This window comes from Camellia sinensis, chromosome 4 (genome assembly GCF_055761805.1).
Source record: "Camellia sinensis isolate YWXY chromosome 4, ASM5576180v1, whole genome shotgun sequence".
In the NCBI taxonomy this organism is placed as follows: domain Eukaryota; kingdom Viridiplantae; phylum Streptophyta; class Magnoliopsida; order Ericales; family Theaceae; genus Camellia; species Camellia sinensis.
Genome location: NC_138964.1, coordinates 178,516,866 through 178,588,954, shown reverse-complemented (window position 1 = coordinate 178,588,954; position 72,089 = coordinate 178,516,866). Strand labels below are relative to the sequence as shown.

The window sequence follows — 72,089 nt, the reverse complement described above, 5'->3', positions numbered from 1 at the left end:
CTCTTACAAAATACTTACATTTTATAACTTAGCTAATTAGAAGTCATATAAAAACAGAATCACAATATCACTATTGTTAAGGATGGACACAGAATTATAATTAACGTAGGGGCCGAACATATATTCTAACAAAAATTTTAAAATGGAAGTGTAGGCTAAGGCTACAATATCAATTCCTATGGACATAAAATGTGAAAATAGCATAAAAATATATATAAATAAATATGTTTTTCTATAATTACATTGAGTTATATATAAAAGATCAATTGTAAAACAATCTATTAATACTAGTTGTGAGAAACCAAATTTGATTGTTATATTTTGTTAAAATTGTTAAATTTTATACTTTGAACGCCTTTCGTAGATAGAAAATTGTAGATGGTGCAACCATTTTTTTTTTTTTTTTTTCCAAAACCAGAAGGGAATCCATCCTCTACCATTGTTATTCAAGCGGGGGTGGTTGGTTGGTATGAAGCCTCCAAAGTAGAAATAGGTGGTCCTAATTGCAAACAAATTCAAGTAGACTTTTCATGTTTGGTAGACCACGTCAATATATATGGTTTGCTTTTTTTAAGTTGATAGTAACACATCCTACTCCTATATGCCCACCACCAATTTCAGACATTAATACAATCACATATGCCAAAAGTTCCCATCAAAAACCTCTTGTGCATTTTGGGGAGAGTTTGACCAATTTGGAATATGGTTAAATGCTATGTCTGTCTTTTGTAGGGTGTAGGATGTCCCTTTGTGTTAGAATTTTCGGAATCCACTAAGTTAATTTCATTTAGATGAAGTCCAAAATGAATAATTAATCAATTTATAATAAGAAATAAATATGAAGCTGTGACTGTTCTCCATTTACACTAGCAAACAATTATAGGGGTAAATTATACTGTTGTTTATTGAGATTTTGAGAAAATATACAAGTCTTATAAAATTAATATAAATGGTGCATAAACACAAAGATAAATAAGAAAAAAATATATATACATTTTAATATAAAAGAGATGACTACATTAATTTTCTATCTATTTGATTAATAAATTATTAATGAAAATAGACTAAGTGTTATACAAATTAAAACTTTAAGAGAAAGTTTAATGTAATTATACTAAAAGTGTAAGATTTATTATATATATTTTTAAATCTCAAAAAGAAGTCACTATAATTTATCCTAATTATAACTCCTTTGCCGATTTTGGAAACTAATTATATCCATGAAGATGCAAGTATATTAGGATTTAGAGTTTTATTAATATAATGTGAACATTTTTTTCTTACGTCATTTAACCAACAAAATGGACAATAACCATAATATTTTATCTTTACTTTTCTCTCCCAACTTATGTATTCATTTCTTTTATTTTCTCTCTTAACTTATGTATTCATTTATTTTATTTTCTCTCTTAAGTTTCTACACATAGTGTAAAATCAGGTTCTTAATTTTGTCTAAGAAGATGCTAATGCACGTATATTAGAGATTATTATTGTATGCTAGTATATGCATACCATTTTCGATCAATACAAGCCAGCCTCATAGCCCATTGAGCAATGTATCTTTTCGATTATTATTATTTTTATTTTTTTTTGGTTTAGATTGATGAGGGGTGAAAAAAAAAACAGAAAACACATCAAACTGAAGAAACAGGAGCCTCAGACAACACAAGATGCTCCAACAAAATGGGAACCTCCTCCATTCAAATAACTTGGTCTACAAAGTCTATCGCCATCCGAGCAAGGTAATGCGTATCATGCAGGGCAAAGGCTTCCTTTTCTAATAATGTGTATCATGCAGGGCAAAGGTAATGACATCTCCACAATAATCACGAACCACCGGGCCAATACCTGTTGGACCATTTTAACGTCATTTATTTATTTATTTATATTTTTGTTTATAAATCTTCTTTTGTTTTATTCATGAATCTCATCTTGTTTATGAATGGAGATTAATTGCTTTGGTGACTGTGGAGAAGTGGTTTGAAAATACTCTTCAGGATCTTGGAGAATGCTCGTGATCCTCTTCTGGTCACCTGAAAAAGAATAAACACTCCGGTCGGGGGTGCCGGAATTAGCACTCCGACGGGCAAGTTAGTATCTACACTCGAGGAAGCTTGTATTCTAAGTTAAACACAGTAATTCTCACATACCTCTTTCTGACTGATGTTTCTCCTATTTATATCTTTTCTTCTTTGGGCCTCGGGATTAGATCCCTTTCCCACCTCGTATTCGGCACTTTCTATGACTGTCCGATCTTCACTCGGCCCTATGCTCAATCGGTCATTTGGCCGAGTAGGGTTGGATTTGAGCTTTCGGGCCCATTGCCGAGTGCTTTGGAATATCGACTCTCCCAGGTTTGATTATCCAGAATCTCTATGACTCCCAATAATCGGCCCCCACAATTGCCCCCCAAGCACTCCACTATCGACAGTTGGCTGGAGTGTTTGGCTTTGAACTCGAAGGGTCAGAGCCAAAATTCGGCAGCTGACCGTTTCCCAACGCAAATGTTTGTACACACACTTCTCGGTTATCATTTTAACTTCCTGCTTCTTCACACACTTCTATTTATCGTGATTTTAAAATTTCGACGTCTTTTCAAATGCATACACGCTTTTAGATACTCGTTGCTGGACTGCCTTCCATACTACTTCTGCGACTTCCTACTCTGCTCTATCTCCTTCGCCTCTTGTAAGTTCTTTCCTTCTCGGCTTTGTTTTTCTTAACTTATCATAATCCTTTTGGTTGAGGGAAATGGCGAATCATTTAAAAGATCTCCTTTCACCGCATCGAATTTCTGGTTTCCAACGCCATTTTTCCATTCCTGATGACGTTCATCTATCATTCGTGACAGACGACGCCCTTGATATGGAGAGGGTTAACGAAACCACGATCGTTTTCCCTCTTCTATTAATCACAGAGGGTGGGGTCCGCTTCCCCCTTCACCCACTCCTTAGGGTCGTGCTTTGCCATTGGGGGTTAATCCCTTCCCAACCCAACGTCAACTTCTTTAGGATCATGATGGGGATTATCACACTAAACCACCGCCTTGGGCTTAACCTTGGCATTCCCGCTATTCGGCATTGCTACGTTTTGGCCAAGTCTTCTAGTCGGTACGGGCGTTATTTCCTTAGGGCCAAAGACACTGACCATCAGCTAGTGACTGTTTTCCAGCTCTGGGAAGCAAGTCGATAATGTTATGGTCATCGTCCAAGGAAACTGGGAATTCGGCGAAGGCGAGGATCACCTTGATCGTATTCCTAGACGGAGGGGCGAACCAGGTGGCCGAGTGCTTGCTTTTATTTGTTTACTTGTTATATTTATAAAACTTTATTTTCGGAACCTCACGGTTTTGTTTTTGCAGGAAACGATTTGAAAAAAATGCTGACCTCGACCGACGACACCATCCTTTCAGAAATTAGGACTGCGCTCAAGTATTTCGGCCGACGGAGTCTTCAGAAGCAGGGGAGGGCGGCCCATGTTCTGCTCCACTATGACCCGACTTATATAACCTTTTCGATATCGGAAAATATCCCAATTTCGAAGGGTGAGAAATTTCTTACCACCTTTATCTTGACTGATTTCAGAAGTTTGAGGCAAATCGGTTGCAAGGGATCAGATTCGGGGTGGCCGGAAGTAGCTGACTCCACCGAGTCAGACCAATCCGAAACAGGTTGACGAGGCTTTGAAGTTAGCATTTTGAAGAAGCCGACCTCAATTCGGCTGATCCTCCGTCCACTTCGGGTCGAGAAGACCGTGCACTTGACGATATTTTTCACGGTCTGGAAGACCTTCCCAACATGTTCCCAGAAGATATGGCCGGGTTGAGCCTAACTAAACTTGCCAAGAAGGCGAACGCGGAAAGGCTGGCCGCGCGGCGAAGGAGGGAAGAGATTCGAACTGCCGAATCTCAATCCCAATCCTTGCCCGTTATCGAGGGGACGGCAAAGAATGGAAGTGCCGAGGCGAAACCTTTTGTACAGGCAAGTGTACAGGCTGAGCAAAGGTTGGAGACGCCCTACCGATGTCGATGCCAGCTCAGAAGAAGACCGTGCCGACAAACGACCTCACTTGGATGAGTCGGATGTGATTGTGCCTTTTGTTATTCAGCCCAAGATAAAAAATACGCCGATCTCTTGCGATGCTTTGGTGATCAAGGATCCAGCGGTTACACTCAGCTTGGCGATGTCTGTTTCGCTGCCTGCTAACAAGGCGACTTTTCGGGCGGAGCCTGATCCAGTTGCAATTGGGTTAGCCGCGCGATCGGCTCTTTTGGTATATATCTGGACTGTCTTTTCTCTCTAAGAAAATATTATTTCGTTCTCAAATTCCTGTTTTGCAGGTCGTCGGAAGGATAGCCGACATGGGCCGTCGCTATCACAATGTCGTCGAGCTAATTGGCCGTTTACAAGCGGAGGTTGAAAGCCAAAGGAGAGGTGCAGTCAGAGGGTGCCCGTGCCGAGGCCGAGACGGAGAGCCAGTAATGCCGAAGAATTGAGATCGGTCACCGAGAAGAGGGTGGATGCAAGCGACGACGCGCTAAAGTTGAGCCGATAAAAGCGGGGTTGGAAGGGATGAAGACGGCGAAGAAAACAGCCGACCTGAAGGCTTTCAGCGCATTCGATGTTGGAAAAAAATCAGCTTTTGATGAATATGTGGATGAAGTTCCCAAGTTTGAGAATCGGGGATTTAAACACGGCTGGCTCAAAGCCCTTGCTGCTGCTAATGTGTCATTGGCTATGCCAATTCCGTATGAGCAAGAGAATGTTGAGCCGCTGGAGTCTGACTCCCAGGCCTAGCTTGGGCTGCTCTTGTTTTTGTTTTAGAATTTGCCTGTAATTTTTAGCTTTTTACAGCCTTTTGTTTAGTAATATTCATATGTAAAATGGTTACAATCTGTGCCCAATTTACTTGATGAAAATTCACTTTGTGCTTTGCTGTTACTAATGAATGGAATTGTTTGGTTGCTATTTTGGGTGAAACGTTTTTTATCCTTGCAACTATCTAATTAGGCCGTTTTAGCAAGGGATGGGGCCAAGATGCTCGGTCAGTTAGATTGATAAATCTGCCCTTGCCCCAGCCAGTGCATGGACTTCAAGGAATTCGCCCATAATCGCCGTTTAGATAATTAGGCCGTTTAAAACGCCAAAAATGAGTGCATGAAGTGGTTGTGGCACATATCAATCGGCATGGGACCAAGCTGCTCAACCGGTTAGATTAATAAATTTGCTCTTGCCCCAGCCAGTGCATGGACTTTAAGGTAATCGCCCATAATCGCCGTTTAGATAAGTAGGTCGTTTAAAAAGCCAAAAATGAGCATGAAATGGCTGTGGTACATATCAATCGGCATGGGGCCAAACTGCTCGGCCGGTTAGATTAATAAATCTTTCCTTGCCCCAGCCAATGCATGGACTTCAAGGCAATCGCCCATAATCGCCGTTTAGATAATTAGGCCGTTTAAAACGCCAAAAATGAGCATGAAGTGGCTGTGGCACATATCAATCGGCATGGGGCCAAGCTACTCAGCCAGTTAGATTAACAAATCGAAAGAAAAACTCGCTGAGGTTTGTCGATATGAGAATCGGGGATTTAAGCACGGTTAGATCGCAGCTCTTCAGGCCGCGGAGGTTCTCCGAGCGAAGGGTATCGATTCCAGCTTTTGTGGGCTGGATCATCATGGCCATTTGCCCTTCTCCGCCTTTGAAGTTGAAAAAAGTAGCGCTGAATAAAAACATTCGCTGTAATGTGCAAACGCGAATCGCGTCTAGAATTTTGTGATTATTTATTGGTTGAATAAAAGAAAAGAATTTTATTTTCAATGTTTTGTTATAATTCTTGTTCGGCACACTCGTGCTTGTATATGTTTCATTATATGGGTTTGAATGAACGTATCTCAGATGAGTGAATGGACGTTGATCGACCTGTTTTTATCGAAATTGTGTTAAGCACGGCCCTGCGGCTTAGCCCAAAGACGTCATTCGCCGATGAGGCTCCGAATCCGGAGACTTTAATCGGCCCAAAGACGTCATTCACTGATGGGGCTCCGAATCCGAAGACTTTGTTTGGCCTGTCGTGATATCCACGAAGGGCGCTCCGAATCCGAAGACTTTAATCGGCCCAAAGACGTCATTCGCCGATGGGGCTCTGAATCCGGAGACTTTGTTTGGCCGGTCGTGATATCCACGAAGGGCGCTCCAAATCCAGAGACTTTAATCGCCCCAAAGACGTCATTCGCTGATGAGGCTCCGAATCCGGAGACTTTGTTTGGCCGGTCGTGATATCCACGAAGGGCGCTCCGAATCTGGAGACTTTAATCAGCCCAAAGATGTCATTCGCCAATGGGGCTCCGAATCTAGAGACTTTGTTTGGCCGGTCGTGATATCCACGAAGGGCGCTCCAAATCCGGAGGCTTTAATCGGACTATGTTTGAACTAGATTCTGTAGTAGGTGAATGGGAATCTTTGTATTTATAGAAAAAGAGACGTATATGACGAATAGTTCAGAACAAGTATCATGTCCCACAAGTCGGGTTAATGATAAAATTTGCGTAAATGCGTGAAATTCCAAGGTCGTGGCAGACTCCTTCCCGACATGTCTCTGAGCCAATATGCCCCTACTCCAGCGACCGAATTGATCTGATAGGGGCCGTCCCAGTTAGGACCCAATTTTTCATCGGTCGATTTCCTTTCAGCTGGGAGTACCTTCTTCAGGACCAACACTCCTGGTGTGTAACGGCGAGGCTGAACGCGTTTATTGTACGACGTTGCCAGCTGCTGCTGGTACCGTGCCATCGACGCAAGGGCTCGATCTCTTCGTTCTTCGATTAGAATCAAATCCAAAGCCAGCATCATGTCGTTTCGGCCCGTATTGAAAACTTGCGACTTTAGTGTCGGGTGGCCAATTTCCAAGGGTAAAATTGCCTAGGTTCCAAAGCATAGGGCAAACAGCGTTTCTCCAGTTGATCTTCTTGGTGTAGTTCGATGAGCCCACAGCACGCTTGGTAATTCTTCGACCCATTTGCCTTTGGCTTTCTCCAGCCTTTTCTTAATGCCGTCCAAGATGGATTTATTAGAGGCCTCGGCTTGACCTTTGCTTTGGGGGTAGGCCGGCATAGAAAAGTAAGGCCGAATACCATATTTGCTGCACAACTCTCGGTATACGCCACAATCAAATTAGGTGCCATTATCTGAGATAAGAGCTCTGGGAATGCCGAATCGTGTTATGATGTTCCTTCACATGAAGCGCTTAATGTCAGTATCTCGTATGTGAGTTAACGCCTCTGCTTCGACCCATTTCGTGAAGTAATTAGTTGCGACGATCAAGTATCGCTTGTTCCCTGGGGCCCTCGACAATGATCCTACGATATCAAGCCCCCATTGGGCGAACGGACAAGGACTGGTGATAGAGTTTAACTCTTCAGCAGGCAGATGGATTAACGGAGAGAATTTCTGGCACTGTTCACACTTTTTTGCATAACACTCGGCGTCCGCTCTCATTGTTGACCAATAATACCCTTGCATTATAGCTCAATGGGCCAAAGAGCGTCTGCCAGAATGGGCACCACAACTGCCTTCGTGTATCTCAACTAGAAGCTCTCCGACTTTGTCCGGGTGCGCACATTCCAAATATGGGCCAGAGAGTGACTTTTATAAAGCCTTCATTGCAGGTCCAAGTAGTATCGCATGGCTTTGTTTCGCAGCTTGTGTGCTTCTTTCTTATCCTCTGGGAGTTGTTCAGAGGAAAGGAACGCGACAATGGAATCTATCCAGCTTGGTACAGATTCTATAACGTTGATTTGGACTTCCTCCGAGGGGCCGATGCTTAGCTCTGGGATGAATCCAACTTCGATGGTTGGTTTAATCTCTGAGTTGATTACGGAGGCTAGGCAAGCTAAGGCATCTGCGTGGGTGTTCTGATCACGTGTTATCTGATTCAACTCATGATGGTCAAATTTTGCTAACAGGGAATTGGTCGTTTCATATAGGCCGTCATACGGTCGTTTCTTTCCGCGTACTCCCCCTTTAGCTGATTGATCACCAGTTTTGAGTCACAAAACACCAACAGACGCCGAGCACCCAAGATATGCGCATTCCTCAAACCGGCTAAAAGGGCTTCGTATTTGGCTTCGTTATTCGATGCTTCGAAGCCGAGCTTCATGACCTGCTCAATTATTGCACCGTCGGGGGTCATGATTACAACTCCAGCTCCACTGCCCCGTTGATTGGATGATCCATCACAATACAACTGCCAGATGTCCCTGACATAAATCCTCTAGTCCGGGTTTGGTCGAATCTCATCCGTCTTAAAGTCGACGACATTAGACTTGAAACCGGCAAGGCCCCCAGTGAATTCGGCGATAAAGTCGGCAAGCACCTGTCGTTTGATTAAGGTTCTAGGTAGAAATTGAATATCGTATTAACCAAGTTCCAAAGCCCACTTTGAAACACGTCCGAATGCTTCCGCACTGCGTAGGACTGATCGGAGGGGGTGATGTGTTAGTACCCCAATTCTATGTCCCTAGAAGTAATGCATGAGCTTCCTTGCCGCCATAACTAGGGCTAGGATGAGCTTTTCCAGCGGAAGGTAGCGTGTTTCGACGTCAACCATTGCCTTGCTCACATAATACACTGGCCGCTGCTCCCCCAGTTCTTTCTTTATCAATGCGGCGCTGACAGCTCAATCAGAAACTTCGAGGTACAAAATGAGCGGGTCGCCAGCAGAGGGTGTTGTCAGGAGTGGCACTGAACGGAGGTAGGTCTTCAGGCCGTTAAAAGTAGCTTCGCAATCGACGGACCATTCAAAGGCCTTGCCCTACCGTGGTCTATGAAAGAATTGTCGGCAGCGATCTGTGGACCGACTAATAAACCTGTTCAGTGCGGTAACCATCTCCATCAACTTTTGAACCTCCTTTACTGAACGAGGGGAGCCGAGCTCCAGGATTACTGTGATTTGCCTTAGGTTGGCTTCGATTCCTCTATGGTTAACAATGTAGCCTAAGAATTTGCCGGAGCCGATACCAAACGCACATTTGGAAGTATTCAACTTCATTCCATATTTGCGTAGGATGCCGAATGTCTCTTCCAAATCGGCTATATGATTCTGCTCTTCTTTGGACTTGACCACCATATCGTCGATGTACACTTCCATCGTTTTGCCAAGTTTCTCTTTGAACATGGTGGTGACCAGTCTCTGGTAAGTTGTCCCTGCATTCTTCAACCCAAAAGGCATTACCTTATAGCAATAGGTTCCTCTTGGGGGTGAGAAATGCAGTTTTCTTTTGGTCCTCCGGATGCATGGCGATTTGATGATAACCTTTATAGGCATCAAGGAAACTCATACACTGATGACGCGCTGTAGCATCTACGAGCTGGTTTATTCTGGGAAGAGGAAAACAATCCTTTGGGCAGGCTTTGTTTAGGTCCGTGAAGTCGACGCACACTCGCCAAGTCCCATTTTTCTTCTTTACCGCCACTGTATTAGAGAGCCATGTAAGGTAGGTCACCTCCCTAATTGCTCCGGTGTCGAGCAGCCTGTCGACCTCCTCAACAACGGCGGCAGTTTGCTCTGCGGCTGACCGCCGACTTTTCTGAATGATCGGCTTGCACTTAGGATCGACATTCAAACGGTGTTGTGAAACTGACGGATCTATACCCGACATCTCGTACGGAGTTCATGAAAAGACATCGAGGTTGCTCATTAGGAAAGATATGAGTTGCTGTCGGTCGGCCCAATTCAAGGAGGCGCTGACCATGAAGAACTTGTCTGGGTTTCCATCAATTTGAACTTGTTCTAAGTTTTCCGTTGCTTTTTCCTTTGGGAGCCACCCAACATCATCGAGGCTTTCTCGATCTGGCAACTCAATGGAACTCACTTGTAATGCCTTTGGCGTTTTCTCCGCAAGGAGGTAACATGTTTGTGCCGATTTCTAGGAGCCACGGATTTGCTCAATACCGCGTTCTGTCGGGAAGCGGAGCAGTTGATGATAGGTGCTGGGCACGGCTCGCATAGTATGCAACCAGGACCGTCCCATGATGAGATTATACGGCGATGGCAGCTTGACGACCAAGAATCCCACATCCACTGTTCGAGAACCTGCTCGAACGGGCAGTCGGATTTTTCCCAACGGGTATTCTGGATTGGCATTAAAGCCGAATAGTGGATAAGGGGTCGTGGAGAGATCCGATTCGGAGAAGCCAAGTTTGGTGAGTGTCTTGTAGTATATAATCTCTGAAGTGCTCCCCGGATTGATGAGTACGCGCTCAACTGTGAATCGGTTTACGCGTAACTCGATTACCAAGGGATCAATGTGGGGCAGTGTTACTCCAGCCAAATCCGAATCATCGAAAGTGATAACCTCGGCTTCAAGGGGCTGTTTAGCTGGAGTGAGTTGCTCGTGATGGTTACACTTCGACTGAACCGCGTGTACCTCTAATGAGATCGGCATGCTGTATATCATGTGGATTGCACGAAGCGAATGTGAATCCTATGTCAAGGCTATTACTTTGGCTGGGTTGCCTTTTCGAACGTACTGTTATAGCCAGCCATCTTGTGCCAATTTCCCGTCGTGCGAGGTAAATGACGGTGCTATGAATTTCTGAGATAGCACCGCCCTTGAAATTCATCGTACAGAAGGATCGTGTTGATCGTCATCCGAGCTATTTCTTCTTCGCTTGGGCCTTGTTCGGGGACTCTCTTCAGGAGAACTAGAAATTGCGGATCGTCCCTTCTTCTGGGGCCTCGAGGATAATGAGTCGGAGTTGCTATTAGTATCTTGTTGTCGGGCTCGAGATCGTCGACCATCTGCCTTTGAAGATCGTTCCGGATTTGGGCGCGCAGCTTGCGCGAACTTCGCCATTTCTAAGGCCAAATTTTCACAAAGACGTTCGTTCTCAGTGATCATGCTTTCCAACCTCTGTTCGTTTTGCTTTGCTTGTTCTATGATCGCCCGCATTATCTCATGCTCCGAAGTCGAGGGTGAGGCGAAATTTAGGGCACGTCTTGCGGTGACAGTCTCTGTTCCAAGCAAGTTTGTTGGAGCGGTTTCATCTTGAGGTATGGGGTTGATAGTGACTGTCGGAGGATCTTTCGTCACGTTCGCCATGGATGTGCTTGAGTATTCCCACAAACGGCGCCAATTGTGGAGAAGTGGTTTGGAAATACTCTTCAAGATCTTGGGGAACGCTCGTGATCCTCTTCTAGTCACCTGAAAAAGAATAAACACTCCGGTCGGGGGTGCCGGAATTAGCACTCCGACTGGCAAGTTAGTATCTACACTCGATGAAGCTTGTATTCTAGGTTAAGCACAGTAATTCTCCCATTCCTCTTTCTGGGTGATGTTTCTCCTATTTATATCTTTTCTTCTTTGGGCCTCGGGATTAGATCCCTTTCCCACCTCGTATTCGGCACTTTCTATGACTGTCCGATCTTCACTCAACCCTTTGCTCAATCGGTCATTTGGCCGAGTAGGGTTGGATTTGAGCTTTCGGGCCCATTGTCGAGTGCTTCGGAATATCGACTCTCCCAAGTTTGATTATCCGGAATCTTTAGGACTCTCAATAATCGGCCCCCACAGTGACCTTTTGTCTTGTTTATGAATGGAGATTAATTAGAATTCATGAACTTGGTGGTGAATTATTATTTGGAGTCTTTCCATTTTCTCTAGTTTAATGGTCATCATTATTTTTTGATGTAATTTATAAGGTCCTAGTGGCCTATAAATAGTTCATCTCTTCTACTCTTTTCTTCATCAACACACCAACTATTTTCTATACAAGAGAAATTACTAGCAAAGAAGGGTGTTTTTCTTGGTGGAGTTTTGGATTCATCATCTTGTGCAGAGTTGGCATGAGCTAGGTCCGACCCTGGCCATAGGCCCACAAGGCCATGACTTAGGGGCCCCCTTCTATTATACGTTAGTATAATATGTTAGGTGTGTTTTAAGTCCCAAAAAAATTTAAAAAATGCCCAAACTAACTTAATTTTTTTGATCCATTAAAAAGCCAACAGTTTAAGGCCCAGCGCAACAGTCTGAAAGGCCCATTTTTATAATTCCTAACCCTATCATCTCTTAATCCAACCTTCCCTATATTTGTTTGATAGCACACACCAGCAAGGACGAAGCACACACTAACAGCCCAGACAAAGCAGCAACAAGCACAGGTAAATTTTTTTTTTTTTCTATTCAATTAATTAAATATTTATCTCGCCTTTTGCACAATTAATTACTATTATAATATTGGTATTTACATCATCAAGAAAAATTTATTTAAGTTTAATAGTTCACATCACATAATTTAAAAGTTTTGTGTTTTGTTAAGTGGTGGTGCTCTTATTTTGAATTTTGATTTAAAAAAATATTTTGATCTCAGCACAGCAAGCATAGTTAAATATTTTTTTTCCTATTCAATTAATTAAATATTTATCTTGTCTTTTGCACAATTAATTGTTATTATAATATTGGTATTTACATCATCAAAAAAAATTATTTAAATTTAATAGTTCACATCACATAATTTAAAAATTTTGTGTTTTGTTAAGTGGTGGTGCTTTTGTTTTGAATTTTGATTTAAAAAAATATTTAATCTCAACACAGTAAGCACAAGTAAATATTTTTTTTTTATTCAATTAATTAAATATTTGTCTTGTCTTTTGCCCAATTAATTACTATTATAATATTGCTATTTACATCATCAAGAAGAATTCGTTTAAGTTTAATAGTTCACATTACATAATTTAAAAGTTTTGTGTTTTGTTAAGTGGTGGTGCTCTTGTTTTGAATTTTGATCTAAAAAAATATTTTGATCTCAGCTCATCATGACTCTTAAAAGAAATTACCCGTCTGGATTCGCAAAATGAAAAAAGAAGCAAAGAGTTGAAAATTAGTCGAGTGTCAAAGAGGAGCTATTGATAAATTCTTTACAAGTGACAAACAAACAAAACAATCAATTGAAGACTTGAACAGTGAAGAATTTGAAACTTTGGTGAATAATGAGAATGAAAATTTGGTGGATAATGAGAATGAAAATTTGGTGGATGAAGAAGGAAATGGAGAATTTGGAAGTGTAGAAGCCAATCAAGATGATGAGATGAATACGGAATGTGAGCATTAAAATATAGATGATCCAGGGACTTGGAAAATAATTGACCAGAATATTTACGAGATTTTTTAGTCGAAAGAGGTCCTGTGAGAAGAAATTGTGAGTTCAACTTCCCTAAGGATGATTCTTCTAGGCATAGGCATTTCTCACCTGTTCATCACATTCGGCATTTAGCAAATGGAGAAAATTTGATAGGACATGGCTGAAATACTCGGAACTTTTGGATAGAGTATTTTGCTTTTGTTGTAAGTTGTTTAAGCAAGAGGGAAATAAAACTCAATTGGCTACCGAAGGATTTAAAGACTGGAGAAATATTGGTGACAGACTTAAAGGCCATGAAAGTGGTAACGCGCACATTACTTGCATGAGCAAATGGATTGAGTTGGAGGAAAGATTGGGCAAGCATCAAACAATAGATAAAAATATACAAGAACAAGTTAACAAAGAAAAAGAGCACTTGAGATGGGTTGTATTGATGATAATTGCAGTTATGAAAACACTTGCCAAGAATAATTTGCCTTTTCATGTAAGCCATGAGAAGATTTATGAATAGAGCAATGGACTTTTTTTAAGCATAATTGAAATAATTGGCGAGTTTGATCCAACGATGGAACAACACTTGCGGCGGATAGAAAAGGGTGAGATTCATTACCCTTATCTGAGTCACAAAATTCAAAATGAGGTGATACAAATGTTGGCTGGGGAAGTCAAAAGTGCAACTTTGTCGATAATCAAACTAGCAAAATACTTTTCGATCATACTTGATTGTACACCGGATATAAGCCATGAAGAACAAATGTCTCTTGTTGTACGATGTGTAGATGTTTCAACAAGTCCAATTAAAGTGAAAGAGTTTTTTTTGGAATTCTTGAATGTGGATGATACATCGGGGATAGGACTTTTTGATAAACTTCAAGAAGCATTAGTTAACCTTCAACTTGATATTGGTGACTTAAGAGGGCAAGGATATGACAATAGCTCTAACATGAAAGGCAAAAAACAAAGGTGTTCAAACAAGAGTACTTCAAGTAAATCGTAGAGCATTCTATACGTCGTGTGGTTGTCATAGTCTTAACCTTATGCTTTGTGAAATGGCCAACTCTTGCTCTAAAGCAAAAACTTTTTTTGGTGTGGTACAACGCATATATGTATTGTTTTCATCTTCCATTCAACGTTGGGCAATTTTAAAAGATAATCTAAAGGAAGGCCTCACGGTTAAGTCGTTGTCGCAAACGCGTTGGGAAAGTCACATTGAAAGTGTTAAACCACTAAGATACCATGCTTCAAAAATAAGAGATGCTTTAGTTGACTTGTACAACAATCCTACCACAGATTCGTTTGCAAAAAGTGAAGCTAAATCCCTGGTAACTCATGAACTTGAGACTTTTGAGTTCTTGTTTAGTATTGTAATTTGGTACAATTTGTTGTTTCATGTGAACTCTGTTAGCAAGCTTCTTCAAAGTGAAAACATGGATATAGCAGTTGCTGTAAAGCAGCTAGATAGGTTTGTTAAGTATGTTGCAATGTATAGAGAAGTTGGTTTCACAGAGGCTATGGTTGAAGCTAAAGAAATGACAAGTGAATTGGGAATTGAACCTACATTTGTTGAAAAGTGCATCATTTCTAAAAAGAAACAATTTGATGAGAATGTTAGCGGAGATGTGACCCAGTCGGCTGAAGAATCATTTAGAGTTGGTTACTTCATTTATTTTGTTGATCAAGCCTTTTGTTCACTCAAAAATAGGTTTGAACAATTCAAAGTATATGAGGAAAACTTTGGCTTTTTGTTTGACTTGAAAAAGTGCAGTGATGAATCGTTGAAGGCAGGGTGTGTGAACCTTGAAGAATTTTTAAAACATGGTGATATTTCCGATATTGATGGAAGAGATTTATTGATGGAACTAAAAGTCTTGAAAGAGAGATTGCCAAAAGAAGTCAATAAACCAATTGAAGTGCTCAATCATTTGCAGTTAATGGCAAATTGTTTCCCAAATTCATGGGTTGCTTATAGGATACTTTTGATATTCCAGTTACAGTTGCATCCGGGGAAAGAAGCTTTTCAAAGTTAAAAATCATCAAAAATTACCTTCAATCAATCATGTCACAAGAAAGATTGAATGGATTAGGATTGTTATCCATTGAAAATGATTTTGTAAAAAAACTAGATTATGCAAGTATGATTGATTTATTTGCTTCTAAAAATGCAAGAAGAGCGATGATCAAGTGATACTTATTAGTTGTTGTAATATAATGCTAAGTATTTTTTGTGATTTTAATACAAATCTTTTGACATTTATCTTAATTTTTTTTTTTCATTCAATAAAAAAAGAATGTGAAGGGGCCCTGAAATTTAGTAGTTGATTATCGGCTTTGGGCACCAAAAATCTCAGGACCGGGCCTGGCCTAAACCATACGACAAGTGGTTGGGCTGTTGTATCCTGGAGAGGACAAGTCATAATTTTGTGACAACTGCATCGGTATTTGGATTCTTCCTACCGTAGTGGGCTTGATCTCCTTAAAGAAAACGAGATATCCGTGCATCAGCCTGATTTATTTGTATCTTATTTTGTTTGTATTATTTATCAATAAAATATAATTTTTTCTGGTATTTTCACCAACAATTTTAAGGAGAGCAAACATGGAACAAGTACCAGAAAAAACTAATGATGGAATTGGAGATCTCTACAAGCCTTTCAAATTTAAGGGAGTTCGTTTTAAGAGGTGGAAAGGAAAAGTTCTTTTTTACCTTAGCCTTTTGAAAGTTGCATATATTCTTACCGAAAAGCCAAACAAAATCCCAACCGAGGAGATGAATGATGAAGACTACGAGGCACATAAAGCAAAAGTGGCTTCCTATAATACAGATGAGTATAAATGTCGCTTTTATCTCTTAAATTGCCTTGCTGATCAATTTTATGATTACTATGACACCACTTACACTTCCGCAAAGAAAATTTGGAAAGCTTTACAGACTAAGTATGATACTGAAGAGGTAGGAGCAAAAAAGCATACAGCTAGCCACTTTTTTTGCTTCTAAATGGTGGATGGAAAATCTGTTGTGGAGCAAGTACAAGATTTCCAAATGATAGTTGCAGAAGTAAGATCCGAAAGCATCAAGATTGGTGACAACTTGGTAGTTGCAGGACTTGTTGACAAGCTACCGCTATCTTGGAGAGAATTCCAAAAGAGCATGCGCCACAAACAAAAGGAGACTTCCTTAGAGGCGTTGATCACTCGCATCCGAGTCGAAGAGGAGGCTAGAGGCCAAGATGCATAAATAACACAAGCTTGTAATGACAATTCTACCACAAAGGTAAACTTTGTTTTAGCAAATAATAACTTACCCAAAGGTTATAATTCCAAGAATGCTTATTTGAAGCCTTATAAAAAGAATATGAAGAATTATGGTAAACCTCACAATAAATGGATTAATCCAAATAAGAACTGTACAAGCACGAAATAATGTTCTCGTATAATCCTGTTGATCAAGTTTGCCCTTCCTCCGAACGTCGTCATTTTACTCCCTGAAAACACAAACGTGAGCTAGCCGGCAGGTGTATACCGGATACCTCTCCGATGCCTAAGTTAACAAAATAGACAAATAGACAAAAGCTCTGTGTATGCGAGAATCAAAGTTGTGATACCTGTACATAGGTCCTGCTATGAGCTTTTATAGATTTCGCCTGGTACAATCCTAGTGGGACTCTTACTCTTTAATGTAAAGTCCACCTAGGAATTACACCTCTAAGAGATAAGGCTTATCCCTTAACACCCTTCTCACTACATTAACCAAGTGAAATGGTCTTACCTCGGTAGTATGACAAAACGACCGGGTTAACACATCGTGAAGTGGCAGATTTCACCGGGCTTTCCTTAGCTCAGTCCTATCTCGCTTTACTTAACATGGTTCCACCCTGCTACAACACGGCTCCCTGTACCTCGGTTCAGAATACTCAAGCCGAGCTAACCTCAGTCATTCATGACCGGGCTAACAAGGCCCAGTGGCGAAGCCCATTCACCTCGGCCCATTATTTGACTCACCATAAATATGGTTCCAGCTCGGCCCAAGCTTCACATATTTTACCCTCTCAATTGCCCTTTAATTCCATCTGCAGTGCATGATTTGGGATTATTCTTCTCCAGCCAAGCTAGAAACATTCAAACCAACCGAGCTCACCTTCTACCGGGCTACCGATGAATCCGGTCCATAAACGTCTTTTCGAGTGCTCTGCTCGTCTGAATCATTTTCTATTCTCTTGGACACATGGCAGGCTCTCATTGGCCCTATATAACTATCACAGCCGTCTTCGTACTCCGCAATTTTTGAACAGTCTTGCCCATTCTATGCTCTATACGAAAACCCTAGTTTTTGAATTAATCACTCTACTATTTATCTTCTCTCTCTTGCCCTTTGAGTCTCCATTTTCCCAACCATAGCACCTGCAAAGCTTGCGTTCTCCTCGCCATCCTTGCGGTTTTGATCTGTGTCCTCCTATCTTCAAACTGTAAGTAACTCAATCCCTTTTTCTTTTTGTTTGTATAGTCTAGCAACATGTAACATAGTATTCATATGTTTTTTCACAACACACTCGTATGGTTTGCTCACGAATGGGTAAGAACCTTTTGGACAACAATCACACTCACTGGATTCGCAAACAATCTGTAATGTGATGCTTTCGATCCAAAATAACACCACAACCGAGATAGACACTTGTTTACCATAGATGCATTAGACCGAATTGGAAATCTTACCCAATAACCGAGTTGAAACTCTTGTTACCATAGATGCCGAGCTGTCTCTTGTGTTACAACCAAACGAAGAACGTGGACATAACCCTGTATACTAACCTCTAAATGAGCTAGAGGCCTTGTGTTGGCCCAAGTTCTACCAAACTGAGAACTCCCTATCATTCAAATGAACCGAGCTAAGCCTTTACAATTTTTCTGTAAATTGACTGTTTACTTAGTCCGGTCCAGTCATCTGGGCATAACACTTCTTATTTCCACTTTGCAGACTTCACTAGGTTGGCCAGGCACACCTTTGCATGCTCAACCGAGATACTCGACGTCATCTCAACACCGAGCTACAATTCCAAGCTATTTTATACATAATTTAAAGTTTTGATGGGTAAACACCGTTTCTTAGTAAACTCTCATGGGGCTATCACGAAATTCTGTAAAGACTATAACATTCCTGATGATGTCCACCTTTCTTTAGTCGAGCTAGATACAACCCCCTGGGAAAAATAGGGCTTCGTTCCATTCACCGTAATATCCATTGTTGAAGCTAGACTTCGATTTCCTGTTCAACCACTCCTTTGTGAATTCCTTAGGCAGACAAGACTTTGCACCACCCAGCTTTCCACTAACTCATACAGAATAATAAACGGCATCGCCGAGCTAAACCGTCGGCTTGGCCTTAACCTCGATTTGGCCGAGCTATTCCATCAATACTCGCTCGGCCAAAATGAGGACGGTTGAGTGTATTATTTAAGAATAAGAAGACGCCGAGAGAAAATAATTAAAAATACACCGGACAAAGACGTCAATGATGATGACTTCTTCTGGGTTTCTGGCAACTTCAAAAACCAGGAAGCCCAAATATCGGGCTACAACATTAATTGGAATAAGGGGACTGCTGATAAGGATACCTCGGTTCTCTTTTTGTCTGTTTCTTATTCTTGCTGTTTATAACTTTTACACCGCGCTAACCGTTGCCTTTGTTCTTATGCAGACTTGGACCAGCTAAAGTCCCAATACCAATACCCCAACCTAGACGCTCACCGCGCCGCGCTTCGATATCGCCACCGAGGTCGGGCCGAGCTTTTGAATTTTGAACCAACATATAGATACAGTGGTAGAAGGAAGACCAGAGTAACAGATTTTCTATTGGAACCGTCACCAGAACCGGACCCCAACTTGCCACAAATAAACCTCGTTCCCTTAACCGAAGAGCAAGAAATGGCAAAGCACCGAGCTGTTCGAGCTCTGATAACCGAAACAACTCCAGCTAGCGGGGATCAAACTGAAATATCACAAGCTTGCCAAACACACGAGGCCGTAGTAGCCCTCCCAACTGCTAGGGCCTCCTCATCTCGCCCAAGCAAACGCACACAAATTGCTTCAACCAAGCCGCAACGCTTGGTTGACGAGAATGACACTGTGCCCCTTGAAGCCACGCTGTCAAGTCCTGAACCCGTGCTCTCTGGCCAAGCTAGCCCGTCTGAGTGGGCACCCAAAATGACCTACAAGAACCGGGCTATTTCGAACATGGACTCTGTGGTCGCGGACAAGGACCACACGCTGGCCTTCAATCTTGCCAAAAGCGTGTGTCTGCCAGCCGATATGGAACACCATGATCACTTAATCGAGCTCAAGGCTATCCGATCGGCAACAAAGTCGATGGTGCTGGTAAGTACTCCCTTTGTTTGTTTTTCATTTCTCACAACTATTTGTTCGGTCTTAGTCACAATCTTCATTCCTCCTTTTGCAGGCCATGCAGAAAAATCACGTTGCACACAAGCGTGTTCTAGAACTGCGTAAGACAGCGCGGCTAGCCGTGGCAGATGCCAACGCCAAAACAGCCGAGCTAAACGAAGTGAGGCAAAAAACGACCGAGCTAGTATATGATAATGCCCGACTTACCGAGCTAATTAACGCGGCGGAAGCGGATAAACAGAAAGCTCTGGCCGCGCTAAAAGACCGCCATTTGCACGAACTGGCCAAGCTTAAAAAGAAAAAATATGCCGAGATCGCCGAACTGAAAAAGAGCGCGGACGATGCTGAAGACCGCAGTTACAGAGAAGGGAAAGCCACCTACATCCTGCAATGTGAAGCCGCTAAGGACATATTTTTCAAATGCGGATGGAAGGCAGCCGTGTCAAAGCTCGGTTATGGCTAAGAAACCGAGGTCTTTCAGAACCCTCCTCCCTACTTCATTCTGAGTTATATGGCGGACTACGCCAATGCCATTCAGCAAAAACTTCTTCAAGTAGAGAAAGAAGAGGAGACATCCCCAAAGCCCAACAACACCCCAGCTACTACCAATGATCCCGATCTCCAAACTGCCCAGTCAGCTTAGGTGGAGCCACCGGTGCCCATTACGGTTGAAAATGTGGTTGTGACCGACCTTCCTGCTTGAACCGGGCTACCGAGTGGTGAAGCTCGGGTTGTCCTGGATGCAGATCTGGATGATCTTTTTGCCTGATCTTGTATTTTCTTCTTTCAATGCCAATTTTTTTGTAAGAATTTGTAACCGGGCTGAAGCCTCACCTCTTGTAGTGCAGTTTTAATCTTGAACGAAATCTGTTCTTTTTTTTATCTGGTTCATATCCTGCTTGTGTTTGTCTTGATTTTATTTAGCATGTCTGGAACTTTTTTGGCCAAGATTGACATCTCGGTTTATTAGATTTTTAATCTGTTTTATGTTTGTCATACCAGCTAACCTTCTCCAGCCCAGATCCTGATCTCGGCTGAAGAGAGATAAACGTTGGTTATTCTTGCCAACCTCTTCAACCCAGATCCTGATCTCGGCTGAAGAGAGATAAATGTTTGTTATTCCTGCCAACCTCTTCAGCCCAGATCCTTATCTTGGCTGAAAAGAGATAAATGTTAGTTATTCCTGCCAACCTCTTTAGCCCAGATCCTTATCTCAGCTAAAGAGAGATAAACGTTGGTTCTTCCTGCCAACCTCTTCAGCCTAGATCCTTATCTCGGCTGAAGAGAGATAAATGTTGGTTATTCCTGCCAACCTCTTTAGCCTAGATCCTTATCTCAGCTGAAGAGATCTCAATGTTGGTTATTCCGACCAACATTCTTCAACCTAGATCCTTATCTCGGCTGAAGAGAGCTAATTTGTTTGGTTATTCCTGCCAAACTTTCTGATTGCCCCTTGCTGGCAATGACTGAAAACAACTTTTACAATAGAAAGACTTATGCTGGAAAAGTAAAGTACTTGTTTTATTTGAAAAAGGGAAAAAATTATAAATATTCTAAGAAAAATAAAATAACTTAAGATTGACAGTGTTCCATGGCCTGGAAATAGCCTTGTTGTCTCTATCTTCCAAGTGATATGCCCATTTTCCCGCTAAACCAACCACTTTGTATGGTCCTTCCCAGTTAAGTCCCAACTTGCCATCTCTGGGTACCAAAGTGTTGCCCATTACTTTGCGTAATACTCAATCCCCAATCTTGAATTGCCGTGGATGCACCGTTTTGTTATATTTTCTAGATAACTCCTACTGATACGAAGCAATGTGAACTAGAGCCCTTTCTCTTCTCTCTTCTGCAAGGTCGAGTTCCAAGGCTATGGCTTCTCCATTTAAGTCTGGGTCAAAATTTTCACTTCTAATAGTGGGGAGGCCTACTTCCAATGGGATTACTGCCTCCATGCCATAAGCCAGGGAAAAAGGCGTTTCTCCAGTTGACCGCCGAGGTGTGGTACGGTACACCCATAAAACATGAGGAAGCTCCTCAGCCCACTTGCCTTTTGCTCTCTCCAGCCTTTTCTTTAAACCATCTAGGGCAACTTTGATTGAAGCTTCTGCTTGGCCATTTGCTTGAGGGTATATAGGTGTAGAGTTGTAGAATTCTATCTTGTATTCCTCGCAAAAGCCCCTGAAGATTTTGCCGTTGAACTGATTGCCATTGTCGAATATTAGAGCCTTAGGTATGCCGAATCGAGTTATGATATTCTGTCAGACGAACTTCTTCACATCTTTCTCCTTTATTGATGCGAGTGCTTCTGCCTCCACCCACTTTGTGAAGTAGTCTGTTGCTGCAAAAAAGAACTTTCTGTTGCCGAGTACCGTTGGAAGTGGTCCTACTATGTCCAAGCCCCACATTGCGAAGGGCCATGGGCTAGTTAATGGTAGAAGCTCTCTGGCTGGCTGGTGTATCTGATGTGCGAACTTCTGATATTTCTCATACCTTTTGACATATTTCTCAGAATCTGCCTGCATGTATGGCCACCAATATCCTTGTGAGATCGCCCTGTAAGCCAATGATCTTCCCCCTTGGTGGCTTCCGCATACGCCTTCATGTATCTTGAACAAGAATGCTTCGACCTAGCTAGGATGGACACATTTCAAGTAAGGTCCTGTGAAGGATTTTTTGTATAACGCCAATGATGGAGAGAGCCAAAATCATTGTGACTTTGCTCTTATTTTGTTGGTCTCTTTCTTCTCTTCAGGTAAGATGCCGTCTTTTAGGAACACTACGATGGGATCCATCCATGAAGGGCCTAGTTCGGCGCAACATACCTCAACTACTTCGGATTCTTCAATGCTTGGTCTGGATAGGAAATCGATTAGTAATGGATGTGAGATAGATGTATCTGCCATTGAAGCAAAACTTGCTAGTTCATCTGCTCTACTGTTTTCTTCTCGGCCGATTTGCTCTATCCGCACTACTTTGAACTTCATGATCTCCTTTCTGACTAACTCCTGGTACTTAGCCATCCTCTCATCTTTCGCCTCGTAGTCGCCTGAAATCTGGTTTACTACCAGTTAGGAGTCACTATAAACCATTAGTTCGGTGGCCTTCATGAAAAGTGTTGTTTTTAGGCCTGCAAAAAGTGCTTCATACTCCGCCTCATTATTTGATGCTGGGACGCTAAGGTTGACTGCTTGTTCCACTATTAGGCCATTTGGTGAGATGAGGACTATGCCAAGTCCTGGACCGTGCCTATTGAATGCTCTATCCACAAAGAGCTTCCACATCTCTCCGACGAATAGTTTCTAACAAGTAGAGGGGTCGGCTGATGTCTTGGGGTTATGCGCGTTGCTGATGTTTTCTTCCAAGTCCATGCTTGTTGTTGGGGTTTGCTCTTCACTATCTGACTGCCCCAAGTTTTTTCTTGTTGATGAGTCGTTGCTGGGAATAGCATGGTTTGTCCCTTCCTTACTGTCTTCAATCCTGTAAGGCTTGCAATGTGGTTGGGCATCCTGTATTAGGGGCTGCACAGTTCCAGCGGCACTTTCTTTCATTTTTTCGGTTGCGTCGGTCAAGTCAATTGGGCAGATATGATGGCTTCCTGGTGTGAATTCAGCCACAAAGTCTGTAAAAGCTTGGGCTTTTATTGCGGTTCTGGGTTAAAACTTGATATCAAACTGTCCCAGCTCTACTACCATTTCAAGATTCGTCCAGAAAAGTCCGTCCTTTCAAACAAAGCCTTTAATGGGAAAGCTGTTAGGACGATTATGATGTGGGCATGGAAATAATGCGACAACTTTCTTGCGGCCATCATCAAAGCTAAGGCCAACTTTTCCAATGGTAGGTACCTTATTTCCGCATCCAGCAAGGTTTTGCTAACATAAAAGAAGACAAGTGTTGGATTCCTTTCGTTCTGACCAACACTGCACTGATTGCATGCTGTGAAACTGCCAAGTATGAAAAGAGCTCTTCTCCTGGCACTGGGGTTACTAATAATGGAGGAGAGGTCATGTAGTCCTTCAGGCTCTCTAAGGCGTGGTCGCATTCTTCATCCCACTCAAATTTGGCTTTCAAGGCTTGGAAGAATGGTCGACATCTATCTGACGACCGACTTATGAACCGATTAAGTGCGGCTGCTAGGCCAGTGAGATGATGCACTTCTTTAACTGTGTTGGTCCTCTCAAGATCCTAGATTGCTTTGATCTGAGAGGGGTCTGCTTCTATACGTCGGTTGGTCACTGGGAAACCTAAGAATTTGCCTAATCCAACGCCGAATGCACACTTGGATGCATTTAGACGCAACTTGTTCTTTTTCATAATCTAGAACATTTCACTTAGGTCCCTGAGATGGTCCTTCTCATCCTTGCTTTTAACCACCATGTTATCTATGTAAGCCTCCATTGTTCTGCCTAACAATGGTTCAAACATTTTGATGACCATCTGTTGGAATGTTGCCCCTGCGTTCTTTAGGCCAAAGGGCATGACCTTGTAACAATACAACCCTCTAGGTGTTGTAAATGAAGTGACCTCCTGGTCTGGTTCGTACATAGCGATCTGATGGTAACCTCTATACGTATCGAGGAAGCTAAGTCGATTGTGTCTTGCCGTCAAGTCTACCAGTTGATCTATCCGTGGGAGGGAAAAACTGTCTTTTAGGCATGCCTTGTTGATTGTTTTGTAGTCCACACAAACACGCCATTTTCCGTTCTTCTTTGGCACTGCAACAATATTGGAGATCCACCTGGGATAGTGCACTTCTCTGATGGCTCCTGCCTCCAGTAAGTTTTCCACTTCCTCCGCCACTATCTCCGCGTGGTGGAGTGCTGATCTCGAGTGCGTTGTATAATTGGTCTGGCAGTTGGGTGGACATTAAGTTGGTGACAGATGAAGTTTGGGTCAATGCCAGGCATGTCGTATGGTGTCCAGGCAAACACTTTGATGTTAGAGGTTAAGAATTTCATGACCTCTATTCTCTCAGTGCTGGACAACGACGAGCCGAGCAAAAAGAACTTTTTTGGGTTCTTTTCATCTATCATTACCTCTACCAAGTCTTCCACTGCCTTCTGTTCGGCTGCCTTGCCAACATCTGAAAACAGTTCATTGCTCTCTGGCTCTTCCAGCATTTGTACAAACCCTTTTGCATCACGGCTTCCATTTACTATGACGAAACATTGCTTCGACATGATTTGGTCTCCTAAGACTTCTTCAATCACGTCGGTTTTGTTGGGAAATCATAATGCCTGATGGTAGGTTGATGTCACTGAGCGCGTGGCATGCAGCCATGTCCTCCCCAAGATTATGTTGTAAGTGGAAGGGACTTTCAACACCCAGAATTCCACCTATTTTGTCATGGTTCCTGCCTTAACTGGGAGGATTATTTTGCCTACTGGCCACTCTGGCATTGCGTTGAATCCGACAAGGGGAGATGTCGCGGGTGCCAAGTCTTTGTCCTCCAATTTCAGCTGTTTGAAGGTCTCGTAGTACATTATCTCACATGAGCTTCCTTGGTCAATCAGAATCCGCTTGATGTCGAAATTTTTGATGCGCAAAGTCACCACCAGTGCGTCATTGTGAGGGCAATATAGCCTTGCTAGATCCTTGTCTGAGAAGGATATAATGTTCGTAGCCTCTGTTTTGCCCTTCTTGATGGTAGACTGTGCACTTAATACCTCCCTCAAGTGTTCGTCCTTTTTTATCATCCCCCTGAGTTCACATACTCACTCAAGTTCGATGATCCTATGTACGACGTTAATCACATCTTGGGGTGGACCGTCATCTAGCATCCCGTTTGGTTTGTTGTGGTCCTGGGAGGCTGGCCGTGTCCCTCCTTCTATGTACTGGTCCAAGTCCCCAGCTGCCACTAACGCCTTCAGATGTTGCCTCAATGACGTGTAATTTTCAGTGTGGTGCCCCTTTTCATCATGGAAGGTGCACCGGGATCTCTCGTTATAGCCTTTTTGTGCTTCTCCCAACTTAGCTGGCCACCGGACGAAGGTTCATTACGTATCTCATTAAGAATCCGGTAGATAGGTTTATTGAATACTGTGGTCATGGCAGTGCGGACTCTTAAGTTCCTTTTTTCTGGGTCCTCTCTGTTGGCTCGCCTGCCGCATCCATTCCTGCTTGGCTGTTCCACCATGTTGACTTTCGCTGTAGTCTTTTTATTTGGCATCGCTGTTGTGCCAGATTTTGCTTTAGCACGGGCGCTATCTTCCTTTACTCGGATGTGTTGATGCACTCTCTCCATTAAGGCCTCCATCGTGAGAGGTGGCATCATTGTTATTGAGTCCCTTAATTTGTTTCCGACTGGTAAACCCCGTTTATATTGTCCAATGGCAAGATTGGTAGGGCAATCCCCAATCTGGATGAAGGTCTCCCAATAGTGACTGTTATAAGACCTCAATGTTTCTTTTTCGCCCATGTCAATGGGGAGTAACTGGTCGATCTCCATTGGTGTTTTGGTGTTCGTTCTAAATCTAGTTACGAACACTTCTGCCAATTGTGCCCATAAGGCGATGCTGCCTTCTAGTAGCCTTTCGAACCAGATTAAACCAAGGTCGCCAAGGATGGATAGGAACAAGATACACATTAAGGCCTCGTTTTGCCGGTATACTCCCACAACCTAGCGAAAGTGGCTTAAGTGCATGTAGGGATCCGTCTTCCCCTCATAAGAAATGAATTTGGGATGGTGGAAGCTTGAAGGTAGTGGTGCGTTCTCTATTGTCGGAACGAACGGCGAGCTCTGCAGCCTTGCTAATACCTTATCTGCTGATTCATAAACAAGGCGCGACATTGGCATCCCTACCTCAACACTCCCATGTGTCCTAGGGGCCAATCCCTGTAGTGCTGAAACTCTGCGTAGGTCGCGAGCCCGAGTGTCCCCCTTCCGTCGGGCCCTTTCCTTGAGTACTGTATGTATGTCCACTGATCTAGGCAACTCCGTGTGCCTAGATGTCGTCTGGTGCGTATGCGAGGGGTGATAGTTGCTTCCCTTTATATATGACCTTTCATTCCTCATTTTCTCAGACCTAGAGTGATGAGTCCTAAAAGTCCTTGACTGAGTATCGCCTGTTCTAACGCTCCTATTTTCTGCTTGCGATGGTGTGGTATGTCTGCCACGATCTCCTGAGTGGCGAGAGGGCGTGTTACCTTTGCGCCCCTCTCCAGTCGCCACTTCTTTTCCTTTTATCTGGTGCTTCATTGTCTCCACGTCTGTCGTCATCCTCCTAATTAACTCGTTTTTCTCCCTCACGCGACCCTCCAGAACTTGAGGATCCAGCTTCCGCCTCTGTCTTTTAGGACTTTGAGAGCGACAGGGGCTAGTGCCCCGTCTCTCCCACGCATCCCTCCGGGAGTTCCATCGCTGGGGTTCTAAATCCGCCATGGGTGGGATAGAAGATAAACCTTCACGCCTCCCACCCTCCTCCGGGGTTTGCCCATCCACAGCAGATTGCGGCAAGTCTTCATTGTGCGCCATTGCCTTCAACTAGAGAGGAAAATTTGATCAAGAGGTTTTTTTCTTTATGAAGTTCCCACAGACGGCGCCAATTGTACGAGCATGAAATAATGTTCTCATATAATCTTGTTAATCAAGTTTGCGTTTCCTCCGAACGTCGTCACTTTACTCCCTAAAAACACAAACGTGAGCTAGCCAGCGGGTGTGTGCCAGATACCTCTCCGATGCCTAAGTAACAAAATAGACAAATAGACAAAAGCTCTGTGTATTCGAAAATCAAAGTTGTGATACCTATACATAGGTCCTGCTATGAGCTTTTATAGATTTCGCCTGGCACAATCCTAGTAGGACTCTTACTCCTCAATGTAGAGTCCTCCTAGGAATTACATCTCTAAGAGATAAGGCTTATCCCTTAACACCCTTCTCACTGCATTAACCAAGTGAAATGGTCTTACCTCGGTAGTATGACAAAACGACCGGGCTAACACATCCTGAAGCGACAGATTTCACCGGGCTTTCCTTAGCTCGGTCCTACCTCGCTTTACTTTGCACGGTTCCACCCTGCTACAACACGGCTCCCTGTACCTCAGTTCAGAATACTCAAGCCGAGCTAACCTCAGTCATTCATGACCAGGCTAACAAGGCCCAATAGCGAAGCCCATTCACCTCGGCCCACTATTTGACTCACCATAAATCTGGTTCCAGCTCGGCCCAAGCTTCACACATTTTACCCTCTCAAGAACCAAGGTCCATCACCTCAAAATTTTGCATGCTTTGTCTGTGGCAAAAAGGCATATTGCTTGACCTTGCAAATTTCGAAAACGTACACCTACCCCAAAGGCTAACGTTATCGAGGAGCCATTTGTGGCAATGATTATAGACATTTGCATGGTTAATTATGTGGACGGTTAGTGGGCAAATTCTGGTGCCAATAGACATGTTTGTTATGATCAAGCTTGGTTCAAGGTGTATACTCCCTTTGATGATGAGAAAACAATTATACTTGGTGACTCTAGTCAAACCAAGATACTTGGGAGTGGTGAGGTTGACCTTAAGTTCACCTCTGGATGTGTACTTACTTTAAAAGATGTGCTTTATACACCGTCTTTGAGGAAGAACTTGATGTCAAGTTATTTGTTAAATAAGGCTGGTTTTAAGCAAACTATGGAATCTGATCAATATGTGATTACCAAAAAGGGTATTTTTGTAGGTAAGGGTTATGCTTGTGATGGGATGTTCAAATTGAATGTTGAGATTAATAAACCATCTACCAATTCGGTTTATATGTTGTCTTCTATTAATTTTTGGCATGCTCACCTGTGTCGTATTAACAGTAAATATGTGGGAATCATGAGTAGTTTATGATTAATTCCTAAAATGACAAAAAAAATTGAGAAATGTGAAGTTTACAGTAAAGCAAAAATTACCAAGAGGCCTCATAAAAGTGTTGAAAAAAATATTGAATTGCTAGAATTATTTCATGCTGATTTGTGTGAGTTTGAAGGAATTTTAACTCAGGGTGGTAACCGATATTTTATCACTTTTATTAATGATTTTTCAAAATACACAAATGTATATTTATTAAAAAATAAGAGTGATACTTTTGAGAAATTTAAAGAATTCCTTCTTTGAGTGGAAAATCAATTCGGTAAAAAAATTAAGAGAATTAGAAGTAATAGAGGCCAAAAGTATGAATCTCTTGGATTCAACTATTTTGTTCAGTCATTGGGAATTATTCATGAGACTACTCCACCATATTCACATTCATCTAATGGCGTAGCTGAAAGAAAAAATAGAACGTTAATTGACTTGACGAATGTTATGCTTATTGATTCAGGTGCTCCCTCAAATCTTTGGGGCGAGGCTATTTTGACAGCTTGCCATGTGATAAATAGAGTGCCACACAAAAAGACTAAAATTGTACCTTATGAGTTGTGGCGGGGGCATAAACCAAATCTAGGTTATTTGAGGGTTTGGGGTTGTTTAGCCTTTGTGAGGCTTGCAGATCCTAAACGACCCAAATTGGGTGAACGAGCTACCACCTGTGCTTTTCTTGAGTATGCATTGCATAGTACAGCCTATCGATTTTGTGATATGGAAAATAATATTATTTTTGAATCAGGTGATGCTATTTTTCATGAAAATAAATTTTCCTTTCAAATCTAGAAATAGTAGGGGTCAAATAATTTCTGAAAATATTTTATCCATGCCTAGCTCTTCTACTCCATCTCAAGTTTTTCAAGAACAAGAAAATTCCCAAATCCAACCAAGGAGGAGTAAACGAGCTAGAGTTGAAAAAGTTTTTGACCCTGACTATTATCTTTACAATGTGGAAGAAATTTCTTTTACAATGCAAGAAGTTTTATCATCACCTGATGCTATTTTCTGGAGAGAGCCTGTAAATGATGAGATAGATTCACTACTTTCAAATAAAACATGGAAGCTAGTGGATTTACCTCCAGATTGTAAAACTATTGGGTGTAAATGGGTCCTTCATAAGAAACTTAAACCGGATGGAACTATAGATAAATATAAAGCGAGACTTGTCGCTAAAGGTTTTAAGCAACAAGTTGATCTTGATTTCTTTGATACTTTTTCTCCGGTTACTAGAGTTACATCCATTAGATTGTTGATAGCAGTGGTGCAATTCATGATTTAAAAATTTATCAAATGGATGTGAAAACAGTATTTTTAAATGGAGATCAAGATGAGGAGATTTACATAGATCAACCCAAAGGCTTTATGGAGCCTGGCCAAGAAAGCAAGGTGTGTAAGTTAACTAAATCCCTTTATGGTTTAAAACAAGCTCCTAAACAGTGGTATGAGAAATTTGATTCTTGCATGCTTGAGAATGGCTATAAGACTAATGAATGTGATAAGTGCATATATTATAAAACTTGTAAGAATGCACATGTATTTATTAGCCTATATGTAGATGATCTACTTATTTTTTGCTCTAATTTGCATATCATAAATGAGACTAAAGATATGCTTAATAGTCACTTTGATATGAAAGATCTTGGTGAAGCCAATTTTATTTTGGGAATTAAAATTACCAAGACTAATGATGGTATTTTTCTTGATCAGTCGCATTATATTGAGAAAATTTTAAATAAATATAATTTTCTAGACTGTAAACATGTTACTACTCCTTTTGATGCAAGCATACATTTATTTGTTGTAGCAAATGAAAAAGAAGTGATTAATCAAAAGGAATATGCTAGCATGATTGGTAGTTTGAGATATGCTATTGATTACACTAGACCTGACATTGCATATACTGTTGGAGTACTTAGCAGGTTTACTAGCAAGCCAAGTCAAGCTCATTGGCTAGCCATGGAAAGAATTATGAAATATTTATTTGGTATCAAAAATTATGGTTTGTTTTATAACAAGTATCATGCGGTACTTGAGGGATATAGTGATGCCGATTGGAACACTTTGTCAGGTGATTCTCTCTCTACCTCGGGTTTTATTTTTACCTTGGGTGGTGGTGCTATATGTTGGAAGTCTAAAAAACAGACTATAATTACTAATTATACAATGGAAGCTGAGCTTATAGCGTTAGCTTCAGCATGTGAGGAAGCGAATTGGTTAAGAGATTTGTTACATGAAATCCCTTTTTGGGAAAAACTAATTTCTCCTGTGTTAATTCATTGTGATAGCACTGCTGTTATTGGTAGAGTGAACAACCATTTTTATAATAGTAAATCCAGACCTATTCGAAGAAAACATAGTAATATGAGATCCTATTTGACTAATGGCGTCATAACTGTGAATTATGTAAAATCTTGTGATAATCTTGTGGATCCGTTAACCAAGGCCTTGGCAAGAGATAGGGTCTAGAATACATTGAGGGGGATAGGTTTGAAGCCTATAAAATCATAAACCATGTATGAGAATACCCAACCTAGGGACCAGAGATTCTGTAACTAGGTTCAATGGGAAGAACGAATCATATGATGATTGTAAAAATGCACTCTTTAATATTTTGTTATCCTTGTCCTGTAATATTAGAAGGTTGAGTTTTTATACTCTTAATGAAATTTTGTAGTTCTTGTTGAGTGGGGTGTATAAATTACAGGAACATCCTTGACAGATTTCAACTATGTGAGCATGAAAGTGTGGCCGCTTTCTATGAAAAAAAGTCTTATTCTCAAATATGCTCATGAAAACTGGGATAAGCACAAGGCCGTAATGTGCTAGCTATTAAAAGCTCATGTCAATACCTAGATTATAATGGGTGAGCAGTAATACTTTATTTCCCCTAAGCAGTCATAGTTTAAGTTTGAGACCTCTACTGACTCTGGAGTAGAGGTTACTGTTTCACTAATGAAGATTCAATGCAGAGCACACCTTCATGATGCATACTAGTCTATCTTTGTTTGGTAATCTCTCTTGTCCTTGTTGATATTAAAATGAGTGGGGATTGTTGGACCATTTTAATATCATTTATTTATTTATTTATATTTTTGTTTATGAATCTTCTTTTGTTTTATTCATGAATATCATCTTGTTCATGAATGGAGATTCATTACTTTAGTGACCTTTTGTCTCGTTCATGAATGGAGATTATTAATTAGAATTTATGAACTTGGTGGTGAGTTATTATTTGGAGTCTCTCCATTTTCTCTAGTTTAATGGTCATCATTATTTTTTTGTGTAATTTGTAAGGTCCTAGTGGCCTATAAATAGCTCCTCTCTTCTACTGTTTTCTTCACCAACACATCAACTATTTTCTATACAAGAGAAATTACTAGCAAAGAATGGTGTTTTTCTTGGTGGAGTTTTGGGTTCATCATCTTGTGTAGAGTTGGCCTGTACCATACAACAAGTGATTAGGCTGTTGTATCTTGGAGGGGACAAGTCATAGTTTTGTGACTGCTGCATCAGTATTTGGATTCTTGTGGTGTTTTTCTTGGTGGAGTTTTGGGTTCATCATCTTGTGTAGAGTTGGCCTGTACCGTACGACAAGTGATTAAGCTGTTGTATCCTGGAGGGGACAAGTCATAGTTTTGTGACTGCTGCATCGGTATTTGGATTCTTCCTACCGCAGTAGGCTTGATCTCCTTAAAAAAAATGAGATATCTGTGCCTCAGCCTGATCTATTTGTATCTTATTTTTTTTGCATTATTTATTAATAAAATATAATTTTTTTTGGTATTTTCACCGACAATACCTATGGCAGAATGTAATGAAAACATGGCCCCATTAACATTAACTTTATAAAAATCCATAGGGGGAGGGACCGCACCAGAAGAGAAGGAGAAATTTTATACCTAAACATAACTTAAGGGTGAGAAATTTTCAAATGATTCGAATCATATATGAATTTAATGGATTAGGATGGATTATTTTTCGACACACACACATATATATATATATAACATAATCCAATAATATAAATATTAAACATGTATTAGGTTAGTAGCGCATATCATAAATTTTTTTTTTTTAATCGGCAGATGTTAATTGTTAGATTAGCACCTATGAGCTGCACTCTCTTAATTCAACCCCCTAAAGAGAATTGAACCCATGACCTTCTTAGGACTAAGCCCTAAGGAAGGTGTGATGGCCAACTAGACTAGGCTTAGTTGGTTAAACATACCGCAAAAATTGACACAAATAACATATTTAATAAAGAATTAGTCATACATTTTAATTTTATTTCTATTAAAGATTATCCTAACATTTTTAAATTCCTTACATAACTCAATAAAAAAAAATACGTAAAATAAAATTTAAAGGTTAATATAGGTTTTTTTTTTTAATTAAAGATAATGTATTTTGTCTACTATTTTAGAGTAAATATTGTTTTTAATAATTTCATTCAATATAAATTCTTTATTAAAATTGACTTGTGAATAAAAGAGATACTAAAAAAACTAAGGTCCAAAAATAGGTATATATGTATAATAAAAATTGAATGAATAAATTGTGAGATTTATATATGAAATAAATCTAAATTAATATAAAATTTTAAATAATTTCTGAATTTTTATATATGGATTCGTATGAAATAATGTACATTTGAAAAAAGTAACAACGCCGCCGTCTGTGGGAATCGAACCCACGACCACGTGGTTAAAAGCCACGCGCTCTACCAGCTGAGCTAAGACGGCTTATACCTCTTGTGTACCCATAAGAATATATATCTTAAAACAGAATTTTTAAGAGTAAGCCACTCACCCCCTTTAAGATATAAGCAAATTATGGTGTGCCCCATGCTGGTAATATATTTACTACGATTTAAGGGGTTGTTTGAAATGTTCTAAATAAATATATATTTTGATTTTTTATGAAATATGAGTTAGGTATAAATTAGGTTTGAAACGATGTGGCAGAGAGGTAATGTGACTTAAATAAAATGATATGACTTAAATAGAATAGTGACTTTTTGACTTTTTTAAGAGATGACAAGCAAGGCCTAAATTTTAATTTTTTACCTCCAGTTCATTGGAAAACCCCCAGTTGTTCAAAAAAAATTTGAACTAATTTGAAATGAACTTTAATCAATCAAATCATGAATTGAGTATCTTGATTTTTAAAAGCCACATCTTGGATCTCGAATACTAATGACCTCAAAAGCCACATCTTGGATCATTTTGGTAAACTCTTCCAATCCGAGGCTTCCCATCTTGTGGATACATGGTTTAACATTGCTAGAACTTGCTTCACCTCTGAAGATAATAATCGTCTCCTTGCCCCTGTGTCTAACTCCGAAATATGGACAACCATCAAAAACATTAAAGCTTTCAAAGCCCTGGGGAAGGATGGCCTCCAAGCTGTCTTTTACCACAAACACTGGAACACTATTAGCACCTCTGTTTGCCATTTTATCCAAGACTGTTTCCATCACAAAAATGTCCCCAAAGATATCAATGAAACTCTCATCACCCTCATACCCATGTTGGATAATCCTGAGTCTTTAAAACAATTTAGACCCATCAATCTTTGCAATGTCATTTATAAATCCATCGCCAAAATCATTGTCAACAGGCTCAGACCTCTCCTTCCTGACCTTATCAGCCCCGACCAGTACAGCTTCATCTCTGGCAGAACCACCACTGATAATATTATCATAACCCAAGAAATCCTTCATACACGTAGATGTAAAAAAGGTAAGCTTGGCGGTATGATCCTCAAAATTGACCTTGAGAAAGCCTACAATTGAATTTCCTGGGATTTCATACACCATACGCTCAAAGAATTCAAGCTAACTCCTGACTGGATCACTCTCATCATGAATTGTGTGACTTCTGTAAATTCTGCCATAGTCTGGAATGGTGAAACCTTACCTAGCATCAGTGTGGGAAGAGGTCTCAGACAAGGGGATCCTCTCTCCCCTTATTTGTTTGTCCTATGCATGGAAAATCTCTTCAACATGATTCGTATCAAAACTGAAAGTGGAAGATGGAAGGGCCTCAAAGCTTTCAATAACAGCCCTCTCATTTCCCACCTATTTTTTGCTGATGATTTGATTCTCTTTGCTAAAGCTAATAGAAGTAATTGTAGTTGCATTATGGAAGTTCTATCTGAGTTTTGTGACATGTCTGGTCAAAGAATTAATTTTCATAAATCCAAAATGTACATCTCCCCTAATATCCCTAGAAAAGACGTTCTCCCTCTCAGCAATATGTATGGCATTTCTATCACTACTGACCTAGGGAAATACCTGGGTACTCCTCTCCTTCATACCAGAGTTAGCAAAAATCATTTACAAGACATTCTTGACAGAATGGCCAAAAAACTCTCTGGTTGGAAAGCCAAAACTTTATCCCTTGTAGGAAGAGCTACCCTTGTTAAGGCTGTCACCTCTTCTATGCCTAATCATCTCATGCAAACCATGGAAATTCCTAGAAGGGTCTGTGACCAAATTGATAAACTTAACAGAAATTTTCTTTAGGGTAATACAGAGGATAGGAAGAAAGTCCATGTGCTTAGTTGGCAACAAGTTTGCAAATCTAAGAGAAATGGGGGCCTTGGCATAAGACAAGCTAAAGGCCAGAACTCAGCTCTCATCTCCAAGCTAGGATGGAATTTGATTATTAACTCTGATGAGCTTTGGTGCAAAATTCTTAAAGGCAAATATCTCAAGGACCACTCAATCTCTAACTGGCCTACACAGAGGAGAGCTTCACACACTTGGAAAAGCATTATCCGAAACAAGGAGGTTCTCAGTAGAAATATAAAATGGAATGTTGGTACTGGGGAGAGCATCGCCTTATGGACTGATTGGTGATGTGGTAACCAACCACTGTGTGTCACTCTCCCAGGGGCCCACATTGATAACTCAACTAAAGTTAGTTCTATAATTGATGAAGAAGGACAATGGGACTTAACCTCTATTCATGAATTTCTCTCCCAATCAGTGAAAGAGGAAATTCTCAGTTTGTATAGACCTAGGTATGTGACTTTTAGTGATACCCCTCATTGGAAAGGTTCCCTTAGTGGTCACTATTCAACAGCTGCAGCCTACAAAGCTATTTTGAGTAAAGACAGTGAGGAAGTGAATTGGCAGTGGATTTGGAAAATAAAAGCCCCCCATAAAACCTTTCTCTGGCTTGTTATGCATGAAAGGCTCCTAACCAACCATATGAGGCTCATCAGACAGCTTTCAAACTCTGAAATTTGCCCCAAGTGCCACACTGGTAGAGAAGAGATGCACCACTTACTTCGGGGCTGCACTAAAGCAAAGGTAATATGGATTAACCTTCAAAATTTTGACTGGTGGCAGCAGAGTATCAGCATCCCATTGCAGGATTGGATCAAGGTCAACATGAGAAGTCAGGTTCAGGTGCGCAATATTCAGTGGTCTACATTATTTTTGACAACACACTGGAGCATTTGGAAATGGCGGAACAAGGAAGTGTTTGATAATCTATCCCCTCCTATCCATATTACTGTTAAATCCATCTTTGCACAAGCTATGGAATCTCAGGAGGCATTCCAAGCCATCTTGAATCCACATTTCAGAGATCCCAATCTAATGGTGTGGTCTTGTCCTTTTGCATGTAAACTCAAACTAAACACGGATGGAAGCTCCGAAGGAGACCCAGGCCAGTCTGGGTTTGGAGGGCTGCTCAGAGATGAAGTTGGATCCTGGGTGTGGAGGTACTTCAGCTATTTAGGCAATTGCACAAGCTTGGAAGCCGAATTGTGAGGCGTTTACAGAGGGTTAACCATTATCATGGAGAAGGGATTGACCAACATTGAAGTTGAGACAGACTCACAGTCAACTATGGAGCTGGTTCGAGATGGCCCTGCAGCAAATTCCCCCTATCGAGCACTCATTGAGGATGCTACCTTCCTCCTAAGGCGCTGTCAATGCACAATCAAAGTCATCCCTAGAGAAGCTAACAAGAGTGCTGATGCTCTGGCCCATCTAGGTGTAAACCAGCATGAGCATACTGTCTTTCTAGAGGATCCTCCAAGCTCCATTCTATCTTTTCTGCTAACTAATATGAGCACTGTTAGCTCTAGTAGGGATTGATGTATCCCAGGAATGTAGCTGTAAAACTCTCCTTGTTTTAATCTTCGTATGAATAAAAAAAAAAAGAAAAAGAAAAGAGTATCTTGATTTTTATGGAATTCTAATATACATATACAATTCTCAAGTTGAGCTCATAAAAATAACAAATTTTAAAATGAACTCAAAGTTAATCCGTTCACATAATGACACCATTCACGTTTGATTTGATTTTAAAAATAATTTTTTTCAAAAAAATTAAAAATAAAAGCTTATTTGATAAAAATAAATACTAAAAAAATATTTTTAACATTTCAAAAGATAAAATTATATAAAAAGGGTAAATTACACTGACACCCTTGAAATTTCTGTTTAATACAGATCCCCTCGTATGTTTGAAAAATTACACTTACTCCCCTATCAGATATTTTGTTTCTGTCATTTTAACAATTATTTTTTTTGGTTTAACTCACACAAATTTTCTTTTTATTATTTTTCATGCTTTTTTATTTTTACTGAATTTTTTTAAAAATATTTTAAGTGATTTTTTTATTTTATTTTTTTGATACACCCAATCTAGATATACTTAAGTATAATATTTTGTGATTTTTTTAAAAAAAAAAATCACCAAATACAAAAAAAAAATACAAAAATTCAGTAATACTGTAATAAATGTGAATGACGGTGTTTGGTAATACTGTAATAAATGTGGGTGAATAGACGTGAAAGAAAAATGATGGTAGAAATAAAAATGAAAAATTCCATTCATATACAAAAAATATCATAAAAATGTTGTGGTAGTGATGCTGTAAATAAAAATCATATTTATGAGTGTTTTGTTTTAAAATGAAAGGTCAACATTAAGCTATATCGTTGTATTTGAAAATCTTATATAAAATTTATGTTTGTATATTATCACTCAATAAGAATATGTTCAAGTAAAATTTAATGATAGAAAATTGTAGAATATAATTATGATGATAGAAAGAAGAAATGGTAGGAAAAATGGCAAAATGATTATTTAAAAAGGTTTAGGGCATGACATCAACAATCCAGGAAGCAATTTGTAATGAGATGAATGTAATTTTTCAAACGTGAGGTGAAAATCTGTATTAAGCAGAAACCTCAGGAGGTGCCAGTGTAATTTACCCATATAGAAATTATAAATATTTTTTTATTTTTTTCACCAAATTAATATTTAGTTTTTTAAAAAAAAATCTAAAACAATAAATGTGGTCATCATCTCCAACAAACATTTAGGTCGCGTTTGTTTCGTCGCTTCAACGGTCTGATTGGACTAGAATGGCTATGAGTCCCACCAATATCATGTTTGGTGATGATTTGGGATGCCTTCATAGTGCGAGTGATTTAATAATCCCCTCAGTAAAGGGATTAACTTAGTTAGATAAAGCATGGGATTAGAAAAATAATGAATAGATTGAGTCTATCCAGTCGTCCTCCTGGTCGTTTGAAACAATGCTTTTTTTTTTCTTTTTTTTTAACAATTGCAATCTGTTATTTTCAAAATGAGAATTTTATATTTGTATTAAATATTTTTTTAATATAAAAAATTTTTTTAGATTTTTTATAAAAATAATTTAGCAATTTCATCACTGACCATCTCCCATTCTATATCATCAAAACAAATACACTTTCACTTAATCTCCTCACTAACATCACACATTAACAATCACTTCATTAATCATCATTTCACTAACAATCTCATTCAACCTAATCCGCCAAACAAACGTGACCTTACAATCCATTTGGATAGTTGGTGAATTTTAATGTAAGAGTTTTGAAATTAAATAAATAAAAAAAAACAATAAAAATATATATAAGTTTGACATAGAAAATACGTACACCGTAATAAGATTCTTACAGCTATAAAGATAATCCTTAGTTATTCAAATCCATCATAATAAAGAAGCTATTTAACTCATTCAAAAAATTCTTGTAAACTATTATATTTAAATTTGAACTATTGCCCTGGAATGATTAAGGTTAAATCCCTTCTTTTAAAATCCACATCTTCCCAAACACGTCCTTAATAAACTGAACGTGAATAAAATTGTTTGATTAATTTTAGGGCGGCTATAGAACGCAGGCATTCTTAAACCAGACCGATCAAGTCATGAAGGTACTGAAGTTAAAGCACAGCAGGAGGTGCCATGCATACAACACACACTAATAAATAAAAAAAAACAAAAGAAAAATTATATTAAGAAAGAAAAAAAAAAAACAAAACCATGGGTGGAGTAGCACAGCAGTGCCTGCTGTACAGCAGGCACCCCTTTTCCCAAAAGAACACACGAGTATATAGAAATATGCAAAAGGAACATAAATATAGCCATTTATCATCTGTGCAACCATTTCGCATTCCTAATCTGACAGTTCAAATGACCCAAGACTGACTGAACAATCAAATATCAACTAAAGTAAAAGAATCAAGCACTTTCTTCTTCATATAAAATTTGAAATCAATTAATTCCAACAGAGCAGCCAGCTTATTTCGGCACATTCTTAGGTAATCAGTCGCTCTTCCCCTCTTGCGACCCAATTTCTTGCAAGTAATGTTCCGAATCCAACGCCGCCATGCACCCTGCATTAACACGAAACCAAATATTACACCCAACGAGAATAATAATGATGATGATGATGATGATGATGATGATGATGATGATGATATAGTTTCAAGATTGTTACCATAGAGGTTGGTACAATCAAATACAATACAACATAATCAATACGATACTATAATTTATTAGCCCTCTTGCTGAATAGTCATAATGCTTAGGCAGTCCAGATTTTCCTAAGAACATTGATACACAATTTTGCATCAAAGTCTCTGGTATAGCTTCAAAAGCTATTGCAACAGCTTCACAAATGTTTCATAAAAGAGAGAAAAACATGGAAATCAAAAAAAGTAAATGAAGGATCAGGACAAATATCTTCAAAGAAGTTTATATTAATCAAATTTATAAATCTAGAATGACTAAAGAACAAACAAAATTGATGATACATTCTAATTCCAATATATCCTTTCAATACCTTATGCTTCAGAGTAGCAAATATAGTCAGCTCTGTAACAGCACCACCGGGAATTTGGGGTGGCGGCTTCATGAGAGGGTTGAGACGGGAGTGGGGAGGGGTGGCGGCTATCTTGGCATTTTAGTGGTGGTGGTTTGGGGAGCTTCTACTTACACACTTGATTTCCTCTTAGTGCACACATTTTTTTGTTTGGAAATCAACTTTTAAACAACTATTTGGTTTGGCTGTATCTTTGGTTCGTAAGTTAATTTCCGAACAAAACTCATGATTCAGAAATCAAGTTCCAAAGTTTTTTTCGGAAAACAACTTTCAAACCAAAATTTTGAAAATTGTGTGAATTGAGATAAAGTGGTGTGTGAAAATAGAAGCTCCGGTGGTTTGTCGTGATAGAGGAGGCTGTTGGTGGTGGGGGTTGCTAGGTGTGGTAAATCTCCTCTTTCCGTCACTAATTTTGGATGGTGTTGGGCTATGTTACACGGGTTTGGGTACGGGTATCGGGTGCGGGTGCGGGTGCGGGTGCAAGTGCGGGTACGGCTACGGATGCGGGTGCAAGTCTGGGGGTTGGACAATTAAAAATTAAAAATTGAGGATACGTGGATATGGATCCAAATTTAGATACGGGTACGGGGATACGTTATATATTTTTTAAAATATATATATATATTTATACGAAGATGAATTAAAATAAAATAAAAAACTAAGGAATAACAGATTTTGTTAAAAACATAACAAATAAAATATACATAATAAATAAAGATTATATAAATTATTTTAGATACAAAATAAATTATATTATATATGATAAAATAAGTTATTTTTATTTTAGATATAAAAATCATATTATTTATTATATATTCTATTATTCAATTTTTTATGAGTGAATATATATATTATATAATATGAATAATATTATATATTATTATATTAATGTAATTATGTAAATAAATGTAATCAAAAGGATAAGAAAAAAGAACAGAAAGATGAAAGAGAAAAGTCAAAGATGAGAAAAGAGAACAAAGAGAAGAGAAGACACAAAAAGAAGAAGAGAGGGAGATCGAGAGAGACGAGAGGAGAGGAAGAAAGAGATCGAGAGATGAGAGAGAAGACAAAGAAGGGAGATCAAGCGAAAGTTCGATCGAGCGAAAGTTCTTTCTTGCTCTTGTCTCTTGATCGAGCAAAGTCAGCACCAATGTCTTTTCTCTCGTCTCGCGAAGTCGGCGACCAATGTCTTCTCTCTCGTCTCGCGAAGTCGGCGACCAATGTCTTCTCTCTCGTCTAGGGACCAGAGGGATCCAAGTCGTCGACCAATGTCTTGCCCTTTCGAATGGCAACCAGGTTCTTTCTTGCTCTCTCGTCTTTCATTTCTTTTGCTGTCGTTTGTAAAGAGCCGTGTCCGAGAGAGAAGAGGAGAATCCGACACAAATCCCACACCCACACCCGTGTCGTGTCAACACGGGTACTTCACCCCAAAGTGCCGAGTCCGTGTAACACAGGTGTTGGGCTTGGAGACCAAATAAAGTCTCATTTTATATTTTAGGAACCAAATTGACACAATTAAAAGGTGGGGGAACCAAAATGACATAAAAAGCATACTTTAGGAACCAAAAGTGTATTTAACCCTATATATATAGTAGTATGCATCTTTAGGTTGGGGTGGAGGATGGGGGGGTTTTCCACAAGGTGTGTGGTCACTTGGCTAAATGAGTTGGAACTGGTACTAAGGTCTGTTTGTGCTATGACATAACGTACTAATTTGGTAGGAAAGGAGGTCTAGCAACCTCTATCTTGTTCCCAGTAGGACACGTAAGAGATTAAGGTATAGTCATTTGATAGCCTAGAGAATCTTAATTCTCAAACACAGCAGATTTCATCAAGAGAGTCAGCTTCATCATCTGATTATAAATAGGATAAATAATGCATAAAATGGAAAATAATCAAAGGGTCTTTCAAACAAGATTCATTGTTCATGTAGTGATGTGACTTGTGTCCCCTTTCTATCCTGATGGCGTAATCATTCATCTGTGCTTCAAACTCGGTCAAATAACAGAACATAGGCCAAGTTTGGGATGTTCCAAAAAAGCTAAAAAGTCAAAAAGTTACTCAAAAAGTTAAAAAGTTAACACTATTCACCAAAAGTCAACAATTACGGCTGCACAACTCCCAATTCAAATTTTTCCCTACAAATCAATTTTTACAATTTTTTATTACACATTTTTCAATAAAAAGTCAAAAAGTTAACCCAAACATCCATATTTTCAACCTCAATTTTTTAGTCCAAAAAGACAAAAAGTGCACTTATTTAGTCTTCCCAAACTTGGCCTTAATTTTGAATAATATTTTTCCAATGTCATGGTCTCCAAAAGAAAGTAAGGATTCCGTCCACTATTTTGCAAGATCAGTGCATTTAATGAAAAACTAGTGAAAAAAAATAATGAAAACTAGTGAATTTAATTTCCTTGCAAACAGGAAAATGTAGGGATGTGTCTCAAATGCATCAAAAACCAACTAATATTCACAAAAAGGGCTGACAAAATAATGCATCTAGAAGTTTTTATTTCTCTTTTCTATCAAGATAACCAAAGGGACAAGCCTTGAGCAAGAGTTGAGAAAAGCACACTATGATTTTTTAGTAGACCACTACACAGCTAAGCACAAGAGAAGCAGGACGATTCCAAGAGCATCAACAACGGGAACTACAGAACATTCTTGATTTTTTGAGAAAGAAGTTTGTCTAACAAAATTGTAATCATTTGCTCTTTCACATTCTTATAAAGCTCTAGCAAGGAAATTAAAACACCACCCGCTACAGAAAAAGTAAACTTCAATCATGTAAAAGCATTCAAGCCTGACAAAATATAATTTACTATTCCACATCCGACCCCAATTGAACTATCTAAAGCTGTTCTTGCCTCACCCCAATATGTTAAGCCAATATTACTGTCTTCTTGTTTTGTCCAGTTTCTCCAATGACAAACAAACCCAAGATGAAAACCAATATGATAATACAACGACAACTACAGGTACGTTTGCTTTTTGGCTTTTTTACTAAAATATGAGGTGAAAAAGAACAATATGTTTGTAAAAGACTTTTTTTACAGAAAAACATGCAAAAGGCAGTGTGAATGAGAATGAATTTTGACTTTGTAGAGTGAATTGGACAATTTTTGACGTTTTTGTATGAGTTGGAAACTTTTTGACTTTTGCTATTTTTGTGGCTTTTAGGCTAATATAGCCACTTGCCAAACGGAGCCTAATGTACTTCAAAGGTTATTGAGGACTGTTTAGTACGGAGTATGCTACAATGACCATCTCCTTTGCCACATTTCAAATACCATCTTATGTGCCACAGTTACACCCATAAATGCAATGGATCCCACATGAGTTTCATTAATATTCAATAGTCATGATTGTGCCCTAAGAAGAATGTTCACTTCTAAAAAGATGGATGTCCATGTCAGACACTGACACTACTAGTACACTTCTTGACACATGTCCGCACTCATCCAAACGCGTCTTCTTCTTCTTCTTCCTTTTTTTTTAAAAAAAAAATTTAGATTCAAACACTTGGAGGATACATGTCTATTGTTTAGATACACACAAAACTAATTATAAGTTTAACCAAAATAACTTAGAATACGATAATGAAAAAAAAACAATGTCAATTTATAAAAATTATATTATATTGCAATTATATATTGTCTTGAAATGATATATTCATATATATGACATAATAAATATACAAACTAATATATTTTGTGCATGTCCCCTACGTAGCATGTTCATGTCGTATCTGTGTCGTGTCACGTGTCTATATTTCTTAGATTGTGCCACATAAGATGGTTTTCAAAATGTGGTCAAAGAAGATGGTATTTATAGCATTACACTCTTTGTTAAAATAACTTCTTAGATTGTGCCACATAAGATGGTTTTTTAAATGTGGTCAAAGAAGATGGTATTTGTAGCATTATATTCTTTAGTAAAATAACTATATAAGAGGAATGGACAAAATACAACTCCCTAATCCCACCTCTGACCCAAACCAAAATTGGGTATTGCTCATTTTTGCTGACCCGTCCCCTATCCTACTTAAGCTGTCCCTGAACTCATCCCCCATTAGAGTTGGAGCAGGGCAGGCAACAAGAGAACCCAACCATGATATAGTTACACACACATCCAGAAAACTTATATTAACTTGTTTATTGCAAAAATTAAGTTAACATGCAACTATGCTGAGTTGACTACTTTTATGTCCACAAAATAAAATTTTCTCATAACAACAAACCTTTGAATGATGTTAAAAGGATCGATCATTTTAATCAATTTTACCTAATAAGTTACGATAGAAGACTTCCAAACCTATGGCTCAACAAGTACTAATAGTTCATTGGTTAAATGAATTGTACTTTTACTAACGTTGTGTTTGGTTGGGTTGAGGGATTTGAAAAGAGATTTAAAAAGGCAAGAAAAAAAGTGTGTGAAACTAAGTGAAATATAGATATATTTTATTCACATTTCACCTACATTTTCCTTTTCCCTTTCTCTTTCCCTTTCCCTTTCCTAATCCATTCCCAAATCTCCTAACCAAAGATAGTGTAAAGGTTTAAAACATTGCTAAATTAATTTATGATTTCATGTTATAAAATACTTAGAGATGACCTATATCGTTTAAGTTTTGGTTTTCATATATTTCCTTCCTAAAACACTTGAAATTAAAACAAAACAATTTCTACCCCTATCCAGTTTTTTGCAAGTAAATTTTCAATTCATATCTAAACTAGGTCTCTGAACTATGCCAAGCTATATATATGGCCTAAGCAAATAATCCAATTTATCCATTCAAGCAACAAAAGTTCAACATACCTTTAAAAAATGTATTTTATGCAAAAGCACCAAATTGTTGAAAAATACGTATTTTATGTATTTGGTTAGACTTCTCGTTTGGCAAGTGGCTTTTTTAATCAAAAAATCAAAAAATCACTAAAAAAATCAAAAAGTCAACAACCCATATCAAAAAGTCAAAGATTCCATTTTCTTTCTATTTTTTGCACATCTTTTCGTAAAAAGTTAAAAAGTCATCCCAAACATACTAATTTTTTTTTATATCACATTTTAGCCAAAAAACCTAAAAAGTTACTAAAAAGGCATGATCCCAAATGAGGCTTTTGTTAATACATACACCCACCCCTCTCTCCCCAAGGAGAAAATCCTAGTGTCATCCCCTAGTCACTCTAGCTTTGTTCTATGAACCATACCCATAGCAACATACATCATATGATATATTTTTTCTTGACATAGAAAGGTGATTACCTATAAAGTACTGATACTTCAAAATAAATATTGTATCCATGTCGGACACATGGACACTTGTTGGGACACGTCACATGGCGTGTTTCCTTAATTAATTTATTTTTAAGAGACACGCCGTGACACTTCGGGACACACTAGGAACATGGTAACTTATCTTTTCTCCCATTTTCTTTAGTGCTTTTGATGAATGTTGTATATTGAATATTTATTATTTTTTTTCTTAGACTTAAATATTTAATAGATCATTCATTATTAAATATATATATATATATATAAAGTGTAAGTATTAATTTAAAAGTGATTTTTTTTTTAAAATACAAAATTAGAATTAGTTTTATTAATATTGATTATTTGTGAATGTAATATTAATATAGATAACAAATAAAAATATATAAAAATATATTTTATTGGTGTGTCCCTCGTGTCCGTGTCCCTATTTTTTTTTTAAATCGCTGTATCCGTATCTATATATGTGCTTCTTAGGTGATTACACGATGCTAGTCCTGTGAATGTATGTCCTGTGAAGTTTGCAACGGGAGAGTCCATTAAGGGATCAACAGTCTTCCTTCGGTATACAGGATGTCTTCGCCCACCTTTACATATGCGATTGTTCACTCGACCTGGCTGCCCAGTTGCGAAATATATATCTATAGCTATCAAAAAAGCAAGAAATAGCATTCAACTAAGTAGCTCAGTCTCTAGGAATTCCTATGCGTTATGAAGAGAGAAGCCTACTTGAAGAAGGCTGCCAAGAGCAGCAAGCCTACATTAAGCAAGTTGACTCACTTTATGTTATGTAAAGAGTTCGCCTCGCTATTAGGGCCCAGTTCTTCCGCAAGCGAAGGCCCGTCAAATTGGTCTCAAAGAAAGTAGGGGAAAAGCTCAAAAAATCTTCCACTTCTCTATGACATTGAATTTATCAAAGTTAAAATTACCTACCACATTGGCAGCCTGTGAACAGACATACGAAGATATTTAAACAAGTGGGCATTGAAAGAGGGGGGAAAATCTCACTAACCAGAACCAGCAGCAGTAACCGCTTGTCTGTACTTCTTGTCCTGAACATCTCCAGCCGCAAAAACTCCGCAAACACTGGTCTGCGTCGTGCCGGGCTTCGTCACCACGTAGCCATCCGAATCAAGCTCCAATTGCCCATCCAAGAACTTGGTAGCTGGCTCATGACCAATCGCAAAGAACAAACCATTCACCTTCAAATCAGAGACCTCTCCGCTAACCACATTCTTCACCTTCAATCCCCCCAAAACTTTCTTTCCCCCTTCTCCATACGCTTCCACCGCCACTGAATTCCACATAACCTCAATCTTAGGGTTAGTCAAAGTCCGATTCTGCATAATCTTCGAAGCCCTAAATTCTTTCCTCCTGTGAATGATGTAAACCTTCGATCCGAACTTCGTCAAGAAATTCGCCTCTTCCATGGCCGAGTCTCCTCCACCGATTACCGCCAACGGTTTGTTCCGGAAGATCGGGGCGGCGCCGTCGCAGACCGCGCAAGCCGAAATTCCCTTGTTCCAGAACCCTCCGGGACCGTCTTCGGCGCCGGGGAAGTTCAACCGTTTCGCGACGGCACCGGTGGCGACGATCACCGAATCGGCTAGGACGGCCTTGGAATCGGCGAAGACCTTGAAGGGACGAGTGGAGAAATCGACTTTCGTCACGGTTTCGGTGAAGATCTCGGTGCCGAATTTGAGGGATTGGTTTCGGCACTTTTCCATTAGGTCCAAGCCGAGGATTCCTTCTGGAAAGCCGGGGAAGTTCTCGACGTCGGTGGTGGTGGTGAGCTGGCCCCCGGGGGCGATGTTGTTGGCCATCCAACCCTCGAAGAGAACGGGCTTCAGCTCGGCCCGGGCCGCGTAGATGGCGGCGGTGTGGGCGGCGGGGCCGCTTCCGATGATGCAGAGGCGGGTCTTGAGGGTCTGAAAGTCGTCCATGACGGCGGCGGAGCTGGCGGCCGTGGTGGGAGAGGCGGCGGCGGCGGCGGTTGTGGCGGCGATACCTACCAAGTTGCGAAGTCTTCTTAAGGCGCTCGCGAGCTTTGGCAAACAGTGCGTTTGTATGGGCCTCAGTCTCTGTATAGTCGTCATTCCGTATCCGTGTAACGCGTGTATCTAGAAAACACGGTTTTGGGCGGGAAAATGGATTACATTATTAGGGTTAGGGTTTTGGAATCGGATATGTCCATATCCAAACAGAGATGCAAAGGTATATGTGATCAAGTAAGGAGGAACGTAACACGAAATGTAGATATTCTTTGTTTGTTAATTAATACAACGCATATATTCTTTGTTTGTTTATTTTTAACCATTTTAGGTTTTCGACAAGGATAGACAATTCCAGTTTAGCGTCAAAAAATTGTTTGACAATATATTTATAAACAGTTCTGCTAGGTAACTCGAAAACGAGGTGCCCTGAATGGGTCAAATGCCAAAACGGCGTCGATTGGCATTTTTTTTTTTTTCTTTTTCTTTTTGAAACTGGTTTGAGAGAATGAAAGAAAAACAGAGAGGTGAGAGAAAGAGGAGGAAGAGAGTAGAATTCCTTCACGCATTCCATCAAACACCATACTGGCGTCTTCCAAAGATCGACATTTAGCATACATACTAACCAATTTAGTCTTAGTAAATAGATCAATCTCGCTTAACAAACCAATATGCTTATGCAATTTATTGCCTAAATGGATTGAATTTGCATCTCTTTTTGAAACCAAACTCAGAATCTTCCTCTTCTTCCTCTGTTATTTTCTGTTTGGTATTTTTGGTGATTTCAAAATCAAAATCAAAATCAAAATTAAAACCCAAAATCAAAATCAAAACCAAACCCAACCAAAAATCAAAATAAAACCCAAAATCAAGATCTAGCTTCAGCTTACCTTGGACCCACATTGGGCAATGGAGTCAAGAGAAGCTATGGCTTCTTCCAGGCGTCTATTTTTGCAGAGAAAGTTCAAATGTGCTTTTGTGACTCTTGAATCAAGTTTTATGGAGACTACTGGGTTGAAAGCTTCGGTGTATGTGTTGGGTTCAAGTGGGTCGAGCATAGTGTACAAGGCGGTGATGGAAGATGGGAGTGCGGTGGCAGTAAGGAAGATAGGAGAGGGAGGAAGTGAGAGAAAGAGGAGAAAGATGGAGGTTTAATAGAGATGAGAGGGATCTAGGATGAGAGGGAACAAAGATGAAGAGGAGATGAGAGGAGAGGAGAGAAGAGAGAGATAAAGAGGAGAGAGAAAATTTGTACCATTTCGAGCCATTCGAGCTCAACAACTTTGAGCTACGAATCATTTTTCATTTATAAATTAGATCAAAAATAAATAAATAAGGTAAATTACACTAACACTCTCTTGAGATTTCTGTTTAATATAGATTTTCTCTTCATGTTTGAAAAATTACATTTTCCTTACTGAGATCTGTAACTTATTATAAATTGCCCCCTGAATGCCTTAAAATTTCTAAATGACCATTTTACCATTTTTCCTACTATTTTTTATTCCTATCATCATGATTACATTCTATAACTTTTTATCATTAAATTCTTCATGAACATATTCTTATTGAGTCATATACAAATACAAATTTTATATAAAATTTTCAAACATAATGATATAACTTAATGGTGATCTTTCACTTTAAAACAAAACACCCATAAACATTATTTATATTTATAATAACATCACTATCACAATATTTTTATGATTTTTTTTTTTTGGTATAAATTTTTATATATAAATAGAATTTTTCATTTATATTTCTACTATTATTTTTTTTTTTCGTCTATTCACTAACATTTATTATAGTATTACCAAACACCGTCATTCATATTTGTTACAGTATTACTGAATTTGTGTATTTTTATATATTTTTTGTATTTGGTGAATTTAAAAAAAAAAAATCACAAAATATTATATTTCTTAAGTATATATATGGATTAGGTATATCTAAAAAATAAAAAAAAGAGGGCTGATATTTACCCCCACCTAATTACTTTGGCTCACCCACTCAGCAAAATGAAACCCCCTACATTTTTTCTTTAAACCCTCATTTTAATACCAACTATATCCCTAATCCCAAACCCAAACCCAAACCCTAACTCCTTCCACTTTTCTCTCTAATGTGGATTCTCTCTTATTTTCTTTGTTTTCTTACATTCAAATCAAGTATACGTGAGAAATAGAGCAAGAGAAAAGACCCATCAACAATGGCGACCATTAAAACCTCTATCATAGGCTATGGCGAGTGATTTCTTGCATTCCTTCTCCCTCTTAGGTTTTCATCTCTCTCTCTCTCTCTCTCTCTCTCTCTCTCTCTCAATGGATAGGGAAGTCACAATGGTAGAGTGAGTTCAGCAACACAGTGTTAAACAAATCTTAAATGTTCAGCAACATAGTGTTGAACAAATCCTGAACGTTCGAAAACAAAGTGCTGGACAAATCTTTTTAATTCGATTACACAGTGCTGAATGTGTTGATCTCTCTTCTCTAATTTAGATCTACAATAGGAGATGGGGGTGCTTGTTGGTAGAGGTGATGGTAGATTGTGACAGAAGGAGTAGTGATTGTGATGGTAAGAAGTGGTCAGAGATGGTAGAGGTTTTAGTAATGAGGGGTGGTTAGAGATAGTAGTGGCGGTGGTGGCGATGAGAGGTGGTCGGAGATGGTGGTATTGTCGGAGATGATAAGGGTTGAGTTAGAGTTTGGAAAATTAGGTTTAGAAGATTAGAAATGAGGATAAAAGTGGAATTTTTTATTGGGACAAAATTGGAATTAAAAAAAAATTAGTGAGGTGGGGGTTCTAAGAAAAAGGGTAGGGGTTTATAGCAATGCTTTAAAAAAAATTACTGAAAATATTTTAAAAAAATCAGTAAAAATAAAAAAAAACACGAAAAATATAAAATAAAATAAAAACTTTTTTGTGAGTTAAACCAAAAAAGATAATTGTTATTTCTCTTGAAATGACATGAACAAAATATTAGTATTATTTTATTATTTTATATGTATAGCAAATATGTCATTTTAATCTAACAGGGAAGTAAACGTAATTTTTCAAATATGAAAGGAGAATTTGTATTAAATAAAAATCTCAGGAATGCCAGTGGAATTTGCCCAAATAAATAAATAAGATTCACTGGTGAGAAATTTACATTTATAGGAGATTCAATGTTAGATCAAATGATTGTTTTCTTTTTTTTGTTAGTGACATCAAAAAAGTCATGAAAAAATGTTATTGGCGTTAGAAAAATTGTTGAAAAATTAATTTAAAAAGTCATCGTGAAGTTGGCTGAAAATTTTGTTGACAGTGATCAAGCCAGTGGCTGGTGATAATAAAGTGAACAATATGTCACACATATACATATATAATTAATATTAGTGGTCACCCGTGCGATGCACAGGATTTTAAAAAGTCAATAATTACTATAAAAAAATTTGTTATTTATTTATATTTCTTAATATTTTTATTTGGTTTGTGTATATAAATCTTATTTCACATCATTAAAAATATTTAATATTTCACATTATTGAAAATTTTAAAAAAGTATTATACATTAGTAAATCATCACATATATAATAGCTAATTTATCTAAGAATTACTTCAGAAAACCAAAAGTAGAGTAACAAAGACATATTATAATTAATCAAAATGACTAATATATTAAATAAAAGTAACACTAATTTTGCTTAATCAATAGTAGATATTACAGTAATCATCTCATATAATATAATAAATTAAAATAAAATTAATTTTAATTCCCATTATATTTTGTTAGTGTGTGGTTAAAATTTTTTACATGCTATTTGTTTTTTCGTTATATTGATTCATTAAATACAAATAGGTTTGGAATGATTATAAAAAAATTAAAAAAAAAATGTTTGACAATGCATTATACTTGAATTGACAAACATAAAGAATATAAATATTTAAATTATTCAAAAAAAAAATTAACATTTTAAATATGAGATATCTTCCATTTGCTCAAACTCTGAATCTAAATAAATAAATACAAAATTTAAACAAAGAAGAAATTTGTGGTTTAGTTCTCAAAGGAAATGAGTTACTAAAAATAAATTTAATCATGAATTATTTCAATAGGATAATCAACAATAAAAAATCAACTGATGAATACATTTAAAGTATAACCCATATCCAATAAATTTTGATTCTTCATTTTCAATCTAACATCTACACCAAAAAAAAAAAAAATTAAACACAAATAATCAATAAGTGAGAGAGTTACAAATTGATAATAGCAGTGCTTTTATAAATATAAAAAAAGAATAAAATCTCAATTAAATGACAAATTATTAACAAAAAGAAAGAAATAAGGAAAAATACAGATTGTAACAAAAAAAAATTTAAAAATAATAATGCTCATTTATATGAACGCACTTTCTTATAAATGCAAAAACTCATGCAAGTACACATTTCAAATGTAAAGCAAATATTTAAGATTTTTAGGCACCGAAAAGGGATCAGAAATGGCTCAATGTTGATTGTTTTTGCCCCCAATTTTCTGTTCATGGTTTCTTTTGCATGAACTTGTTTTTATATTAAAAAGATTATGTTTAAACAAAAGATATATATGGAATTCTATCATGTTTAAAACTTGTATGGATAAGTAATTGATGATTTTAAAAGATAAAATATTAAGTTCCACTTAAAGATAAAGTTTAAAAAATATATAGAAATTCTATAACAAACTAACAAAAGATAAATATAGATCGTTAAAAAACTTATCATCTTTTTGGGATATTTATATCCCAATCTTATTCTTTTTTTTATTTAAATATTTTGTTATCTTTTATTTGAATTTTCATTAAATAGTTATATTTTTATTTTTGTATATTTTTTCATCTATATTTATTTGTTATTCATATATACATAATTACCTTTTTATTTTAAAAATCATTTGACTCATAATATTTTTTTATTTAAATTTTTTTTAATTGTTCATATATAAATAGTTAACTTTTTTATTTTTATAATTAATTGACTCGTAATATTTTTTATTTATTTTTTATTTTTATCTTTTATTTGACTCTTTATATTATTTTGTAGTTGAAATTTGAATAGTTATCTTTTTATTTTATTTATTTTAGATTATGTTTAAACAAAAGATATATATGGAATTCTATGATGTTTAAAATTTGTGTGGATAAGTAATTGATGATTTTAAAAGATAAAAAAGTTCCATTTAAAGATAAACTTTAAAAATATTAAGTTGAAATATATAGAAATTCTATAACAAACTAACAAAAGATAAATATAGATCGTTAAAAAAATTATCATCTTTTTGGGATATTTATATCCCAATCTTATTCTTTTTTTTTATTTAAATATTTTGTTATCTTTTATTTGAATTTTCATTAAATAGTTATATTTTTATTTTTGTATATTTTTTCATCTATATTTATTTTTTATTCATATATACATAATTACCTTTTTATTTTAAAAATCATTTGACTCGTAATATTTTTTTATTTAAATTTTTTTTAATTGTTCATATATAAATAATTAACTTTTTTATTTTATTAATTAATTGACTCGTAATATTATTTATTTATTTATTTATTTTATCTTTTATTTGACTCTTTATATTATTTTGTAGTTGAAATTTGAATAGTTATCTTTTTATTTTATTTATTTTATATTTTTATCTCTACCTCTTTGTTGCTCATATTTAAATATTTATCATTTTATTTAAATATATATAATCTTTTTGGCTTTTGAGATTTAGATAATTGACAAATGATTAAAAATTAAGAAAAGTAAGAGGGGAGACTTGAAAAGTGACGCATAGGAGAGAGAATCCATAAGAATTTAGTATTAAGAGTTTGGAGAATTCTCATAATCCACTACATTTGTTTATATATATAGTATAGATTTGAACAGATAGATTTACTTTTAAACAAATAAGTATGTTTTTTAACCGCAAAACATTAAAATGTAAGTCCATTGATCCAAAATTTTAAATGGGGATTTGGTGATAACCCCCTCACTATCTAATTTGTCTTTCAAAATGACAAGAATTATATAAGTACTTTCAAAACCCCCTAATATTTTAAAACTTATTTTCTTTACTATATTATCCTCATATCTATCAGCTCTCCTATTAAATCATCTTCACTGTGCATTTCAGAGTAAAATTTTGCTCTGAATAAGAGTAAAATGTTACACTCTGAAACTAAAAGTAAAATTTTACTCTGTATAAAAGTAAAATTTTACTCTGAAAAACTAGTAAAATGTTAAACTCTACACAAAGTAAAATTTTACTCTGTATAAAAGTAAATTTTACTCTGAAGAATGAGTAAACTGTGAGACTCTGAAGCTAAAAGTAAAATTTTACTCTATATAAAAGTAAAAGTTTACTCTGAAAAACTAGTAAAATGTTAGATTCTACACAAAAGTAAAATTTTACTCTGTATAAAAGTAAAATTTTACTTTAAAAAATGAGTAAATTGTGAGACTCTGAAGTTAAAAGTAAAATTTTATTCTGTATAAAAGTAAAATTTTACTCTGAAAAGCAAGTAAACTGTGAGACTCTGAAGTTAAAAGTAAAATGTTACTCTATACAAAAGTAAAAAAGCGAAGACAGTGTTTGTGGCGGCTGAAGTGTTTGGCAATGACCACCTCTTGACAGTAAAATTTTACTGTCATTCTAACACCAGAGTAAAATTTTACTCTAATTCTCTCAAACAAAAAACAGAGCAATAGAATCAGAGTAAAATTTTACTCTCATTATCTGAAACAAAAAACAGAGCAATAGAACCAGAGTAAAATTTTACTCTGGTTCTATCAAATGAAATTAGATCAAAAACAATAAAAAATAAATCAAAAAAAACAAACAAACAAACAAACAAAAACAAAACAAATTAATCAACATATCTAATTGAGAAGAAAAACTTCTAAAACTCGATCAACAATCACAAATCTCAATGAAAAGAATGCATGTGTTCAGCAACACTCATACACACAAATATATATATAACATTACAACACTCATACACACAAATATTATAGATCGATTCCGTTTGTGTGCTGAGAAAATGGAGGAAAATATTATATAACATTACAACGAAAACTTATGGATCACGTCTCTTACGTTTTTTACGAATTTCATTTATATCAAGTAACGAAGCCAAAAGAGATCCAGGAAGTTATCTCGTCAAATGAAGAAGAAAATGCGATACTTCTTGTGATCTGTTGCCTCATAATTGCTTGGAAGATGAGGATTAGGTCCTTCAATGTCGAACTATTTCTGATAATTGAAACTGCTATATTCTTTATCTGATTGATTCTAATGATCTGTTAGTGTTATTGTTTCAATGAATTTGATCTGCTGAAACTTGGAAGACGCGATTATGGTGCCGCCGACCTTCTGCTGAAGCTTCAAAGACACGATTATGGTGATTATAATACAGTTGATGACGAAACTGATTATATATACAGAAGTTGAGGGTATAATAGTTATATAAAATATTTAAATAATAAATTTTGTCCTTTATGCAAGACTTTATAATTATAAAGGGGGTTTAGAAAGTATAATTTTTTTCTTAATCCTTTTAACAATGAAAGGAAGGTAAAGGAAATTTATAGCTAAATTTTTTAATTTTAAATGCACTTTTAAATTTGATAAGGCTTATACTAAAATATGTAAATTCGAATTTAAGTCAACGACCAACCCCAATTATGTTGTTAATATAAAAAATAATACATAAATTATTATAAATTATTGATTATTTTCTCACCATTTAGATACCACCTTATAATATATTGTATTGATTGATACACACAACTCAAATCAATTTATTTATTATATTTTCTGTTCTTATTTTTTGAGGTTTTTTTTTTTAAAAAAAAGGGTAATACATTATTTTAAGGCAATTAAAGATAATATTGTTACATTTGAATTTGGGCAATAGGAGTCGAACTCGAATTCTTTGAGTTAAGCATGGCCTCAGGCTTGGGAAAACAAGTTCAGATAAGAGAGACGTCAAGTTTGGACAAATCTCTCTATGATTCAAGCAGAATCCCAATAAATTCTCAACCAGAGTCAACCCATTAAAATCTCAACTTGAGTCAATTATTTATTTTTGTATGGTTCTTCGCTATATAATTTATGAAAAAAATTAAATAGATCTCATAATTATAACTTTTCTATTTTGTCATGTTTGCCTTAAAAAAAATGAATAGTTTATTTTAAAATATATATTTATCGTTTATTTTTTTTTGGAAACACATGAGATAAAGAAAAAAATTTAAAATATACAATTATTAGATCAAGTTATTTTTTTCATTAATAATATACTTTGAGAACCCAACAAAATATAGAGTTTGGATCATCAAAATAAAACTCCTCTTTGCCTTCATAAATCCTTCAAGTACTCTCCCGTTTATATTTGAACATGATATAGACCCAACTCACAATAAAATATAGGATATTTGATGTCACTCTCAAAGGTTCCGGGTTGGAGTCGATAGAATGAAGGGAAATGCTAGAGAGCTCTAAATCTAGAGCTCTAATTTGAGCTCTAGTGATGTGTCAAAGTTAAAAAAAAAACAAAATAAAACAAAACAAGACACAAACATCACATTAGGGTGGGTCTCAGCTTCCCATTAGAGCTATTAGAGCTCTTATATTAGAGCTCTAAAGCATTTTTGATAGAATGAATTTGACTCTTACGTTATAGTATTACTTTACTAACCCTCTAGCATTTTATCATATGACATACCCGAAAAAAGAAAAGAAAAGAAAAAAGCATGGCTCCCCTTTACATTACTATCCTCTGTAATGTATTTCTTGGGCCAATCACAAGCTCACAACGATAATTTAAACTGTTCATCCCATATATCTAATAGTAAAGATGAGTTCTAAAGAAAATTAATTTCACTGAATATCACTAGACACATGTATAAATTATATATATTTTTTAAATGGACAACAATTTTGAATTTAAACTTAAATCATCCATTTTATAAAATAAAATATGATTTGACCATTTATTCATTGATATCTAATAAAACTAAATTCTTTACATAGACAGTCTTTCTTAGGGGCGTTTGCGATTCGGTTGCAGCTGGAGAACCTCCAATTCATCATCTGTCTGCTGGATTGGCAGATTGGAAAAAATAATCCGCATTCATTCTCCAGATTGAGTGGATTGGAGGATTGGCGAATGAATGCGAATCGGTTTGGTGGTTTAAACTTTTACAAATTTTAAACATAATACAACAACTTGTCAATATTTTTTTTTTTAATAACAATCCAACTCAACATAACCAAAAGATTATTAAGTAAATTGTCAAATACTAATAATAAATACTGGCGTGTATAAGCCCATAAAGGTCATGAATCACTATGAACAACCCAAGCCCATCACTTGGAGCCCAATACATAACCCAGCTGGTGAGGTCCAGAACAGTTGGAATCCAACATGGCATAAAGAGCCAATGACATTCAGACACATGGCAGGTGAAGGACGAGTCACATCCGCGGACAAAGATTTACAAAGTTATTGCCACTTCACATCACCATTAATGCAGCCCATCACAGCATTTATTACAACAACACCTCTCCGTCGGAATAAGACCCCCTTACCCTAAACAAGGTAAGCTACAACATAGACTTCGGCGAGGAGGGCAGGTCGGAAGGGGCAGCGAAATGATTACCAAAGGATATAAGAAAACGTTGAAGACAAGAAGAAGGTTAAGCTTTCTATCTCTAATCTCTCTCTACACCCTACTTCTCCTTCTAACTTGCTCGTCGGAGGGTTTACTGGGGGACTACCCCGTTCCCCGTTGGACTTGCTTGCAGGTTATCCGATGGGCTTGATCATTTGGACATGGGCCTGAGGAGCTTGGACCTGTTCGATCCATTCACTGGAACAAACTATATCATCAGTTGGCGCCGTCTGTGGGAAAAGACTTTGCTCCGTGCGCCAATTGTGCTCATTGTCGCCGGAGACCCTATCCAAACAAACTTTTCCTCCTACCCATCAAAGTGCATGGTCACGACTAGATCCATAGCTTCTCACAATAATGCTGCCGACCATCAGGCCGACCCCCCCAATCCAAACAACCCACCGCAGTATTTTATCGAGCTTACCAACAGCATTAACCACATGACCGAGCAAAACCAGGCCCTGATAAATGCTTTACTCCAAAGAAACCTTCCGATGCCTCCTCCACCACCTCTAGATATTCCACCCAACCAAGAAAGAGCCCGAGCCATACTGTTCCTCAACCCTATTCACCCAACTTGGAAGGTTTGCAACCTCCTCCCCCACATATAAATCTGCCACCTCCACCTCACACCCGTCGGTCGTGGCACCAGCCCCTGAAGTGGAAGCCAGCAGCATCCAGTCCCCATTGACTGACCATGGTGACAACATTCCCCTCTAGGACGCTGAACTCCGAGCAATGAAGCTCCAACTCCAAGGGGTCATGCAGAACATTCAGCATAAACCCTCTACCATGGCAAACTCACCATTTGTTGCCTCCATCCGGGACAAAACTCTACCCGCCAAGTTCAAGATGCCCACCATTGACTCTTTTGACGGTACGACGAATCCAGTCGACCATCTAGAGACCTACCGAACCCTCATGATCCTCCATGCCTTCCCAGACGAGATCATGTATCGGGTTTTCCCCGTGACACTGAAGGGGTCAGCTCGACTGTGGTTCAGCCAGTTACCAGTAGACTCTGTCTCCACTTTTCAGCACCTGAGCGACTCCTTCCTTAGCCATTTCATTGGAGCCCAGCACCAACGCCGCCCGGCAACCTAACTCCTCAACATCCGTCAGACCGAGGAGGAGTCGTTGCGCATTTTCGTTACCCGCTTCAACACTGAAGCCCTGCAAGTAGTGAAAAACGATAACAAGGTCATCCTCACGGTTTTCATGGCCGGGCTACGATCATCTGATTTCCTCTTCTCCCTCTCCAAAAATCCCCCGACCTCCATGGCAGCCCTATTTTTCAAAGCCCAGAAATACATGAATGCTGAAGATTCACTAGCCACTCGGCAGGATCCAATAGCTAAAAACCCGACCCCCAGAGAAAAGAGAAAAGACTCAGAACCCAAAAATACCCAGTATAATAGCCAAACACCCCACTATACAAACCGATCTCCCCGCGCTGACCGGTCGGCACCAGCACGACCTCCCGGTCGGTTCGAGTGGTACACCCTCCTTAATTCTCCCATGGAACAAGTCCTCAACCAGATCCAACGGGACTACCCCCTCAAATGGCCCCTACCTTCACGAATCCCTTCCAATCGGAAAGACTAGTCCAAATATTGTTGTTTCCACCAGGACCATGGCCATAACACTGATGACTGCATCAACCTCAAGGATCAGGTTGAGACCCTAATACGTCAAGGGCGTCTCAGCCGGTTCACGGACACCCGCCCTCAGCAGAGGCAACGAACCGAGCTCCTCAGAAACAACTGCCGGCGCACCCCACCCTGGCAGCCAGCCCAACCCAACCAAGGCCATGATCGCCCTCCACAATAGCCTCGGCCGCCAGGTAATCCCCCTCCGCCAGTTGGTGAAATCCGAGTCATTTCAGGTGGGCTTGCTTGTGGAGGACCATCCCGCTCGGCTCAGAAGGCAGAACTTAGAAAGATAAGGTAAGGCTCAGACAAAGCAGTTGACCGACCCTCCAAACAGCCCAAGCAGTGGACAGAGCCCATCACCTTCACGGACGCCGACTGTACAGGCATCCATTATCCTCACGATGACCCTCTCGTCATTTCTGTCCTCCTCTCCAACTATAAGGTCAGACGGGTTCTCATCGACAACGGCAGTTCTTCAGACATCATATTCCTCAACTGCTTCCGCCAGCTCAAGATTGGGGAGGAAAGTTTGTCCCCCCTCCAAACCCCTTTGGTCGGTTTCACTGGCAACCGGGTGACCTCCATCGGCTCCATCGATCTCCCCATCACCATCGGCGAATACCCACGGCAGACTACCAAGTTGCTCACTTTCCTTGTGGTCGACTGTCCCTCTGCCTACAACATCATCCTTGGTCGCACTGCCCTCAACGTTTTCCAAGCTATCACTTCAACCTACCACCTCGCCATAAAGTTCCCTACCGACCTGGGCGTCGGGACAGTAAGGGGAGAGCAGACCGTAGCCAGGGAATGTTATGTCACCTCACTCAAGGAAGTCAAGCTGAAGGAGGCCATGATCATTGAAGGACTTGACGTCCGAGATGAGGACGAGCTGGTCAGAGGAGAACCGGTAAAGGAGCTCGTTGAGATTCCCATCGATCCCACCAACCCAATGAAAACTGCCAAGAACGGCAGCCAACTATCCCCCCAAGCTAAGGCCGACCTTACTGCCCTTCTGACCGAGCACAATGATATATTTGCCTGGACTCATTCAGATATGCCAGGCATTGACCCCTCTTTCATAACTCACCGCCTCAACATTGAACCTTATTTCCGACCTTATCGCCAGAAGCAGCGCATCTTTCATCCGAAGCACAATACTCTTATAGCCGCAGAGGTTGACAAGCTCCTTGAGGCCCAATTCATCAAAAACGTGGACTACCCTAAATGGTTGTCAAACGTGGTCCTAATCCGCAAGAACAATGGCAAATGGCGACTCTGTGTCGATTACTCTAACCTGAACCGAGCTTGCCCCAAAGACAGCTATCCTCTTCCTCGCATAGATCTGCTGGTCGACGCCACAGCCGGTCATCAAATGCTCAGCTTCATGGATGCTTTCTCTAGTTACAACCAAATCCTGATGCACTCGTCCGATTGGGAACATACATCCTTCATTATCGACCGGGGTACCTACCACTACCGTGTGATACCATTCGGATTGAAGAACGCTGGGGCCACCTACCAACGGTTGGTCAACACCATTTTCCATCACCAGATAGGTCGGAATATGGAAGAATATGTCGACGACATGCTAGTTAAGAGCAAACTCTCCACTAATCATTTGACCGACCTGCGAGAGACCTTCGCCACCCTATGTAAGTACCAAATGAAGCTCAACCCACAGAAGTGCGCCTTCGGCGTAGGATCTGGGAAGTTTTTGGGTTTTATGGTCAGTCATCCGGGCATTGAAGCTAACCTTAAAAGATCAAGGCCTTGATCGAGATGCAGTCACCCAGAACGGTTAAAGAGGTTCAATGACTCACTGGCCGAGTTGCAGCCCTCAACCGCTTCATTTCCCGCGCAACGGATAAGTTCCTACCATTCTTCAAAGTTCTTCAGCAAACTTTTGAATGGACAGCTGAATCCGAAGAGGCTTTTCAACAGTTGAAGCAGTGCATGGCCAACCCCCCTCCTTTCACAGGCAATCACGGGCGAGCCCCTCTTCCTCTATTTAGCCGTATCAAGCACCGCTGTCAGTACAACTCTTATCAGGGAAGACGGCTCTGTCCAACGACCGGTCTACTACATCAGTCGGGCCCTCAGGGAAGCGAAACAAAACTACCCACTGAAAAATTGTCCTTGGCCTTGGTCACCACCTCCAGACGACTCTGTCCTTACTTCCAAGCCCACTCTATAGTGGTCCTCACCGACCAACCCTTGAAAAAGGTCATGCAGCAACCAGAACTTTCCGGTAAACTCATGCAATGGTCAGTGGAACTCAGCCAGTTTGACATCTCTTACCGGCCTCGAACAGCAATTAAGGGACAGGCTATCGCCGATTTCATCCTGGAATTCACTAATCCTACCCCAACCACTACCTCTCTACCCCCACCAGCTCCCATCGAGCCAAAAGACCCTCATTCTTGGACTCTCAATGTCGACGGATCATCCCGCAGGGAAGGTAGTGGGGCTGGCCTCATCCTCACCCCCTCGGAGGGTGGTTATTTCAAATGTGCTCTCCGTTTCTTGTTTGAGGCCAGTAACAATGAGGCCGAATATGAGGCATTGATAGCAGGTCTTCGCCTAGCCAGGGAAATTGGTGTCAGCCACATCCGAGTGTTCAGCGACTCCTAGCTTATTGTCAGATAGATCACGAGAGAATTCGATGCCAAGGAGGACATAATGCGGGCTTACAGGGATATTGCACTTCCCTTTGTTCGCCTCTTCAATACCTTCCACATCAAGCACATTCCTCGGGCGGAAAACTCTAAGGCAAATGAGATGGCTCAGTTGGCTTCCGCAGACCAGTCCGACCTCAGCCGTGGTGTCCGCCTCGAATACCTATCCCACCCCACCATTTCCCCCGACCAGCACAAAATACAATTCCTCCAAAATGAGCCCATCTCTTGGGCGTCGGACATCTTGTTATTTTTGACAACGGGGGAACTTCCAGACGACCAACAGCAAGCCGCCAAAGTCAGGGCCCAGTCGTCCAATTACATCCTCGTCAGCGACATTTTGTACAAACGTGATTTCTCACGCCCCTATCTGCGGTGCCTCAATCCGGCTCAAGCAACCTATGTGATGCAAGAAATTCATGGGGGTATTTGCGGCAATCACTCAGGCGGCAGGTCCCTTGCCCACAAGATACTTCGCACTGGATATTTCTGGCCTACTCTCAACCAAGATGCGACTGACTTCGTGCTCAAATGTGATAAGTGTCAGCATTTTGCTAACATCCCCCATGCTCCTCCCACTGAATTGATCACACTTTGCAGCCCTTACCCGTTCGCCAAATGGGGGATCGACCTAGTTGGTCCTTTACCCACCGGCCGAGGCCAGACCAAATTTGCCATTGTCGCCATTAATTATTTCACTAAGTGGATAGAGGCAGAACCCCTTGCCACCATTACCGAGCGGAACACAACCAAGTTCATCTGGCAGTCGATCGTTTGCAGGTTTGGCATCTCCCAAGCCATCGTCTCCGACAATGGCAAACAATTCGACAACGCCAAGTGCAGGAAGTTCTGTGCAGACCTCCAGATTCAACCATGTTTCTCTTCCCTCGGTCATCCCCAAGCCAATGGCCAAGTTAAGGTCACCAACCGTTCTCTTCTGAAGATCGTCAAAACCAAGCTAGAAGCTGCTAAGGGACTTTGGGCTGAGGAACTACCAAATGTACTCTGGGCTTACCGAACTACAACTCGAACTCCCACTGGGGAAACCCCTTTCCACTTAACATACGGCGCTGAGGCGGTTATTCCGGTAGAAGTCGGTCTGCCTACTCCTAGGGTTTTACATCCGGATCCAACACTTACGGAAGAGCTCCGTCGGGCAGACCTGGACCTAATTGAAGAACTCAGAGAGACCACTGCTGTCATACTGGCCTCATACCAATAGAAAATGAGAACACACCACAACCGCAAAGTCCGACCAAGGGAGTTCGCTGTAGGGGACCTTGTCTTGAGAGAAGCAACTCTTGCCACCAAAAATCCGACTAAGGGTAAACTGGCAGCCAAATGGGAGAGACCTTACGTTGTGCAAGCCCGACCACGTCCGGGCACCTACCGACTTCAGGACATGGAAGGTCGAGACCTTCCCCACCCCTGGAACGCTGAACATTTGAAGCGCTACTTTCAATAAATTCCTACTGTTGTATTGCTCAGTTGTTGTATTTTCTTTTTGATGCATAATGTAAACTTTGATCGACTGGACTACATTGTCCATGACAACAATTTTATATCTCAGCTATCTGTGTGTTGTCTCAATAACATTTTTATTTGCAGCACTTATTAACAGCCTCAGCCAGACTGAGTACCAAAAACCTCAGCCAGACTGAGCACTAAAAGCCTCAGCCAGACCGAGCACTAAAAGCCTCAGCCAGACTGAACACAACAAGCCTTAGCCAGACTGAGCACTAAAAGCCTCAGCCAGACTGAGCACAACAAGCCCCAGCCAGATTCAGCACAACAAGCCTCAGCCAGACTCAGCACCAAAAGCCTCAGCCAGACTCAGCACAACAAGCCTCAGCCAGACTGAGCACCACAAGCCTCAGCCAGACTGAGCACCAAAAGCCTCATCCAGACGAGCGCCAAAAAGCCTCAGCCCGACTGAGCATGAAGCACTCGGCTAGACCAAACCTTAGCCAGCCTAAGCATAACAAGTCTCCGCCAAGACCGAGCGCCACAATTTCAGGTTCAGACTGAGTTACTTACAACGTCAGTGAATCATAGCTTAGCCCCAACTGAGCACGCATGCAGGGCTCGGTTAAGGCCACCCATGCAAACTTCATACTTGTGGAATTAGTAGACACACTTAGTCACAATTCCAGCTCCAAGTCTTTACACCACTCTTTGCTCAGTCAAATTCCAAAGACGTTCTTACACGTTTTCTTTACAAGTCAGGTTATTTTCTTCTCAATCAAACTCTTACAAGTCAGCCTCTTTCCTTACAAGCCAAGCCTCACTCCATAACCCACTAACCTACTTGAGTAATGTGGCAAACACAAACTTATAATTTTATTACATTTTAAATTTCACTCTGCATTGAGGAGTTCCTAACTTTACTCTGCATTGAGTTTTTATTACAACTTCAATCCCACTCTGTCTTGAGGAATTCCTAAATTCAGTTTTTATTACAAGTTTAACTCCACTTTGCACTTCACAATGATTCATACACAAGTTCCACACACAAGCCACCATTCTTATCCATTTCAAATGCACAAGCAAAAACAATCAAATGCAAAACACAACTGAAATTTTATTTATTCACAACTTTGTACATAAGTTCATTACAGCAATCCAAAAAAAAAAAAACAAACAAAACAAAACAAAAACAACCACACAATGCCTGTGCAAGGTCTTCTTCTTCTTCTTCTTCAATTACTCTTCTTCGCTGGACACAAGGTCTTCTTCTTCAATACCCTCATCCAGGGGGGTCTGGGCCACATCGTCATCGTCGATTTTCACACTACTCAGGTCCAAGTCTGGGAACAGCTCCTCAGCTTTACGCTTGAACATCTTCCAACCACTGTCCCAAAACTCAGCCATTTCGTGTTTATAAAAGTCTGACCGCTGGAAGCTCTCAATCACTTCCGACTCAGTCCTGCCTCCAGCGGTCGTCCTCGATGGGCTTGCCCCCCCAGACTCCTCTCTCGCCAAGCTGCTGGCGACTGCGGCATCAACTGCCATTTGAAATTCAGCAGACCCCTTGAACTGATCCACTACTGCAACGCACAGATCGGGGTATGTCGCCCTTTCAGAGGCTGCCTTGGCCCTCTCTTCATCCAGTTCCTTCTGCAGGGTCGCCCTTTCAGAGGCCGCCTTAGCCTTCTCTTCCTCCCACTCCTTCTGCAGGGTCACCCTTTCAGAGGCTGCCTTGGCCCTCTCTTCAGTCAACTCCCTCTGCGCTCGCCCTCTCAGAAGATGCCTTGGCCCTCTCCTCCTCCAACTCCTTTTGCAGGCCGTCCCTCTTCTCCATTGCCTTCGCGCGCTCGGCCTCCAATTCCCTCTGCAGACCGTCAATCTTCACGTCTGCCTCATCTTTCTATTTAACCAGCTCTTCATTACTGGTCATCGCCTCTTCATGCCATTCGAGCGCGACCGCACAAGCTTTTTGGGCCTCCTCCAGCTTCCTCTGCTCGCCAGCCAGCTGGAACTCGAGCGACACAACTTGGTGGCGTTCGTTCTCCAGCTCCAACTTGATCGCTCGCAGCTCAGCATGGGCACTCTCCCAGTTTACACTCTCCTTCTTCAACCTTGCAAGTTGAGCTTTGGCCTCATTTACCTTGAGTTTTGCAGCCCCCGCCTTTCTCAACAGAGCCCCTGCCAAGGTGGTTACCTCCATTTGAGCAGAGCATAACCCCCTCAGCAGCTCAGCCTCATTGAATCTGGCTGCTGAGCATAAGGCTGCCTCTTCCACAATCCCCACAAGGCAATCTGCTTCTGCCCTGGCTAGGCCCTCTTCTCCCTCCAGCCGCCCAGCCACTGCGCGAGCGTGGTAGATCGCAGTCGTCAGACTTACCCCCCTCCTTGGGGCGCAAGACTGCCTTGGGACTGTCCTCCTCCCATTGGCTCAGGGCCTATTGCCCCACCTTCTGCTTGCACTTCGGAGGCGACCTTCGCGACCCGTAAGGCGATTTCCACCACTGCTGGGGCGACCTCCACAACCTCCAATGCTGGGGTGACCTCCACCACTTCTTGGGCAGCCACCCTTCCTGGGGTCTCCTCCACTGCCTCATTCTCTGCCTCCTTGACCATAGGGGTGTCTTCCCCCCCAACCTTCGCCTTCTTCGACCTAGGTACATCTGCAGCCCCCTCAGGGGCACTCCTCTTCTTCTTCTTCAGAGCCTCCCCTTCCTTGTTCGCCTGTTCCTTCATAGGATTCACTGGGGGCGGTTGTGGCACAAAACTGCCTAAGTCCTTCCCCCCCAACGGCCTGGGGCGCGGTCGGATCCTCTCCCGCGCGATCGGCTTAGGCGGTCGGTCTTCCTGCGCCTCCTTAAATTTCGTGGCCTTGGCCAGCATGGCCTTATCCTCAGCCTCCTGCACTTTCCTCCTTGCCTCCAGTTCAGCTCGCCCTACATGTCCCCCGTTCGATTGAGGACCCAACCCCGCTACAAACAAGGCTGAGGGTTGAACGAGTTCGTCCCACCTGAGCCCCTCATTCTCCCGCCACGCCTTCGCCTTCTTTATTATCTCTTCTGCTGCTGCTCCCAGCTTTGGCTCCATAGACTTGGTGGGCACTTTCCAAATGGTGCGCACTCCAACCCCTCCACTGGCGGACACATAGAACCACCGTGGTCTCCACCCCTTGATCGACGACGGCACCCCCGCTACCAGCCCTTTCCCTGCTGCTGCCTGCAGATTGATCCAAGTCTCTTGCTGCCCTGAGGCCTTGTAACATGCGAAGAATTCGTCAACTGTCATTGCCGCCCCTTCGTTCGCCTTCGGCCACACATTTGCACAGGCCAGTACGATCTTCCACGCATTGGGCATTAGTTGGCCCGGTGCTACCTCCAAACGATTCAGGACATCTACCACCACTTGCGGCAGGGGCAGCCTCAGTCCTCCCTTTAATGCTTCCTCATAAAGGGCAAACTCCCCTGGCCTGGCGTCGGATAGCCTCTCCGTCAACATCGACAACAATAACTCTATTTCAGCAGGCACCTGGTATTTTTCGCGAATAGCCTCCAAATCCGCTACAGTAACCGTTGATTTGTCAGCCTTCGTGTGCCAGTGATCTGGTTCCACCTGGCTGATTGGCTTCGGAACTGCCATTACGGTGGAGACATGAGATCGTACCACCGGCTTACCCATCCTCTCCGTTTGCCTCTCCGTCCTATACTGCTCCGCTAACTCCACTGCATCGTCATCACCAAGCGGATCCACCCTGGTATTCGCAGTTTCTTCTTGGGCCATTTCTATGGTATGTCTGCGAATCGCTTTAGATGCGGGTACAAAGAAATCGAAAAAAGTGTTGCAGAGGTGTATCGTGAGCGTCAAAGGAGTTAACACTTGGGATGTTTTTATTTTTTGCAAACAAATAGGTGAATCGAATAATACAAAAAGCCCAAGGCTTACCCGTATTCCAAGGGTCACAATTAATTTTCGCCAGTTTGAAAACTTTTCAAAACATCCGCCAAAATTGTCTTTTCAACACCCATAATGACCTATCGTTTCATTTCTGATCCAACGCCTAATCTCCCCTCCCGCGGGATGTTGCCACATGTACGACCACGATCCACTGTCTCCTCCCCTTACCTTGTCTTTTCCACTTCAAATTACCACGTGACACGCCGCCTCTCGAGCCCCACGCCCCTCCACCTCACCCTTCGCGGTTGGCCCTCCTCGTGGTCAACCCTCCCACTCGGCCAACCTTCGCGGTCGGCCTTCCTCGTGGTCGACCCTCCCACTCGGCCAACCTTCGCAGTCGGCCCTCCCCGTGGTCGGCCCTTCCACTCGGTCACCCTGCACGGTCGGACCACCTCCCGGTCGGTTCACCTTCTCGGTCACCCCTGCTGGTCGACCTCCATCTTGCCAATCCCTAACACCCTTATCTTCTTCATTAGTATTCCCTTCGTTGGACTAAAGTTGCACTCGGGAATGGGGGACTACTGACGTGTATAAGCCCATAAAGGCCATGAATCACTATGAACAACCCAAGCCCATCACTTGGAGCCCAATACATAACCCAGCTGGTGAGGTCCAGAACAGCTGGAATCCAACATGGCATAAAGAGCCAATGACATTCAGGCACATGGCAGGTGAAGGACGAGCCACATCAGCAGACAAAGATTTACAAATTTATTGCCACTGCACATCACCATTAATGCAGCCCATCACAGCATTTATTACGACAATACCTCTCCGTCGGAACAGGACCCCCTTACCCTGAACAAGGTAAGTTATAGCATAGACTTTCGGCGAGGAGGGCAGGTCGGAAGGGACAGCGAAATGATTACCAAAGGATATAAGCAAACGTTGAAGATAAGAAGAAGGTTAAGCTTTCTATCTCTAATCTCTCTCTGCACCCTACTTCTCATTCTAACTTGCTCGTCAAAGGGTTCACTGAGGGACTACCCCATTCCCCGTTGGACTTGCTTGCAGATTATCCGGTGGGCTTGATCATTTGGACGTGGGCCTGAGGAGCTTGGACCTGTTCAATCCATTCACTGGAGCAAACTGTATCATCAAATATAGATGAGAAAATCATGCATTATCAAAACTATTTCATTACTTTTTTTATTACTTTTTTTATTAAAAAAGTATTTAATTTGATTTTTAAAAAAACAAACAAATTAAGCCTTATATTTTTCACACAAAAATACCAACTATCAACATTTGTCATTTGATAAAAAGATTTCCAAATTAAAACAAATTGAAAGCACAACCGAATATCTAACCTCTTTTTCAATTGAAAATACAAATAGAATATCTAAATAAATTAAAAACAAAAAATCTTATAAATTACTAGGGATGCTCGAGGTTTGACAGTTCGGTTGTGGCTAAAGAAATTTTAAATCCACCATCCGTCCAAAACTAGACGGATTGAAAAAAATCAATCCAATCCGCAACAGTCCGCTTATCATCACACATCCGTCTAAAAGTATGACATACATATAGATTTTAAAACTAAGCAAATAAAATTTTTTTTAAGGAAAATTAGAAAGAAAAAATCCCTCAAGCTATCTTTATAACAAATGAACTTCCGAATTCAAAATTTCTTCAATTTTAACCTTAAGCGGGGTTTTCTTTGTAATTTTTCTTAAAAATATCTTCTAAATTAGTCCCAGTACCTAGAATACGTCTATTTCTATTACCAAAATTATTAACAACGTTAAATTATAAATACACTCCTAAGATTTGAATAAAATACAAATTACATTTCACCCCTTAAGGTTTCTAATTTCATAACAAATCGCGTATTTTATTAATAAATTATCAAGTCAATTAACAGTTTTTAATGATTTTAGAAATATATTTCAATTAATAATCTAGATAATTTTACTATTGTATAAGAGAACAATTATGAATTTTATTTTTTTAGTTAATTCTATTAAATAAAAAATTCTAACAAGGAGTATTTATAATTTTTCAAACCACGTGAAGTAATCTGTACTTTAAGTAAACCTCAGGGAATGTATTTGTAATTTATCCTACTAACAAAGAGGAAGTATTTTTCTCAATTCTCTGCTATTCCCTTCAATGCAAATATTGTGTATATATATAGAGTTCATTTGGGAAGTGAGTTAACTTTTTAGCTTTTTGACTATTTTAGCCTGTGACTAAAAAGTTTGTTTGAGAAGTGGCTATCTTTTAGGCTTTTTGGCCTTTTTTTGACTATTTTAATAGGCTATTTTAGTTTTTGTGTTTGGAAAATTGAGTTAAATTTTTGGGTTGATTGTTGTATTAGAAAAGGGAGCTTCTATTTGCACACACCACTTCCATTCTTTGCACACGCTTAATGATATTTTTTTTGTTACATTTTTATCCTAAAATAAAATTACCAAAATATCCCCTTCTTCTTCAACCAAAACCCTAACCGTAACTCTAACCCTAATACCCAACACAGTCCCTCCCCTCCGGTCTTTCCCTTTCTTAACATAGTCCCTTCCTCCGTTGCCTCCCCCTAAACCCTTCTCTTCTAGAATCGAAGCCCCTCTCCACCTCGTCGCTCGTCACTCGTCACTCACTCACCCTCCTCACCACCCCCGTAACCCTCACTTCGCTACGCAACACCACTGCCGCAGCAGCTCCCACCCCTTCGGGATCCTCAATCCGCAGAGAGAGAGATAGAGAGAAAGAGAGAGAGAGAGAGAGGCATCGTGGAACCTAAATCTGAAAGAAGACTCATGTTTTTACCATTCGGACTACCAGTATCGAAATAATCACCTACATTCGAAAATCAACCATCGAACCAACGAATTTGGTTCGACCATCAACATCCGAACAAAACATATTGGTTCGATTATCAACCTCCGAAACCCCATTTTCGCAAATAAGAGGAGAGAGAGAGAGAGAGAACGAGGAGATGAGGTGGGGGTCGCAGTAGTGTCGCCGATGGGTGAAGGAAGATGTGGGGATGGCGACTGGAAGTGAAAGGGAACGGTGGTGCTGCGTCGCCGTTGGCGAGGTGGTTACTGGAATGGAAGGTGTGTGGATTGGGAGTGTTGAAAAGTTGTGTGTGTGGGGATATAATTAGAATAAAAGTGTGTGTAATAAGTAAATATATATATATATATATATTTTTTTTTTAAGGTGTGTGAATTAAGAAGGATATGTAACAAGTGAAATAGGTGTGTGCAAATAGAAGTTCCCATTAAAAAATGTGTTTGAAATGATGTTCGAGATTGAAATGACAAATTTGCCTTTAACCTCATTTTTCCCAAAATTGATCTACAGGGGAAAAATAGTCATTTAACTGCTTTGTGGGATGATAGTGGTAGCTTCAGCCTACACTGTGTTGGTCACAGTGTAGGCTATTCGTGCAATGACAACCACTACTTTTTTTTATTATTTTTAATCAATGGGATAGTGTACTATTTGAGGCTAAAAGGTTTTTTTTTTTTTTTTTTTTTTTTTTTTTTTTTTTGTGTGTTTGAGGCTATTATTTTGCCTCAAACTTGGGTTCCCAAACACTCCTAAAGCCTCGTTTGGGATAGACTTTTTGATTTTTTTTACTTTTATGAGAGAAATAATGTAATGATTATGGTTTGAATGTGATATTTTATCATATTAGGCTAAAAAGCCTATTTTACTTTTTTGATTATTTTAGCCAAAAAAATCCCAAACCTAACTTTCCAAACGAGCACATAATCCACTATCACTACTAACTCTTACACCGTCATTACCACCACCACCCTAGCCTCACCCCCCTTCACACCACCATCCAACCACCCCAGCACCTTCACCTCAACACCCCTTCCCCTCACCATCAATAAACCCCAATAATCCCTTCCCCACTACCATCTAGCCATCCTCCCTCCCCTTCTTTCACAACTCGTATCTCCCTTTTTCATCCAATTGCAAGCAATCAAACAAAAAAAATGAACAAAAGACATACCCAAGAAATTGCAAAATCACACAAAAATAGCTGTGTGGGTGAAAATCTGACCACACTGCCTGCTTAGTGATCAACTGGAGAGCACAGGCAGAATAGATGGCTTCAGCAACCTGAAACAGAAAGAAAAGGCTCCGGCGGTGGTTCTTCCACCCGGAGGCACTCCGACGATCAAGTCAGTATATCTCTCAAAGATAATCAAGTGCAAAACTTAATACTCAAAACATAAATTGCATACCTTAGACCCACGGGGGTGCCTCTCTTTTATAATATACTCAATCCAAGTCCTACTAGAAGTAAGACTTCTATGAACTCCAATTTAGTGCTTACTTTGGACTCTTTAAGAGATAAAGATAAATTCCTAAGAGCTTTATCCTTATCTTGGTTAAGTCCCCTCTTCTTCTTAGGACTCTTGTCCTTTATTCGGTTTATCTCGGATTCCGATATCTTCGGAGATAACCTCGGTCTTGTAGAGATCACCTCGGCGTTACGACCAGGACAAGTGGCACCTCGGCTGACACGTCGGCGTCACCTTGCCACGTGTTGGTACTCAGAAAATATATCCCCACAACTGCCCCCTAGGTTCTATTACCTTGGCATTCTGAGGTGACGGAACCTATATTGATATTTCTTTCTGCATTGTGGCCAAGAAACTGTTTAGCCGAGATAATCTGCTTCCAGCCGATGTGTTCTCTTCGGAGAACAAGGTTTCGAACGTACTCCACCACGCGCATGAGCTGTCATGCATATATCTAACCGTTCCTTTCACGTGTTTTGTTTTTATTGGCCCGTTCCTGCGACGCGCCTTAAGGCTGTCTTTTCATCCGTCTGCGCCGTCTGACGTATCCGGTGCTCCAGGCGCAATAAATGCCCTGTTTTGCCGCCGTTTTAAGTTTTTGACAAAAACTTTTCTTTGCCCCTTTTTTTCTTCATTTTTTCATTCTGATTTTTTGCTCCTTCTCTCTCCGAAAGCACTTTTTTTCTTCGAATCTGCTATTGCTTCAATCTCTCTTCTGCAACTGTTTTTAATCTTCTTTCTTTGCGAAGCTTTCTCTGTCGTCACAACCGATTTCTGAGCTCGGCGACTATTGCCCCGGCTTCATTTGTTCTGGTAAGATTCTTTTCTTTCATTCTTAATTCTCTTTATGTGCTTTTCCCATTACTGCTTTGTTGCTCGATTTCTCCCATATTTTGAACATTTGCACTGTTTCAACATTTTTCTTGCCATAATTCTTGACCTTTATCCCTTTGTATTCTTCGTGTTTCTGATAGTCCATCTTTGTTCTTGAATCTGAAACTTCGTCTTTGTTTTCTCTTTTTTGTATCTGTCCCAGATCTGTGCCTTCGATCTTGATCTTTATAGTTCTTAGGCTTGGGATTTGTGCGTAGAACCTTCAAATTTTAGGAAAAACCGAAACAAGCCTTATCAGTCCTTTCCTAGGCCTTTGGCGAGGTTTTTGCAATCCTTCTAAAACACCCATCTTCTGAAACACACTCCTTTTTGTTTAGACCGACATAATGGGTATGTGGAGGCATAGGGTAAATACCCCAACAAAACTTGAATACTTTAGGTAAGAATTCTCTATCCCAGCCGATGTTCATCTTAAGCTAGCTGGGGATAATGATACCATTATGCCCACAGACCATACGATACCCTTTCCTATAGTAGCTTTCACCGAATGTGGACTTCGGCTTCCACTTGATCCCTTGTTTCGCGAAGTTCTTCATTTCTATAGGCTGAACCCCATGCAACTTACTATCAACTCCTACAGGGTGATTAACGGTATTATAACTTTAGCTAGGCAGGAGAATCTTAGGATCACCCTGGCCGACCTTCAGTACTGTTATACAATGTGCCCCCTTAACCTGAAAGATAGGGGCTTT

At 39.8% G+C, this 72,089-nt stretch overlaps 2 protein-coding genes and 1 non-coding gene across 3 annotated transcripts; 1 reads left to right on the top strand and 2 right to left on the bottom strand.

Annotated features, from left to right (window-relative positions):
- The first annotated feature begins 13,701 nt into the window (after positions 1-13,701).
- On the top strand, positions 13,702-15,163 carry LOC114314351 (uncharacterized). Its single transcript, XM_082923886.1, has 2 exons — positions 13,702-14,086; positions 14,286-15,163. The coding sequence occupies exons 1-2, from the start codon at positions 13,702-13,704 to the stop codon at positions 15,161-15,163; spliced, it is 1,263 nt and encodes a 420-aa protein (XP_082780012.1).
- Positions 15,164-33,031: 17,868 nt separating this feature from the next.
- Positions 33,032-33,104, bottom strand: TRNAK-UUU (transfer RNA lysine (anticodon UUU)). The gene has a single exon. It is a non-coding gene; the product is annotated as a tRNA-Lys (tRNA).
- A 5,647-nt stretch (positions 33,105-38,751) lies between these two features.
- Positions 38,752-47,110, bottom strand: LOC114314343 (thioredoxin reductase NTRB). The gene is made up of 2 exons (XM_028260821.2): positions 45,828-47,110; positions 38,752-39,053 (listed from the first exon to the last, which is right to left on the bottom strand). The coding sequence occupies exons 1-2, from the start codon at positions 46,909-46,911 to the stop codon at positions 38,983-38,985; spliced, it is 1,155 nt and encodes a 384-aa protein (XP_028116622.1). The 5' UTR covers positions 46,912-47,110; the 3' UTR covers positions 38,752-38,982.
- Positions 47,111-72,089: the final 24,979 nt, after the last annotated feature.

Coding starts and splice junctions, on each gene's coding strand:
- LOC114314351 (XM_082923886.1), top strand. CDS start 13,702: ATGGAACAACACTTGCGGCGGATAGAAAAGGGTGAGATTCATTACCCT. Junction 14,087..14,285: donor CAATAGCTCTAACATGAAAG/GCAAAAAACAAA, acceptor CAATTTTAAAAG/ATAATCTAAAGGAAGGCCTC.
- LOC114314343 (XM_028260821.2), bottom strand. CDS start 46,911: ATGACGACTATACAGAGACTGAGGCCCATACAAACGCACTGTTTGCCA. Junction 39,054..45,827: donor GGTTACTGCTGCTGGTTCTG/GTTAGTGAGATT, acceptor GTGTTAATGCAG/GGTGCATGGCGGCGTTGGAT.